This window comes from Rhinolophus sinicus, chromosome 4 (assembly GCF_057876585.1).
Source record: "Rhinolophus sinicus isolate RSI-liver-muscle chromosome 4, RSI-T2T, whole genome shotgun sequence".
NCBI lineage: Eukaryota > Metazoa > Chordata > Mammalia > Chiroptera > Rhinolophidae > Rhinolophus > Rhinolophus sinicus.
Genome location: NC_142504.1, coordinates 58,852,148 through 58,924,236, shown reverse-complemented (window position 1 = coordinate 58,924,236; position 72,089 = coordinate 58,852,148). Strand labels below are relative to the sequence as shown.

At 39.8% G+C, this 72,089-nt stretch overlaps 2 protein-coding genes across 8 annotated transcripts in view; both read left to right on the top strand.

Moving 5' to 3' along the window:
- The window catches only part of CNBP (CCHC-type zinc finger nucleic acid binding protein), a 9,721-nt gene extending 3,010 nt beyond the window's left edge, over window positions 1-6,711 (top strand). For 2 of the 6 annotated variants that reach the window (XM_088797866.1, XM_088797867.1), the window contains exons 2-5: window positions 4,018-4,134; window positions 4,254-4,346; window positions 4,515-4,716; window positions 5,623-6,711. In XM_088797866.1, the coding sequence (XP_088653992.1) occupies window positions 4,032-4,134; window positions 4,254-4,346; window positions 4,515-4,716; window positions 5,623-5,740 (516 nt within the window). In that variant the 5' untranslated portion in view covers window positions 4,018-4,031 and the 3' untranslated portion in view covers window positions 5,741-6,711. Of the gene's footprint in view, window positions 1-4,017; window positions 4,156-4,253; window positions 4,347-4,514; window positions 4,717-5,622 lie in introns of all 6 variants that reach the window. The other 4 variants (XM_088797864.1, XM_088797865.1, XM_019719036.3 and 1 more) reach the window with 3 other exon arrangements.
- Window positions 6,712-23,809: 17,098 nt separating this feature from the next.
- Window positions 23,810-65,896, top strand: ISY1 (ISY1 spliceosome associated protein). Of its 2 annotated transcripts, XM_019719029.3 has the most exons (11): window positions 23,810-24,120; window positions 26,190-26,212; window positions 26,785-26,836; window positions 27,568-27,633; window positions 27,836-27,878; window positions 37,254-37,366; window positions 46,590-46,707; window positions 52,776-52,898; window positions 53,714-53,832; window positions 64,027-64,113; window positions 65,360-65,896. In XM_019719029.3, exons 1-11 carry the CDS (start codon window positions 24,118-24,120, stop codon window positions 65,465-65,467), a joined length of 855 nt encoding a protein of 284 aa, XP_019574588.1. In that variant the 5' UTR covers window positions 23,810-24,117; the 3' UTR covers window positions 65,468-65,896. The 2 variants fall into 2 exon arrangements, with proteins under 2 accessions (XP_019574588.1, XP_074196608.1); XM_074340507.2 differs by lacking the exon at window positions 26,190-26,212 and having other exon boundaries at window positions 23,845-24,120.
- Window positions 65,897-72,089: the final 6,193 nt, after the last annotated feature.

Genomic DNA, 72,089 nt, shown 5'->3' with positions numbered 1-72,089 from the left:
AAAGCCTCTGCAGAGGACTTAGAGCTAGACTGTTGAAATCCTGACTTTAAAACTTCCTACCCTGTTTCCCCTAAAATAAGACCTAGCCGGGTCTTATATATCTAGACGGGTCTTATTAAAATAAGACTGGGTCTTATATTAATTTTTTCTCCAAAAGATGCATGAGAGCTGACAGTCTGGCTAGGTTTTATTTTTGGGGAAACACTATATGTAGACACTGAACTGAGTTCTTTCTCTACCTTTAAACAGTCTAACTTAATTGGGGAAGCTAAGCAGAGTACATAAACTTGGCGGTTTTTAAAATTGAGCATCTATTAAGCACCAGGCAGCTGGCAATAATTCTCATCACAGATTGTCTTCCCTTTCCAAATAAGGACAGGAGAGTGGTCAAGTATCTGAGGTAACACAGCAAATAGTTAATCTAGGGAAATGGTTAACCAGAGTTATCTATGGTTCCAAAATCTTTTTAGTATATACAGATGCAATGGTTTATAGCTGTAAAAGGAAGAAAATATATGCTTTCCTACTGCCTGGCAACATTGAAAATACAGTATTTTGTTTTTTAAATTAGTATATATGTATGTTTTGTAGCATTCCATAAAATATTACTGAGGTCTAGTTGATCATGAATTCTTGGAGCAATAGGAAGGGCCTAGGTGGCAAGTTAGGGGTCCTGGCTTGGCTGCTGACTTTTTTGATGACTTGGAGTGGAAAATGTCTTGGTTACATGGGGAGATTTTATTAGATATTCTGAAATTTTCTTGAATTTAGTGATTGTAGTGGGTCCTTAAGGAGTATATAATTAAAAATAGATTGTTACTTTAATTGTGGAGTAACTCTTGTAATGGTAATAATTTAGGTGTTTTATTGTCAGTACTTGATTAGATTGGCTTGGGTCTGTACAAGAAACAATTTGTTTCATTCAGCAAATGACTATTAGGTACCTCCCCATCCCCCCCACCCCCCCGCCAAGCAGTTAAAATACTGAGTTATATAACTACCACTAAAAGAATCATATGGGGTGTTGTGATGATTCAAAGGTGTATTCCTTGGTCTCTGCCCTCAGGGAATATGGTAAAAGGCAAATATGGTAGTGCCATCAGATATGTAAACAAAGTGTTTTGTGTCTTAATAGGCTGGGAGATGTGGTCATATTCTTTTATAGAATTGGCATTTGACTTGGCCCTTGAAGGTTGGAAAAGGTTGTAACAGGTGGAGAGGGCGGAGGCAGGAGAGTACAGCAAAATTCCAGGCAAGATTAGTCATAGGCGGTGAGAACCATGGAGCTTAAATCTCAGTTCTATCTTACCTTACTGCCTGTAGAGCAGAATGAAATTCTTAAAAGACCTTTTAGCTAAATATTCATGCATTTGTATATGACTATTACGATGGGACCTTCCTCCTAGGATAAGTAGAATGCCTCTAAAACATAGTGGGAATCAGTTGGTTCATGTTACTAAAAAGACAAATCTATCATAAGGGACTCAGTGAAAATATAGACCCGCTGAGATTGATTGGCTTGACCAAAGGGGGAGAGAGCAGATTACGCAATCTACACACTACCTGAGCCCACTGGGGATGACCTTTAAAACATAGGTGCCCCGCTGATGATGGGTCTTTGGGATGTTAATGAAATTAATGTTTCCTGTCCCTTTTAGATTTAGTGGGGTTTTTTTAAACCTTAATTTACTACAGTAAACAGAATTATGTGGTGAGACTAAAATTTGTTGATGGCAAAACAAACATCTAAAGCTAGTTTCAATTGATACAGTTCTGCCTTTGCCACTAAACTGCATGTCTGTTTTGCAGAATAGTTTAATTTCGGTTTAAGTGGAGAAATACTGCTTTCCCTGAATTTGTAATTCCTGCAGATGTAATCACATTTTAACCAACTGTCAATTAGGAATTAGGGAAGGAGGAAGTTGAGCTTAATGTTTAATATAAAAATGTTATTTTAGCTAATTGACTTCTTTACAGAAATACCACTTTTCCTGTCATTTCTTTTTCCTTTATTCACTTTAGATCTGGGTCCATGAATAGAGATGACAATGGAGAAAGAAACAATTCATGAAAAATCTACACATAGGTTAATCAGTTCTTGAGTAGCTGAATTTCTTAAACTAGTATTTCTGTACTGAAAGTAAACCTAAAATTTTAACTGCTGACTTTATTCTGCTGATAAACATCTGATGATTCATTATAACATATTTCCTTCGTACTTTACTATTATGAAATAAACAAGGTCTTTAATTTAAAGCAGCAATCCAAAGGGAAGATTGGACTGTTGTTTCTTTCGCTTTAGAAATGTATATTGAATATTGGACTCATTTTCTAAAAGATACTATCTTGTTTAAATATTAAATTTTAAAATACTCAGGACTTTTCAAATTGCCTGGGTTACCTTGAATAAAGAAGTGATCATTTCTGTGTAAAGAACTCATCGAGAGTTCAATTGGTCTGACTATAAATCGGAGAAGGTGCAAATGAAGAAAATGGGAATGAGGGGAGGATGAGGTGCCATAATCAGCTTTTTTCTGTGATCACTTTATGTGGCATTCATTTTTTCATCCTGACTGTTCTTTCTGGTGGAAACCAGCACTTCATATGGTTTAGAATGCTATCACCAGTGTAAGAAAGCAAACATAATCTCAAATTTTTCAAAAATACATTTTTAATCTTTACTGGCAGGTTCTTTAGTCTAGAAATATGCATTATATATCTGAAACCACTAAATACAAGCATCCAATACAGGTGACCCCCCCCCCCCCTTTGTATTATATTTATATGGCAAGTGGCGTGAGGTGGTAGAAAGATTCCACTGAAAATGTATCCTGAATCCAATTGTAGAACAGTTAGGATAAGTAATGAATTTTTTTGAATATTTGGCAATGGAAGCTTTTGAAACTAAACTTTAGCTTAATCTTTGGTCACTAGGTTTCTCTACAACTTGATGAACCATTTACTGCACCATGGTCTGAGTTTTGGTGCTGTGGTTGGTTTGGGTGATTCCACTATCTTGAAACAGTGTTTTGCTAGACCATGGTGCTTATGCTTGGCTTTGAGAAGGCATTATAAAAGATTTGTGTACCATTGCTTGACACTGGAATTGAGGGCAAAAATGTTTGGCTATGGAAGTTCAGCAGTATAAAGGTTACAATGTTTTTAGCTAGTGCTTTTTTTAAAAAAACCACTTGACTAGGAGTTTGTTCTGCAGCATAACGTAACATTCCAGGAATAGTCCTTTTTATTTTTTGATTGTTACATAAAAAGTATAAAATCCATTTGCTTTAGGAGTCTTGATTTTTTTGGAAATAATACCCAATAAAGGATTCCATTACGAAATTCCAATAGCCTTGTTTTAAATGTAAAATTACAGAAAATTTTGAAAAGAGAATAGAAGAAAAAATATAAATGGTCCCAGTGTTCTAGGTGGTATTAGCACATTGATATATATATCTCTGTCATTTTTCTGTATTTTTAACATACGGCATCCTCTAAAAATAAAATTTATATTCTGCATTTCTATTACCATATCTGCTCTGAAGACTCAATCAGCAAGCATGTGCTACGGTATAAGTAGGCACTGTGTTAGGTGCTAAGGTTACAAACAAAAATTACTTTTCTTCACCTACCCCTCACAGAATCCATACTATACTATAACACTGTTTAGGGTTATTCCAATTTTCTGACCAGTAAATGACTTCTGGTTGCCCAAAATAAAGTTTACTGATTTATAAACATGGAAATGTGTCCATGAAGTTGGACCTGGAATGAGGTATTACTAATTGTGTTCATTGACACCCTGTAAATTTTATCACCCCATCAATAATTGAATCAACGATTGTGTATTTATGTATGCATAATCTTAACAATTGTAATGATAAAAAACTATGAAAAAAACATGTTTTACAATTTTTTCATTTTTAATTGTCTAATTGTCTAAGACTACATTAAAGGGGGAATAAAAGCTAGAAGTAATTTCAAGTGATTAAATATTGTCTTTTTAATATTTCAAAGCTCTAACTGCAGCCATGAGCAGCAATGAGTGCTTCAAGTGTGGACGATCTGGCCACTGGGCCCGGGAATGCCCTACTGGTGGAGGTCGTGGTCGTGGAATGAGAAGCCGTGGCAGAGGTGGTTTTACCTCGGATAGAGGTATTTTTATCGAATTAAAAATTTTGAAGTACTTGAGTATTCATTAGTATCAAGACTGGTCTAATTGGCCAAATTATTTTTGTTTCTGCCAAAAATAGGTTTCCAGTTTGTTACCTCATCTCTTCCAGACATCTGTTACCGCTGTGGTGAGTCTGGTCATCTTGCCAAGGATTGTGATCTTCAGGAGGATGGTAAGTATTTAACACTTTTCATGTGGTTCTACAACTTGGAGGAGGTGAGCATGCATATAGCATTGGTAAAGATTTTCCACCTTTGAGGGTTTGTATTATATCGTTTAAAACATAGCAATATTTTGTAAAGATTTTATAGTCTTGGTCTGCTTCTTTTTCTTATTGTTGAAGCCTGCTATAACTGCGGTAGAGGTGGACACATTGCCAAGGACTGCAAGGAACCCAAGAGAGAGCGAGAGCAATGCTGCTACAACTGTGGCAAACCAGGCCATCTGGCTCGTGACTGTGACCATGCGGACGAGCAGAAGTGCTATTCTTGTGGAGAATTTGGACACATTCAAAAAGACTGCACCAAGGTGAAGTGCTATAGGTAAGTTGTTAGAATGTTGCTGGAGGAATGTTCATTGCAGAGATTCTTTTAGAGATGAATTATTTACTATAAATGGAAGGACCTTGTGGATTAGTACATTCAGTGAAACCTGGCTGTGACCAGATTATACGAATTTTTGGCATACATCCTATCTGTACATTAGTCAGTATTCTTCCACGATAGCTTGTGGCTTGCAGCTTACACAGCTTTGGAATTTTTAATGTTTTAAAAATAAGAATGTAATAAGCTTTGATATGTGTGTACTTGTGAAATCTTAGGGATTACTTCGCATAAAGATATAACATCTTGGTCCGTATTTTTTCTTTTTTTCTTTTTTAATTTTATTGGGGAATATTGGGGAACAGTGTTTCTCCAGGGCCCATCAGCTCCAAGTCCAGTTGCCGTTTTCAATCTTTAGTTGCAGGGGGCACAGCCCACCATCCCATGTGGGAATTGAACCGGCAACCTTGTTGATAGCTCGCGCTCTAACCATCTAAGCCTCTGGGCCACCCCTCCAGAAGCTCAGGGGCAGCTCGTTGTCTTTAATCTAGTTGTGGAGGGCGCAGCTCACTGGCCCATGTGGGAATTGAACTGGCAACCCTGTTCAGAGCTCCGCTCTAACCAACTGAGCCATCTGGCCGTCCCTGTATTTTGGTTTTGATGTTGGTTGATACTATATGGTGAAATTTTTAATTTTGTGGCTTTGCTGCACAATTGAGTTACTTCGTTACCTAATTCCTCCTTGCTCTTAGGTTAGGGGTTATAAGACTTACTGTCTTGAAAACAAAAATGTATTGATTTCACTTGTCATTGCTATTCCCCCCCCCCCCATGACTACTTCTTTAGTACAGTTTTACATTTTCTGAGCACCATTGTGAAAACAATTTATTTTATTTTTTTTTTTAGGTGTGGTGAAACTGGTCATGTAGCCATCAACTGCAGCAAGACAAGTGAAGTCAACTGTTACCGCTGTGGCGAGTCAGGGCACCTTGCACGGGAATGCACAATTGAGGCCACAGCTTAATTCTTTTCCTTTGTCGCCCCTCCTTTTTCTGATTGATGGTTGTATTATTTTCTCTGAATCCTCTTCACTGGCCAAAGGTTGGCAGATAGAGGCTACTCCCAGGCCAGTGAGCTTTACTTGCTGTGTAAAAGGAGGAAAGGGGTGGAAAAATATCGATTTTCTGCATTTAACTACAAAAAAAGTTTATGTTTAGTTTGGTAGAGGTGTTATGTATAATGCTTTGTTAACCCCCTTTCCATGCCACTGGTGAATAGGGATTGATGAATGGGAAGAGTTGAGTCAGAACAGTAAGCCCATTCTGGGTTTCTTGAATATGTTCCCATGTAGGAGGTAAGAACCAATTCTGGAAGTATCTGTGAGCTTCCATAAATAACTTTAATTTTAGCATAATGATGGCCTTGGATTGTCTGACCTCAGTAGCTATTAAATAACATCAAGTAACATTTGTATCAGGCCCTACATAGAACATGCAGTTGAGTGGGAGTAAACAAAATAAAAAGACAAACATGCATACATTAATATTTGTGCAAGAAAAATTGGAATAAAAGCCTAAACAGGAACAACTTCACAGCATTGATGCTGGATATGCAGGTGGTGATGGCAAAGGTTTAGAACACATTTTTTTTTTTCAAAGACTAAATCTAAAACCCAGAGTAAACGTGTATGCTCAGAGTTAGCATAATTTGGAGCTATTCAGGAACTGCAGAGAAATGCATTTTCACAGAAATCAAGATGTTATTTTTGTATACTATATCACATAGACAACTGTGTTTCATTTGCTGTAATCAGTTTTTAAAAGTCAGATGGAAAAAGCAACTGAAGTCCTAGAAAATAGAAATGTAATTTTAAACTATCAAATAAAGCTGGAGGAGGAAGGGGAGTTTGACTAAAGTTCTTTTTGTTTGTTTCAAATTTTTTTTGATGTGCTTAATGCAAAATGCCATATTAAAGGGGAATGTGCAGTACTGACAGTTCGGGCTTTTTGTGTTAACTCAGTCATGTCTTCAGTAATGAAAATTAGGGTTTATCAGGAAGCATAGGCTTTAGCTACTTCAGAATCAGTTTTGCAGGGATGTAAAAATTTAATTCTCTTTCTAATGCATTATAATGATGCCCTTTAGTTCTGTGTTCATTCTGAACAGTTTTAAAACCATTGCTGTGTTTTAGTATTTACATTTTTCCTGGGCTTCACAAGGATCTGAAATGTTGGCTTCCTTGTTTTTTTTCTAGCGTCTGATCTAGAGTTTAGATTGACCTTAGAAATCTTCTCATTTAATGAATTCACTTGATAGATGAGTTACTAGAAATTTAGTTTGCTTGATGGAGTAAATGAAAACCTAGAGCCTCAAATGTCTTGTCACCCTATGCCTTCTATTCTTTTTTGTTCTAAATACAGTTAGTGGCATATGTTTTCCAGACTTGTTTTTTTCTCTTAACAATTCCATGTGATTCTTCACCTTGGATGTTTGTGGATTTTTCATCCTCCATGTAGGTCAATTTGTGATGGTATATATCACTGCGGTGTTAATATGTTGGTGTCTCAGGTGTGCTGTGTCAGTTCCAACTTTGTCAAATTAATAGTCTAAAGCAGGCAAGAAAGTGGAGTCATGGCAGGTTTATTTATGAATACAGGCTTACATGTTTCTTTTTCATTTTACCTTTTTACTGAGCAAACTATCTCAGATGTTGATTAAGCATGTTAAATATGTTGATAATTTTAGTTTCTACCACAGTATGAAACAGCATAACAAGACCTATTTTCAAAAGCATCACTGTTAAATGCAATTAAATTCAGAGTTGGTGCATGAACATGGGGTTTCCCCCAAGGTCTCTGGCATCATAGAAAAACAAAACATAGCAAATGAGATATTTAGAACTCCTTTGCTTCATACTATTCTTTGGGCTGTGTTTGTAGTACCTGGTAGCCTTTTGTTTCAAGACCCTTTGACACACATAAGGACCTGCTCAGCTGACCAAAAAGTGGTCTTTCATAAGATAGCCTTTATTTCCACTGACCTTGGTGACTGAGCAAGTGCAATGTGAAAATGTGTTTTGCAGGGAAATCAATACGAGGAGCCAATAGGTTATCTTCCTCCAGGAGATAGGGACTAGGCAAAAACCACTCCCTGTGTTTCTCTGCTGAGATTCCCATCCCTGTAAGCTAGATAAAAGGTCAAAGATTTCACTTACATGGGTTGAGAGGGTGAAGGAAAGACCACTGGAGGTAATACAATGTATTTTGCATTGTCTAAAGGATAAAACTGTATCTTGCTCTTGCATTTCTGTTAAGTTTTGCTGCATTTTTGCGTACTTCTAGAATAGCTATTTCTCCTTAGCGTCTTGAAGCATCTTTATCAATGACTTAAATGAGTGGATCAGAAAGTCTTTCTAAACCAGGTCCTGTCAGAGTTTATAAATTTCATTTGATTAGTTAACTTTCTTTAGTCTCTATTAATCTCCCAACAGTTCCCCACTTTTCCCCCTTCATAACCTTGATCTTTTTTTTTTTTTTTGGAAGAAAACAGTTTTCTTTTTTTTTTTTTTTTTTTTGGTGTATATTTAATTTTTAATAGTTTTTTATGTTAAATGCTAAATGACAAAGATGGTGGCTTGGCCTTTATAGTATTCTTGTAGTTCCTCAGCACCACTTAGTATTTCAATGTTGTATTAGCTTCCAATATTCTGATAAATACTTCTTTTCATATGGGATAGTTGCTTTACAAAGGGTTCCTTGCACAGAGGGAACTTCACAATTTCCTTTTCTATTCGCCAGTCGTGGTATGCAGAAAGGCACAGGTGTCAACTAGATCTTCCTCACCATCTTGGTTTTCCCACTTATCAAATGTCATATTTGACTTACCAAACCACTTGAAACGCTCATCCTCTGTCAAAAAACATACCTAGGAGGATATCATCTGGACCTTTCCATTGCTTTTTCAAAGTATCCAGTATAAAAGAATTTTCTTCTTCATTATGTATGCTTATCATGTCCGCACCTTTAAAATCTGTAATAATACTTTAATCCAAAGTCAGGATTCAGCAAGATTCTCTGAGTCATATCTCCATTTTTAAAAACTGATGATTACAGCTGCTATCATCTCCTGTCATGGTCAATACTCTGACTTCTCACATCCTCTATGCTTTCTACTTTGATGGTTTCTTGAAGAAACACATAACTGTCTTGGAGCTGAACCCAGGTGGAGGAAGGACAGTCTGCGACAGCGGCGGAGACAAGGCCCAGGAGCAGCAGCAGGAGCGAGGGCAGCGCGGCCCGGAGCATGACTGCCTTTTAGAGGAGCAAAGATTTTAATTAAAGTGAAAGTACAACTCTCTTACGCGAGGAGTACCCAAAACTGGGATGCCCAGCAGTTTTCTTGAATGTCGTATATTTACTGACCTTTTTTTTTTCTTCATGTGTCTTTTTTTTTTTTTTCCTTCATGATACCTAATTTGTTTCTATCCCCTGTATTTACTGGTCTAGGGGCTTGATTGTTGGGTTCAGCTTAAATTTGTTTTGGCAAGAATGTTTTAAAAGTGTAACACTGCATTGTATCAGTTTTACTTTGATACAGAACTTGATCATCTAAGGTAATCTCATTTGTTTCATTGTAGTGATACACATTTCCCTTGAAAATGTAGTACTCTGTCTCTTGGTGTCCTTTCACTTAATGCTTTTAGCATTTATTATCCATTGTTTTGTGTTCATAAACTTGTTACATGTAAGGAATGTAGAATGTAATTCCACTGGTTCAGCAAAACCACGTTATACTGAGAGTGATATAATGCACTTCCATGGTTTTGAAGTTCTTTATAAAACTTAACGATCACTAAAACATATAAGGAAGAAAAGTTGGTTTTCTTGTTAGAAATAGTCACATTTCTGTTGAAGATACAGGTGGGGGGTGGGTCTTCCAAAATGAACATTTATATATAGTTCCTTGAAAGATTTGCCTAGGAAGATCGTAGCTATTGCATTTGAGTTATTTTGATTTTTTAAGTATGTTAAATTCATGGCACATGCTGTCCTTAGCATGTAGCAATTCTAGGGCTAGGAAGTCAGATACTTGGTTTTCTAATCATGGCAGAGCATGAGATATTTTCTCTGGGAAGTGAAGTCTACTTAACGGGAGGCAGGAACCTTGACACCAATATTTTAATTGAGAATTCCATCTAATTTTTTTTTTTTTTTTTAGGGGTTTATTTGAGCCAAACTGACACCTTATGCCGGGGAGCGAGATCTCAAATGCTCTGCAGAACCCTGTGAGGTTACTTGCCATAGAATCCTATTTTTCATCCACAGTTCCCCCTTTTGGTCAGAAATCATTCTGAAGGATGCATATATGACCTTTTGGTCATATACTGTGGTCTCAGCTCTAGGAAGGTTCATTCCTAGGAAATCTTGGTTTTGATGTCTTGACCACGGGATGGGACAGTACCATAGCCATGGGATCTGAGACTGAATTTTCCTAAACTAGGAAGACCAAGTAAGTGGAAGGCAGTCAAGTCTTACGGCCTTCATTGTGAAAAAACAATGTTGATCATTTCTAATCTATGAACTATGATCAGAGTTTTGCCTTCTGTCTCATCTTTCCGTATTTGGCATCTAGTATAACATTTACATAAGCCATGAAAGTTAACAGTTATAATGTTCAGTAATCATAAACAGTTGAACTATATAGAAAAACCCAAGGAACAAGTATAACATGATTGATACCATTATCAGACAGGTAAAGACAATCATACAAAATGGATTCTGTGTTTAGTATCAATACATTGGTATACAGGCCTTGTTGATTTCTTGGGATAGTTGTCTACCTCCGGTGTTGGCAGCTTCTTATCCTCAAGGAGTCTTTGATGTCTGTAGGTGGGAGCAGATGTTCATTTGTGGTTGGGCACTTGATAAAGTCCCTTCCAGTGAGGTTGGAGAGTGTCTTGTTTGATGTCCTTTTCAGTAAAATCTCCAGATGGCAGTTACTGATCTTTAAAATCTTTGTTCCCCAGGAGTTCGCTGTGAAAGGAAGCAGTTACCAACTTGTCATTTTCTTGAACTGACTGTCAAACCTTGGCAATAGTGTGAGATGTCGCCTTTCAATAATGTCAGCTCATAAGTTCCTTTAGCTTAAATGCACAGTTATGCCTTAAGAAATCCAAGAAAATGGGGAGCCAGGGAGCAGGGAAAAAACAGGTAGCCACCTTGGGTTTCCCATAGTTCTTTGTTTAATTTACAACCATTGTTTATCCATACAATAGACCCTAGAAGTTTTTCATCACTTTATTTTACAATGCATCCCATGCAATTTCAAGTCTTTTGAGGTGTTCCAGGGGCTCTTCTGAAATGCTGCAAAGTTATTTCTACATATTTTGAGATTTTTTTTAACCCTTAAAACCTCCATGTCTAGTGAAAACTAAAGTAATCAGCATTCTTTAGCTTGGACATTTTACAACATCTAGAAATATTTTTCACATACATAAAAAGTTGATTATTAACATGGACTTATTTTTGTAAAACCTAGGCAAAATAGACATGTTCGTTTTATTAAACCAACAAACTTAAACTAGCTTTTTTTTTTTTTTTTGGTACATTTACTGCTTTATTATAAAGGATACTAATGAACAGCCAGATAAAGAGATAAGAGTGAGATTCAGAAGGGTCCAGAGTGCAGAAGCTTCTGTTCCTGTGGAGTTCGGGTGCACCATCCTCCCAGCACAGAGATGTGTGTGCCAGTTCAGAAGCTCAAGCTAGATTTTATTTAAGGATTAGTTTTATGTAATGTGGACTTGAAAAGCATTTGAATTAGTTTCTATATGAGAATTTTAGAATACCCAATTCTTACAAGCTCTTGCCTTTAAATTTTTACAATACCGTCCACAGGTAGAAAATTATCTCACATATACAACATGCAAATACAGGCACGTGGATACAGAGATCTTTCAGCCATGAAAACTCAACTAGTTTATAAAAGAACAATTGGATCCAAATTTTGCCAGGGAGGTATTTACATTTGTCCTTGACAAGTCAGGTTCCAAATGACCTTACCCCTTTATTAAGCCAGCCATTTTTAATAACTCAAAGAATTGGGTTGACACCTAAATGACATCATGGGTTGATCTATTTATCTAAATCCTTTTTTTTGAAGCTTCAAGAAACATGTTTTCCACTGATTCTATCTTTTTTATAGTTGGCTTTTTCTAACTGCACACAAAAGAAGTATCAGAATCCTCATTTCGGCCATCTTACTATTAATAGGCTGTCACAGGGCTTGCTGGCCTCAGAGGCACAATTTCCCTTGTTAATTTTGAGGTCTGTAGAGTCAACAAATTTCTAGGAAAAACCAGCTGTTAAGTGCATGTCTCCAGATGAGCCAGATGCAGTGGATAATCCTATAGGACTGCTTTACACCCTATAGGACATTTTTCTCAGGCAATTCCACAAAGATTCTTAGTCACCTAAGAATACCCAAAAAAGGGACAGCAAGAGCTCACTGGAAATCGCCAAAACTGATGCTTTCCAAGGTACGGGTCCCTCAAGGTGCACCCATTTCAGGGTTTCCTGCCCTTGTCCCCAGGGCTTTTGCAGGCTATGAAATCCGGGTGACTGAACTACCGTACTGGATGACTCCTGGTCCATATCTCTGCTACTCCGGATTTGGGGATCTGAAAGAATATTGTCACCCTATTGGCTATTTGGGTTGGGGAAGCAAGTGTCCTTTATCTTTCAGAGCTAGAGTTCAGTCTTATTTAACCAGCAGATTTTGTTCAGACTCAAAATAAGCAATCCAAATAAGCCAAACTTAAAAGCAGCAACCCATTTTTTTCCTCTCCCTGAGTTGAGGATTTTCTAAGAACAGTTCCAAAGTCATGGCCTGCTATTTAAAATGTCCCGGGATTCCAAGAGAAATTCACCCAAGTTCACTCAATGCAAAGGAAGTTGGTCAACACAATGACCCTTGCTTGTACCTAGCACTGGGTCCGGGTCCTCAGGGTGGTTCTGGGTGGGGCTTCAGAGTCCTGCTGTACTATGCCAAGTAAATATCCATGTAAGAACGTACAAACCTGTAGAGAATTTTTATACAAGTTTGAGCCAAACTATAATACTGGGGAGCAAGATATCAAATGCTCCTGAATTCCATCTAATTTTGATATGCACAGCAAAGCTACACCATTAAATATCTTTTAGATGTGACATACCACAAAGCCTGCATCTTTTTGCTTTAGCAAAGCAATTTTTTAAAATGTTTGACTGGTCTGTGCATTGACACTTGAAAAATAACTGAAAAGAGCCACCTCTTTCCCTACAGTAGTTAAGAATTCCATTCCTCCCCAAAGAACCAATATGCTCTATTGCAATGAAAAGTTACAATGATGGGATTAATTTAGGGACACATAGGTCACCTCTGAGGCACCTGTGCACATTATTTTGAATTTTCAGGAGTCCATTGCAGCATTACACTACAATGTGCAAAACATTGTGCATTTGCCTTGAATCAATGAATAGGACTTTGGGGTAGTTGACTCTTCCAGAAAACATTTAGCTTATGCCATGTGGTACAGGTATATTTATAACCTTGTCCGCTTAAAGTGACAGAAGTAAAACCTTGGTATTTTGGGGGTGTGAATAGTTTTTAGAGCACATTGTCTTTTTAGTATATGTGCTGTCAAAGCGAGCACAAGCACATTGTCTTTTACTATTTGTTTCTTGCTCCGTGTTTTTGATGTGTTTGCCTTAATAATATAATATTAGTGTTTGTTGTGATATTTTACAATAAACCTCTGATATTAAAACTGGTGGGAATCATAGGTTCTCTAAAAGATTTTGAGGACGTTTTTGCAGTGGACCTAGGTAAGCATTAGGCATTCCATTTGCTCTTTGTAACCTAAGGTATTAGGGACTACTGTAGTGACCCTTATGTGCTTGCTATGTAAAGCATGTAACTGCTTAAGCAGTTTAAAAGCATAAATCCTAACAACAGTCTATGGAGTAAATGTTAGTAACCTCTTTGCTAGAATTAGAGATGCAGACATTTGGCTTGCATTTGTCAGGGTGGGTCCTGAGCGTCAGTATTTTGTGGTTCCAGTTGATTCTAGGGTGCCACTGGATTGAAAACTACTGGTTTTCAAAGGTCATAAGCCTTAGTGGTGCAGTTGGAATTTGACAATTCAGTCCACAGCTTATAATCGTAGTTACAGTCCTTTACATATAATTATGTTTTGCTTCCCTTAGAATTGAAAGAGCATTCATTAAACATAACTGCTTCACATGTATCCATTTTCAGCCCCACTACAAACCTTGACAAAGAATTTAACTGCCATTTGTAATCTTTTAGTAAATGTTTTGATAGCAGGCTATGGTATTAAACCAGTTTTCTAAGATAGGTGATACATACCTGATGGTAAGGATGGTGGTAGTGGGTTCTTAAAAATAAAAAACGTGGTTTTTTACACTTGTTTCTCCTCTCACTTGTAAAATAATATACTTACCTAAATGGGCCTGGGAAAACCAGGGCAATCTACTGAACAATCCTGATCTGAGGTGTGACTATTAAGTTGGTGAACTTGTTGCAACAACGTTGCTAACCTTTTTTTGGTATCAGAGAGATTATTCATTATGAATTTGCACCAACTGGACAAACAGTTAATCAGGTTTACTATTTGGAAGTGCTGAAAAGGCTGCATGAAAAAGTTAGATGACTTTAACTTTTCGCCAACAATTCGTGGCTCTTGTATAACGACAATGCACCAGCTCACACAGCACTGTCTGTGAGGGAGTTTTTAGCCAGTAAACAAATAACTGTATTGGAACACCACCCCCCCCCCCCCCCGCTCACCTGATCTGGCCTCCAATGACTTCTTTCTTTACCTGAAGATAAAGAAAATATTGAAAGAAAGACATTTTGATGACATTCAGGATATCAAGGGGAATACGACAACAGCTGTAATGGCCATTATAGAAAGAGTTCCAAAATTGCATTGAAGGGTGGAGTAGGCACTGGCGTCAGTGCATAGCTTCCCAAGGGGAGTACTTTGAAGGTGACTGGAGTGATATTCAGTGTCGTGCAGGGTGCCAGGCGGGGTCTCAGCTCCCGCTCCCCACATAAGAACGCAGGACACGGTGAGGCCAAAAAGGAACACCCACGGAGCCATAGATAAGGGAGTCATACTACTACATTCTTGCTGGTGGATGGGTTGGAGAAACAGGAAGCAGGAGTTACACTGTTCGCAACCCTCACTGCACCGCTTGCAGGTTCAGCCACCGTCTTCTTGCTAGCCCCCATTTTTTCTGCTAGCGTAGCCAAGACAGTTATATTAGTGGCCAATGGCTCACTGGTTACAGCTGACGGCCAACCAGCCATAGCTGATGGCCATCCAGTCACAGTTGGCCATTTACTACCTGAGCCAGCACATTTCCATGTGAGGCCAGGAGCCTGGAAACTGATTTTTGGGGCTCTGTCCCCACATTCAGCAACGAAGTATGTAGCATTTTTTCTAAGATGAGTTCGCGAACATAATTGTCCAACCTCGTACTTCCCAGTCAGTTTTCTTCCTGCTATTCTCAGTTTTTAGCAGTGCATTTTTCATTAAAATGCATTTTGCAGTATAACCCACTAACCAGGGCCTAGAACCTGACTATTCTTGTTTCCCCCACAGAACATTGCTAAGTGATCAAGGTTAGGCAAAAATAATTTGGTGGCAGACAAAGTGTGGGGACAGAGTCCCACAGAGCAGTTTCCTGGCTCAGCCTCACATGGAAAGGTGTTGGCTCGAGTACTAGATGGCCATCAGCTGTTACCAGTTAGCCATTAGCCACTGATATAAGTGCTGTGGCTATGTTGGTTGGTTGGTGTCAGGCGGGTTCTCTAGTCCTGCTCCCCACATAAGAACACAGGTGTCATACAGGGTGTCATGCGGGGTCTCTGGTCCCACTTTCCACGTAAGAATGCTGATTCTCTTGTGGTTGGAAGAGACTATTCACTCTAGTGGTTTTCATGCCAGTTTTCAGAATTATATCACAATTATCCTAGCTGCCAAGTTGATACTGACGTTTTACAAAATTGCTTCATTAACAAGGTTACTAAATCAGATGGTCAACCAAAAAATGCCTTGGAATTGGAATATTTGCAAAATGATCAGTGATAATGTATGGAGGAAACATGATTTTTCCATTTGATGTCATTTTAACTTTTAAAACATTTTTTTTTTATTATGGAAAATCTTAAAGAAATACAGGCAATAATGGTATAATGAATTTCATTGTATCTATTACCCAACTTAAATAACCATCAATTTTGTCACCTCCTCTACCATTTTTTTCATATTTTAAAGCAAATCTCAGCCATCATATAATGTTACTCACGAATGTTTTTAAAACAACCACAATATTAACGTTTGACAAGATTAATAATTATTTAGTAGTGTGAAAAACTCAGCCTTGTGTTTAATTTTCTTCAGTTGATGCAAGAATATTTTACATTAATCGGTTTACTTCAATCAGAATCCAAATGCTCTGTATACATTGCATTTAATAATGTCTCTCAAATCTGTAACCGTTCCCTGTCTTTATTGGGAAAAAAAAATTGAATTCCCAACTACCTATATTTGGCTGACTGCATCCTTGTAGTATTGTTTCACATGATTTTATCCCCCATTTTCTGTGAAGTGGTAGGTCTAAAAGCTTGATTATATTTTCATCCTTTTTTCCTTTTTTTTAAAGCAAAATACCTTATATGGGGTGCTGTATATTTTCCTGTTGCATATCAGGATGTACGTAATGTCAGACTGCCTTCCTTTGGTGATACTAAGCTTGATCAGTAGGTTTAGTGATTTCATATTTTTCCATGCATTGTAAAGTCCCCCATCAAACTTGCACCAAATGGTTTTAGCAGCCGTGGGTGATAAATATCTAGATCTACACAAATATATTTCAGTCACAGAGAACAATTAGTCAAAGGACCCTAAATCCTTGAAAAGGCAAGCCCAGGGTAGAAGATGCCTAGAATTAAGTTGTGTAACTTCTGAAAGTAATTTTTCGCTTTCTCCCCCAAGGTCTATTGGTATTGTTGTACTGGAACCTCAAAAACCCTTCTGGTTTTAGCATCAGGGCCTTGCTCAGTTTTAAGGCTCTGTAGTATCATGCAAACAATATGGGCTGTGGTGTCAGACCTCATTGGAATCTCAGCTCCAAGCCAAGTTATTGGCTTAGAATTGGAACTGAGCAAATAGCTTTAAGCTCCAGTGTTCTCACCTGTTAAACGAAAAACAAACAAACAAACAAAAAAAAACAACCCAAAACACTTTATCTTGTAGGATCATTATGGATTACAAGAAACATTGTTGATAAAGGGCCTAGAACTTAGTAGAATATTAAATGGTAGCTATTATTTTTATTCAAACTTCTTACAGTGCCACCAGATTGTTTGTGTGCCACCTGGAAGGAATATCTCTGTATGTTTGGCAAGTCTGAAATAGGCCTGGTTGAACCAGTTCAGGAAAAACTTTAACGTGTAGCCTCTAACTCCAGAACCTTTGGAAGACAGCAGATGGTGATATGGGCAAAGGTGATCAACTGGAAAATGGAGGAGGTGGTACTGAATGGAACTGAAGAAAAGCCCATGTCCCTCCAGGGACTACAACTACTTGGTGCCACTTAATTGAGGAGAGATTCTCTAACACTTTGGTGCATGGGAGGGAGCAGTCTATTTTAAACTTTGTTTAATGCATACTTGAGCAACATTTTGAAAATCAATTTTTGTTGGGTGTTAGATTTGATTCCAAATTTGTTTACAATTAAACTTTGATATCAGGCCACAGGTGTTGATCAGGCATCTTTGATCTTTGTATAGTTTATAAATATTCTGGATTGTTTGGCTGATTTGGATGTTTGTTTTGTTTGTTTGTTTGTTTGTTTCACTTCAGAGGTAAAATAGGCACACATCTATATAATTAGGAGTGTTGGACAGAAGAACTCCTTCATATTCATATCTTTACAACTATTTTTATACACTTTTAATTTAGCAAAATTATGAACTCATAGTCTTACAAATTACTTTTTATTATTTTATGCTCATATTGTCACATCCTTATTTTCTGCTAAGAACAGAATGCTCCAAGATCACCATTCTGATTTTGTTTCTTGCCCCAAGACAACTGTGCTAGTTTCCTATTGATGCTGTAATTTGATTGAATCTACAAAGTCCTTTTGCCACGTAAGGTAACATTCACAGGTTTGAGGGATTAGCACATATACATCTTTGGGAGGGTATCATTTTTTCTACCTCGTCTGGCCTCTGGACCGTAAAGATTCACAGCCATCTCATGTGTAAAATACATTCACCTCACCCAACTTCACCAAAAGTGTCAACCCATTACCATCCATCAAAGTAAAATCTCATCAGCTCCAAAGCCCCAAATCTCATTGTCTAAATCAGGTATGGGTAAGATCTAAGTATGATATTGGGACAAAATTCCTCCCAATCTGTAGTTTTATGACTTGTTTTTACATTATCTGTTCCTAAAATTCAATGGTAGGATGGGCATAGGACACACTGCCCTTCAAAATGGGAGAAAATGGAAGGGAAAAAGGGGTCACTGGTCTCAACCAACTTAAAAAGGCCTGAGAGTATCTTTTGGGCTTGGGCTGCCTCCCTAGAAGTTCTCCATTCTTTTTCATGAAGAGTAGCACTTGTTCATAGCTGAGTAGTTTTATCAGCCTATATCCTGTACATAGAATTTTGGGAGTTCAACAGCCTTCTTTCATTTTGTCCTTTGTTGCTTGCAGTGTTTATGCTGGTGTAAAATTCTCAACCTTGTGAGTCTCCTGTGTATGTCATGAGATTTCATACCATTAGACAAGAGGCTCCTCTACAGATCTTTTCTGGGTAATGCCATCTTTATTCCTGGCTTCTGCTGAGTTGATTGATGGGGATCCATAATCACATACCTCATCTCTTCGAAAAACCATCTGTGTGGATGAATATTCTGATCTTGTGTGGATGAATATTTTGATCTTTTGATTTTTCTGAGGCACTAGAAAAAGATTGCTCTACCACCACATGCTTTTTCTCTAGAGCACACTTCCCTTGAGTGAATCTCCTAATTTTAGTATCTTTTGCAGTGTGGATAGGCTGAGAATTGCATAAATCACCAAGTCCAGGTTCCTTTTTAACAATTCTTCCCTAGATTTATCTCTTTCTGCATTTTATTAGAAAAATAAAAAAGAAACAAGAAAATACCGTCAGCTAAATATCCCAGTTTGTTATATGTAAGTTTTGCTTTCCACATAACTGTAGAACACAAACAGCTTAGTTTCTACTATATAAGGATTCCCCATTCTTCAATTTCCAAAAAAACATTTCTCAATTCCTTCTGAGCCCTCACCAGCAGTGCTTTTAGTGTCCATATTTCTATTAACAGTCTATTTATAATTACATATTTTCTGAGAGTATAGATTTTCTCTATCGTGTTCTTTACTTCCTTCTGAACCCCTCAGCTGAGTTAACATCTATATTTCTGCTAATCTGTACAAAGCATTCTAGGTTTTTTCCTATCATCATACTCACAGTTATTCTAGTCTCTGCCCATTGCCCAATTCCAAAACCACTTCTGCGTTTTTGGGTATTTTCACAGCAGTACTCCACTCCCAGGTACCAAAAATCTGTATTAGTTTCATATTGCTGCTGTAACAAATGAGCACAAACTTAGTGACTTAATACAAATTTATTAAAGTTCTGGAGGTCAAAAGTTTGAAATGGGTCTTATGTGTCTAAAATGAAAACAAAAACAAAAACAGGGCTTCTTTCCTTCTTGAAGCTTTAGGGGAAAATCCTTTCTTTGCCTTTTCCAGCTTTTAGAGCTGTCCGCATCCCTTGGCTCATGGCTGCATCACTCCAACCTCTGCTTCCCTAGTCACATCTTCTCTGACTGACTCTTGACATCCTTCTTATAAGGATCCTTGTGGTTGCAGTGGGGCCATCAGGTAGTCCATGATAACCTTCCCATCACAATATCTTGAATTACACCTGCAAAATCCCTTTTGCCATGTAAGGTCATATATTCACAGGTTTCAGGATTTGGGATGTGGACATCTTTGGGGGCCCATTTTTTCTGCCTGCCAAACCTGCCCTCCAATGAATCCTTGTTCATTTAGTGGACAGTATTTGAGGCCATGAGGTAGGTGGTAGGGGACATATATATGAGTGTTGTTAGGCAAAAGTACTGCCTCTGCTTATTGGGGCAGACAGAGCTGGAAAAGATCTTTTTAATATTAGTTTTTTTCCACCCAATTAAGTGTATTACATTATTCTACTCTGCTTATAACATGAACTGATCTAACACTAGGATATTTCACCTGTGTTGACAGTTACTGTGCAGGGGTGTGGGTTCAGTGTTCGCCATATTAGGATGTAAGATTTTTATGTGAGATTTTCTGGGGTTTTTTGTTTGTCTGTTTTGTTTTGCTTTTTAAACATGATGCAAGTCAAAGCAGCACGGTAGGCCAAATTCAAACCTCGTGACCAGAAGTTTACAACTGCTTCTGGCCCAGGTCCAGGGAGAGCTGTTGTTCACAATCTTAGCTGTAGAGGGTGCAGCTCACTGGCCCATGTGGGAATCCAACAGGCAACCTCGGCGTTAGGAGCTCCAACACCCTGAGCCACTGGGATGGCCTCAGAGAGTCTTAATACTACAAAAATGCTGTTCAAACTTACAGGTGGCTAGGAAACAATATAAGTTGGGGCTGATGGCACAAAAAGAAGGCAATGCAGGGCTATTGTCTCTGCTCATTTACTCATTCAGCCATCAAATTTTATATGCCAGATCTATGCCAGGGGTGGGTGTGGAGGTGGAGAGAAGAACCAAGGCAGTATTCAGGGGTGGCTGGATGGCTCAGTTGGTTGGAACGCAAGCTCTGAACAGCAGGGTTGCCAGTTCAATTCCCACATGGCCCAGTGAGCTGCACCCTCAACTGGATTGAAGACAATGAGCTGCCACTGAACTGCCGGTGGGCAGCCTGATGGCTCAGTTGGTTAGAGCGCGAACTCTTCACAAGATTGCTGGTTGAATTCCTGCCTGGGATGGTGGGCTGTGCCCCCTGCAACTGAGGATTGAAGGTGGCGACTGGACTTGGAGCTGAGCTGCGCCCTCCACAGCTAGATTGAAGGAGCTGATGGGCCCTGGAGAAATACATTGTTCCCCAATATTCCCCAATAAAATTAAAAAGGAAAAAAAAAAAAATATATATATATATGTATATATATATATATATATATATATATATATATATATATATATATATATATATAAACACAAAAACAACCAAGGTAGTATTCCAGTAAGAAGGCCTGTAAATCTTAAATCTGGTGATTTAAATGCTATTATAGCTTTTACAAAACCCTGCAATCCCCTGAGCCTGGCCCAGCTGACTGTACATGGGAGTTAGATAAGGCCACATGATAGACCTGACTGTAGAACGTGGGTTTTTGTTTTTAAAATAATTACTAAGAACTGTATATAGATCTGTTTTGAGCACTTTATATGTAGTGTCTCCTTTAAAACAACTGCTTTTTAAGGCAAATGTCCCAATTTCCTGGATGAGGGAAAAAGAACGGAAAGGTAAATACTGTTATGCCAATTTCACAGCAGAGTAAAAATTAAAGAGAGGTTAAGTAAGTCATTCATCTAAGGCCACAGAACTAATAAGTGGTAGAATCTGGTTATTAATCCAGGCTGCCTAAACTGTCTCAAATGATAAGTAGGCATAAACAGGAAGATTAGTTAGGTGGTAGGATGGAGGAAGGGTACTGTAGGCAAAAAGAGCAGTATGCTAAATGAGGCCTTGCCTCAAGCCCTCTACTCAATCTTCAGTTACATGAAACAATAAATTCCCTTTAGTATTGAAACTAGTAAGAGTCAGACTTACTGTACTTGAAACAAAGAACATCCTGATTTTACCATTTATCTTGCCAGTCTGCTAAATGTCCTTTCTTTCTCTGTTCACACTGATCCTGTCATTCAGCAATTCAATGATGTCACCAAATACTAAGGATTGTCTCATCTTCCCTTGGAATCCCAAAGTGGCTGACAGCAGCTTCTAAAATTACATCTGTTCTGACATCCAGCAGGATGTATTATGTCCAGCATTGCAAGCAAGTTCTGAGACTCACTCTGACTGGGTTAGCTTGGGTCTTAAGCCCACCAATCAATATGTGTAGGGAGATGGGACAGATTGATCAGCTTAACCTAGCTCTCTTTATCCACTCTTTTTTATTTTATTTTATTTATTTATTTATTTAAATTTATTGGGGTGACAATTGTTAGTAAAATTACATAGATTTCAGGTGTACAATTCATCATCTATAAATCCCATTGTGTGTTCACCACCCAGTCAGTTCTTCCATCACCATATATTTGATCCCCCTTACCCTCATCTCCCCCCCGCCCCCCTTATCCACTCTTAAAGCTGGGCATGCAGTTCCTTTCCCCAGAATCAGAAGGTTCCCAGATGGAATTCAGGTGAGTGGATAGGGGGACTGGATGCTGGAAGGACAATCAATATAGGTAGTGCCTCTTGAATCCTGTTGTAAGTGATACCAGCGTCCTAGAGTTAGGGATTTAATGGATAAATATAATAGTGTGAGAAATATCATTTGAGTGAGGAATGACTCTGCTTGTTTGGGACCAGGTATTATTTAAGGTAAAGGTTAAGCAACTTTAATAAAAGACCCCCAGATGCAGCAGCTTAAACAAGACTACATTTATTTTTGACTTTACAGAGCTAGGTGTTCCAGAGCGCCAAGGAGACTCTGGCATCCTCAATACTTCCATTTCTGAATTCAAGGTGGCTGTCCCCATAGTAACCTCCCAGTCAAAAGAGAAGGGAAAAAGGCAAGGGTAAGACATATTCATACTTTTCATGGCACCACAGAAGTGGCACACATTCCTTTCATTCAATTCCCATGAGCCATTAATCACAAACCCATACCTAGCTGCCAGAGGGTGGGAAGACGGGAGGATAGCGGGATGGCCATATGCCCACATAAAAATTTTAAGGAGAAAATTTGTCCTTGTCTTGGTTCAGGCATGAGATCCTGGTGTCTCTTTCTAAGTAATTGTCTGATCCGAACTACATGTCAGCTGTCCCCCCTCCCCCACTGGCTTGTGCCTCTTGGCGGCAGCTAGAGTGCCCACCATAAGTTAGGTCCTCTGGTAGAGGAACTCACCGTGGCTGAAGCACCATGTTTGAGAACGGAGAGCTGCTGTAACTGAATTTGCTATCAGCCCTCACCTGAATTCCACACCACAGCTCACTCTATTGCCGACACCATGTGGGAGTAGCCACCAGAACCATTCCCACTATCTGTGGCCTCACACTGTTTTCCTGGTCTTTGTCTAAGGCTCTTCTGATCCCAGCAATGTGCCCATCACACAATGATTGGTTGCATCTCTCTGGCCAGTGACTCACATATCACCTCTGTAACCAACCCCCTCCTCAACCTCCAAGTAAGTGGCCTTTTCTTTCCTGGACCTTAAATTTCTTATTTTACAAGAGGGTGACCTCGAGCACTGGTCCAGCTCTGATAGGCTCCGCGATTCCAGAAAGAGAAAATCTCAGAAAAAACACAGGCTACCAAGTAAACGACAAGGAAACGTGAAGGAATTCACGAAGCCAGGCCAGCTCCAACTCCTGGAGAACAAACTCTCGCTGTGATCTGCCCAAAAAGGCGTTTCAGCGCTCGCTAGCTGGAGACTGCAGCTTTCACTTCTGAAGCTGCCTCGTCCAGGCAGGCGGGGTGATGATCCTGTCCAGCGGCTCCAGTGTTTGTGAGAATTCAGTCCATTCAGAGGGATGAGGACGAGCAACTTCCAAAAGGGCATGCCTGCGCTCACAGAAAAACCAAAAAGGGTCCAGTGGTATGCGTACCTAGAGCAGCAACCACGCCCCCAAACAGATTGACTGACAACTGCAGTCAGCGTCGCCTGCTCTAGTAATACCAATAGCTAACACGAGAAATTTCTCAGTTGTCATCGCGAGAATAAACCAGCTGCCCAGGGCGGAGTCGGAGACAGGCCAGTCAGTTCCACTACGCAAGTGCAATGTTGCCAACACCCCCAGCCTTCCGTGGAGCGCTGCGGTGCGCCGTCCGGACGCCAAGGGAAGACCGCCTACAGGAGTGCGCCCGCATTTCCTTCCCCTCCCCTGGCCAATTCTCAGTATCATTTCTGGTCCCTTATTTCCGGTCCTTCCTGTTTTTCCTTCCCGGGGACAAAAAAATCGGCGGTGTGGTCAGTTAGAAGCTTCAGTTCCTGTCGGGGTTTGCCTTCCCTGAGGTCGGGAAGCTCCCTGGGCTGTAGCTCCGCGGCCCGAGGGCGGCACCCTCACTTGCACCATGGTGAGTTCGGTGGGTGACTGAGGGAGGAGGCGAGCGGGCGGGCTGTGAGGGCTCCCAGTCCCATCTGGGGCCCTCGTGGTAGGGGCTCAGCCGGGCATCACTGCAGGCTTCAGGCTCCTTGGCTGTAACTTGGGGATTCTCTTTCTGCCTCGCTGTCAGAAGTTGGAGGAGGAAACTGGAATCTGGAGCCGCGCGCATTACAATCTCCCGACTGTATTAAATCTCGATGAAGAGCTTTCGCGCTTAGGGGAAACTAAGGAACAGAGAGCCACAAGGACCGGCTCCGAGTCTCGGTGCCTGCCGTGGGTTGGATTGTTTGCCCCCAAGTCTCACCGGGGAGATAAACAACGGCTGTGACTATATGTTTCTGGATTATTTGATTTATATCTGTTCTCGGTCTGCCCCCCAAGATATAAATTTCACGAGGGTAGAGTCTTTTCGCCATTGCTTCCTTAATGTCTAACGTACCTGGGACGTTGTAGGTGTTCAGTAACGAATGAATGAATGTCATAGTGTTATTGCATGAGGGTGTGATCTCTGGTCTGGCGTGTTTTGTAGGCGTCTTAATTTGTTCAAGAAGCGCTTACAACGGGAATATATGAGAATGCACATAGTGCTGGTACAAAGTAGATGCTCATATATGTTGGTTACTATAATATTTTCATTAAGTGAGGCCCCCACAAGAAGCACTTACGCAGTAGTAAGGTTATAGAATAATTCCAATATAAAGTTATAATGGAAGCTATTGTAGATTGACAAGCACAATTACCTAAGAACAAGAGAACCCGTTGGGCTACAAGCAGCCCTTTCTGTAGGAGGATATGCCCCAAATTTACTGTTTCATACTGCCCTGCCCAGCCTTGAGGCTCTTCATTTCTGAACTCTTTCAAGCGTAGGGAATCCCTTCTCTCCATTCTCTAGCAGGTCCGTGGGCCTGGGTATATCTGGCTATAGGAGTTGTTGGGTATTTTGTATAACTGTTACCATCACCATCACACATTCATATTTGTGCGCTTCCATCACTCTGGGTACATGTCTTTATCACTGATCACTTATCATTGATTCATTGTTTTGGTGGAAGTTCCTATGAGTTCCATGGAAAAAACCATGGCTGAATTCCTAGCACCTAGCATGATGTTTTAAGCATGGAGAAACACTGCATTAAATATTTAGTATCTGTAGGTTTTAATGAAATAGCTAGGACACAGCCTCAGCCTTCAAGGTGGTGGCTTCCCCTGGGAGAGCCTCTTTGTTTTATTCCTTGGTAGATATTGTGTTAATTTATCCACCAAACATTTCCCAAGTTTGTTTCTGTCCATTGAAAAGGAGGGTTAGAAAGGAGATTTAAATTGAGCTTTCTTTGGCTGAGGATCTATAAACTGCATACTTGATGTCTTCATGTATTTATCTTATTCTTATTAAATCATCATGACATCTCTATGAGATAAGAGGTGTGATCTCTGTTGTAAATGTGGGGAAATTGAGCCTACTTCTCAGGGATGGTAAGTGGAAGAATCAGGAGTAAAATTCAGATTGTGACTCAGCAAGTTCTCTTTCTACTTATACCCAGAAAACGTTACTGCCTGACACTGTGTTTCAGGGATAGTTGATTTGACACTAGTGTGACAGTACTTACATAAAATTCAGTTAAAGCCGTCCTTTCTTCCTCAAATTCCATTGCCAGGGAACAGGCAAATTGTGATTCTGGGTGGAAAGTGCCATGGTGGGTATAAACCCAGACAAAGGGTAGCAGCCTAGCTGTAAAGAAGGGAGTCACAGAAGAACTTTTTGGGATGGGATGATATGGTAAATTTTGAAGGATGAAGGAATTAACCAGATCCAATGGAGTGGGGACAGTGGAGGAGTAAAGATTTTAGTTCGAGGGAGCAGCATAAGTAAAGTCACAGGACTTGGACATCTTTCAATTTTGTTGTTGTTGTTACTATGTTCATATGCTAGTTCAAACATTCTGCTTGTGACTATGTCCTTGTGAAACTTTTCTCTAAAAAGTAAATGGAAAAAAGGTATTTTAAACATGGACATTTTTCTTCCCATCTGTCTCCTTTTAGGCCCGAAATGCAGAAAAGGCCATGTAAGTATCAACTCGATTTTGTCTGTAAATTTTATATAACTTAGTACTGCCATGGATCTCTTTTTGTGTTTGGTCCTTTTGGTATATGAGCCTTTTGATGTATGTCCCTTTCTCTACATGTGTTAAGATAGTATTCCCATATTTTCTCATTTGTTTTCCCCATTAGTGTTTTTTTGACAGCTCCCAGACTTTTACTGGATGAACACTTATTCACCTGAGGATGGTGCAGGGAATGTTGGAGTGACAGCTAGGGCACCCCGCGATATTAGTCTTTTAACATCTGGATGTGTTGCTTACCTCAGTGGTCTGATTAGTTGAGTTTCGTAGAGTCCTTAAATGTAGTGTAAGTAAAATAGATAATTGGGTCTTCAGGAACACAAATGGCCTTATAAGCCTTACTCTTCGGAACATAGAAAGCTATGAACTACTCTATGAACACACACACACACACACACACACACACACACAGGAATGACATTAAATATGATCATAGCAGATTTACCCCATCCAGGAACTTGGGTGATAAGAAATCTGTGAGCAAGATCTAATGAAGTCTTCTCTTTTTCTGGTAGGACGGCCTTAGCAAGATTTCGCCAAGCTCAACTGGAAGAGGGAAAAATGAAGGTTGGTGTAAATCTTCCTCATGAATTGTAAAATATCAAGAACAAATGTGTTAGAACTTTCTGAGCAAACTTCAAACTCCACATCTTCCTATTTCTTGTCTATACTTGCTGATACACTTTTGCGTCTACACATTTGAATTCCAGGTATATCTTTCTATGGCTGGGGCAGTGTGATAATCTGGCTGCTTGTTCTTCCATTTTCTTTGTAATGTGATAATTCGGTTCCCATATTATCCCATCTCTGTCTAATATTGAATAAGAGGAAATTGAAGTGCTGTGGGGATCAGTTCTAAGTTGAAATCAGTAAATGATCTCAACTCAGGACTCAGGGAGACTCAGCCAGGTTAGAGATGAAATGTACAATTTTTTGAGTATCTTTGTTTTTTTAAATTATAAAAACACACGTATATGGATGTTTGTTCCAAACTCTAACAGCCATCATTTCTTAAGGTAGTACTATAAATATGTCATGAAATGGATATAATTAGTTTACTTAGCCATCTCCCTATTATTGGACTTTGAAGTTTTTTCCAGTGGTTCACTGTACTAGATACAATACAGTGAATGTTTTTGCCTGTATAGTTGTTTCCTAAGGAGATATTGTTGAGTGAGTTTTAAGGCTTTTTAGACCGTTAGACATTTTAGACTTCAGGCCTGAATCAGTTCAATGTTTGCATGAAGCTTTAATTTCGTATAGCATGGTGGCAATGTGTATATTTTGCTTCTCCTTAGGAACGAAGACCCTTCCTTGCCTCGGAATGTACTGAGCTACCCAAAGCTGAGAAGTGGAGACGACAGGTACATTTTGGGTGAATCTGATCTTAGTAGAAATAACAAGTCTCTGATTGTTTCTTATTATCTAAATGGCTCTTAAACCAGAATTCTGTGTTTTTTGTTTTCATTTTCTATGTTTAATAACTAATTTTGAATTATATTTTTCTAGTGCTTTTAGACATATTCTAAAGTCATAACAATTTATTACTTTTTATTTTTTGCACAGATCATTGGAGAGATCTCTAAAAAAGTGGCTCAAATTCAGAATGGTAAGCTGATCTGTCTTCTTAAAATGCTTGATTTTCAAATCCACAATTAGACTTGGGGACTTCAACACTCCTCTCTCAAAATCAATAGACCTAGTAGAAAATCAGTAAGGACATAGAAGAGCTGAATAACTATAAATGATTTGACCTAATTGACGTTTATAGAACACTTCACTTAACATAAAGGTATGCGTTTTCTTTTTCTAAGAACACATAGAACATTCACCAAAATAGAATATATTCTGGGCAATAAATGTTAGCAAATTTTAAAATAATTAAAATCATACAAAGTATGTTCTCTAATTATAATAGAATTAATGTAAAAACGAGGAACAGAAAAATATCTGGAAAATTCCTAAATATTTGGAAATTAAACGACATACTTGTAACAACCCATTTGTCAAAGAGGAAACCCAAAAGAGATTAGAAATATATTTTGGGGGTGGTGCATGGGTATTTATTTTTATTTTTTAAATAATTAAAAAAATTTTCAATTACAGTTGATGTACAATATTATATTAGTTTCAGGTATATAACATAATGATTAGACATATAATTACAAAATGATCAACCCAATAAGTCTAGTACTCACCTGACAGCATATGTAGTTATTACAATATTATTGCCCTCTAATAACCCATACATTTTACCTCTTTATAACCTGATACATCAGTGGAATCATGCATACTCTTTTCTGTCCAGTGGTCATGGATATTTGTTTAGTGTCCAGTTTCGGACTATAACAAATAGGGCTACTCTGATCATTCTTCTTCACATGCAGTCACTTCCATTGCATATATTCTGAGGAGTGTAGTTACCAGATCATGGGGTACAAGTGTTTATCTTGAGTAGATACAGCCAAACAGTTTCCCAATGTGCTTGGACCAGTTCTCACACCTACCTGCAGCAGCTGAGAGGTTGCATTAAAGGGTTTCCAGCCAGCTCCACATGACAGCTGGTGTGGGGAGAGGATGGTGTAGGGCATCGGACAAAGAGACTGGCAAACAGTGGATTCATACCACATCTTGGGAGTCTCCTCTTCCCATGTTTCCAAAGCCACGTGATTTCCTTAGGATATTAGTAATCTCTGTTAACTGACATGCAGCTTCTGAGTGGACCTTTTTCTATATGTGGTATGTGTTTTTAATTTTTCAATTACACTTGACATACAATATTATGTTAGTTTCAGGTGTACAACATAGTGATTAGACATTTATGTGACTTCCAAAGTTACCACCTCATCTGGCACCATACATAGTTATTACGATGTTACTGATTATCGTCCCTCTGCTGTACTCTACGTTGCTGTGACTATTTTTGTAACAGCCAAATTCTACTTCTTAATCCCTTTTCTTTTTTCACCTATCGCCCCAAGCACTCTTCCCATTTGGCAGCCATCAGTTTGTTCTTTGTATCTTTGAATTTATTTCTGGTTTATTTGTTAGTTTATTCTGTTTTTTAGACCACACATATAAGTGAGATCATATAGTATTTGTCTTTCTCAGTCTGACTTGTCACTTAGCATAATACCCTCGAGGTCCAACCATATTATTCCAAATAGCAAGTTTTCTTTTTCTTATGTCTGAATACTGTTCCAGTGTATGTATGTACCACATCTTCTTTATCCATTCTTCTATCTGTGGGCACTTAGATTGAGTCCATATCTTGGCTATTGTAAATAATGCTGCAATGAACACAGAGGAGCATTTATCTTTTTGAATTAGTGTTTTGGATTTCTTTAGATAAATACCCAAAAGTGGAATTGCTGGGTCTTATGTTTAATTCTTTGAGGCACCTCATAATGTTTTCCATGGTGGATGCACTAATTTTCAGTCCCACCAACAGTGCACGAGGGTTCTCTTTTCTTCCCTTCCTTGTCAACGCTTGTTGTTTATTGATGTGTTCATGATAGCTGTGCTGACAGGCGTGAGGTGATATCTCATTGTTGTTTTAATTTGTATTTCCCTGATGATTAGTGACATTGAGTATCTCTTCATATGTCTGTTGGACATCTGTATGTCCTCTTTGGAGAAATGTCTGTTCAGGTTCTCTGCCCATTTTTTAATAGGATTGTTTGTTTTGGGGGGAGTTAAGTTGTATGAGTATTAACCCCTTATTGGATCTATCATTTGCGAATGTCTTCTCCCATTCAAATGGGTTGTCTTTCCATTTTGTTGATGGTTTCCTTTGCTGTACGGAAACGTTTTAGTTTGATGTAGTCCCATTTGTTTATTTTTTCTTTTGTTTTCCTTGCCCAAGGAGACATATCCAAAAAAATATCGCTAAGAGTGCTTTCACGGAGTTTACTGCCTTTTTTTCCCTCTAAGGTGTTTTATAGTCAGGGGGTCTTACATTTAAGTATTTAATCCATTTTGTGTTTATTCTTGCACATGGTGTAAGAAAGTGGTCTAGTTTCATTTTTTTTGGCATGTATCTGTCCAGTTTTCCCAACAGCATTTATTGAAGAGGCTGTCTTTAGCCCATTATATATTCCTGCCTCCTTTGAATAGATTAATTGACCGTAAAGGTGTGGGTTTCTTTCTGGGCTGTGTATCCTGTTCCATTGATCTACGTGTCTGTTTTTATGCCAGTACCAATGCTGTTTTGATTACTGTAGCCTTGTTTGATATCAGGTAGCGTGACACCTCCAACTTTGTTATTCTTTCTCAAGATTGCTTTGGCTATTCCGGGTCTTTTGTGGTTCCACATAAATTTTAGTATTATTTGTTCTAGTTCTGTGAAAAATGCTATTGGTATTTTGATAGACCTTTCATTGAATCTGTAGATTGCTTTGGGTAGTACGGACATTTTAACAATGTTAATTCTTCGTATCCATGAGTACAGTATATCCTTCCATTTATTTGTATCTTCTTCAGTTTCTTTCTTCAATGTCTTATAGTTTTCCAACTATAGGTCTTTTACCTGTTGGTTAAACTTATTCCTAGGTATTTTATTCATTTTGATGTAATTGTAAATGGGGTTGTTTTCCTAATTTCTCTTTCTGACAGTTTGTTATTGGTGTATACAAATGCAACCGATTTCTGAATACTAATTTTGTATCCTGCTACTTTACTGAGTTCATTTATCAGTTCTAATAGTTTTTTGGTGGACTCTTGAGGGTTCTGTATATATAGTATGGTATCATCTGCAAACAATGAGTTTTTCTTCTTCCTTTCTGATTTGGATGCCTTTTATTTCTTTTCTCCTTTGATTTTTGTGGCTAGGCTTCCAGTCCTATGTCAAATAAAAATGGTGAGAGTGGACAGTCTTGTCTTGTTCCTGATTTTGGTCTTTCACCATTGAGTGATGTTACTTGTGGGTTGGTCATATATAGCCTTTATTAAGCTGAGGTATATGTCCTCTATCCGCACTTTACTGAGAGTATTTATCAGAAACGGATGCTGGATTTTGTCCAACGCTATTTTGGCATCTATTGATAATGATCATATGTTTTTTATCCTTCTTTTTGTTTATGTGATGTATTACATTAATTCAGTTGTGGGTTTTGAACCAACCTTGCATCCCAGGAATAAATTCCACTTGATCGTGGTGTATGATCTTTTCAGTGTGTTGCTGAATTTGGTTTGCTAATATTTTGTTGAATATGTTTGCATCTATGTTCATTAGGGATATTGGCCTAGAATTTTCTTTTTTTGTAGTGTCTTTGTCTGGTTTTGGTAGCAGGGTAATGCTGGCTTCATAAAATGAGTTTCTCTTGTCTTCAATTTTTTTGGAATAGTTTGAGAAGGATAGGTATTAATCCTTCTTTGAATGTTTGGTGAAGTTCACCTGTGAAACCATCTGGTCCCGGACTTTGTGGGTTTTTTTTAAGATTTTTATTAAAAATATAGTTAGCATACAATATTATATTAGTTTCAGGTGTACACAATAGTTACTGAACATTTATATACCGAAAGAAGTGATCACCATGATAAATTCAACAACCATGATAAATTTAGTACCATCCTATCAAAATATTATTGACTACATTCCCTGTGCTGTACTTTATATCCCCATGACTTATTTGTTTTATACCTGGAAATTTGTACGACTTGTTGCCCTTCACGTTTGCCCCCCCTTTTAATTTTTTACTTACAGTTGACATTCAATATTTTATATTAATTTGAAGTGTATATCATATGGTTAGACATTGATATAATTTAAGAAGTGATCCCTGACTAGTCTAGTGCCCACCTGGCACTATATATAGTTAGTACCATATTATCGGCTATATTCCCTGTGCTTTACTTACACGACTCCCCCCGCTCCCGTGACCATCGTGTAACTACCAATTTGTACCTTTTTTTTTTATTGGGGAAGAGTGTGTTTTTCCAGGACTCATCAGCTCCTAATCAAGTTGTTTTCCTTCAATCTGGTTGTGGAGGGCGCAGCTCACTGACTCATGTGGGAATTGAACCGGCAGCCCTGTTGTTAAGAGCTCGCGCTCTAACCAACTGAGCCATCCGGCCGCCCCCAATTTGTACTTCTAAATCCTTTTACCTTTGTCACCCTGCCCCCCAACTCCCTGCCATCTATCATCCCGATAAATCCAGTACCCATCTGACACCATATGTAGTTATTACAGTTGACTTGACTTATGTTATACCCTACATCCCCATGACTACTTTGTAACAACGTATTTGTACTTCTTAACCGCTTCCCTTTTTTCACCCACCACTCCAACCCGCCTCCCATCTGGCAACCATCAAAATGTTCTCTGTATCTATGAGTCTGTTTGTGATTTGTTTGTTTATTTTGTTCATTAGATTCTACATATAAGTAAAATTACATTGCATCTGTCGTTCACTGCCTGACATACTCCACTCAGCACAATACCCTCCAGGTCTATCCATGCTGCTGCAGATGGCAAGAACCCATTCCCTTCCCTGGCTGAGCAATATTCCATTGTATATATATGTACCACCACCTCTTCCTCTATTCTTTTATTGATGTGCATCCAGGCAGCCACCACATCGTGGCCATTGTAAACAATGCTGCGGTGAACATATGGATGCACATATGTTCATCCTTGAAGTAGAGTTTTGAATTTTTTCGGATAAATACCAGGAAGTTGGATTACTGGGTCCCTTTTTGTCTCTTCATATAGCCATTGTTTTAAAGTCTAGTTTGTCTGGTATAAGTATTGCTACCCTGGAGGTGTTTTTTTTTTTTCATTTCCATTTTTATGAAATAACTTTTTCTGTCTTTTTACTTTCAAGTCTGTGTGTGTCTTTTAATGTGAAATGAGTCTATTGTAGGCAGCATTTATAAGGGTTTTGTTTTCTTATCCAGTCAGCCCACCTATGTTTTTGATTGGAGCATTTAAGCCACTTACATTGAAAGCAATTGTTGATAGATACATAGTTATTAGGTTGGTGCAAGCGTAATTTGCAAAGCGTTTTTTGCAATTATTTTTAACCTTTTAAACTGCAATTACTTTTTACCATTTTATTATTCATATTTTTTTATCTTTTTTTTCCATCTTAAAGAAGTCTCTTTGTCGTTCTTTGTAATACGGGTTTGGTGGTGATGAATTCCTTTAACTCTTTCTTGTCTGGGAAGCTCTTTATCTGTCCTTTGGTTTTAAATGATAGTCTTGCTGGGTTGTAGGTTCTTGCTTTTCATTACTACCCTTGGTTGTAGGTTCTAGCTTTTCATTACTTTGAATATTTCGTTCCAATCCTTTATGGCTTGCAAAGTTTCTGTTGAGAAATCAGCTGACAGTCTTATGGGAACTCCGTTGTAGATCATTAACTGCTTTTTTGTTGCTGTTTTTAGGATTCTCTTTTTGTCTTAAGAAGGCTATTTTCATTATTTCTTCAAGTTGTTTTTCAATTCCTTGCACACTCTTGTCCTTTTGATACCCCTATAATGCAATCATATATTGAACTTATTCAAATCATCCGTGAAATGGATATGAGACATGCTATGTTCAAACTTAATATTGGGGGGCTGGATGATGAGCATTTTACAACCAGCATGAGAGATCTGGTTTTGGATACTGCCCTTGCAAGTGCTTTGGGATCCTTGGTTGCTATTCTTACGCCCTCCTGGGGTGGTGGATCTGTGAAGTTACTATTGCCATGGCCACCGTAGGGGATGTTGAAAGCCAGCGGCAAAGGAACTTAAGACAGGAGGTCTGAGAAGTTAAACTCTGGAAGCCCAAATCAAAAGTAAGGGGGTGAGGTCGCAGGCCTCAGAGAGTAACAACACGTACGCTGATGTGGCATGATCTCGTGGCAGCAGGGGTTGATCAGGAAGAAATAGACAGACAACCCAATGCACTCTTGTTGGCACTTTGGAAATAGTTGCGTCCAGAACAGCAATTCCAGCAAAGCCTAAAGGAGAAGTCCGGGAAAGCACGACCTGTGTCCCTCCAGGACTTCATGTGGCCGCTTGAGGCTGACTCCTTTCAGCTTGATGAGGGGTGGGTCAAGGTATTCGGTCAGAGGGAATAAGCAGGGACCGGAGGCCCCATGTGGAATTGTCCATACATTGGTCACCTTCTAATATGCAGAGGGTTTGGCCCTAATTGACACTGGTGCAGACTACAGTCTTGTTTATGAGAAATCCTGGCTGTGCCCAGGAAGTCTGGCTGTGCCCAGAAAGACTGGTGGTACTCTGAGAGCCCTGGCTGTGCCAGGAAGTCTGGCTGTGCCCAGAAGAACTGGCAGTGCCCTGGGAGCTTTGGCTTTGCCCCGAAACTAGGTGGACATCGAGGGACACCCCCTGGGATGATTTTGCGGGGAACCTATGTGCTGTCGCTATGGCCTATTATGGGGTCCCCTGTTCTATTACATGTTGAAACTTTGCAAGGGACCCCAAGCACTGCCATAAAGGTCTGGTACCACAAACTGGGAAAGGTGCCAGTGGCAGCGACCCTCCTTTCCCAGGACAAGAAGCTAGCATGTATCCTCCCAAATGGAAGGGATTTGCCATTGTTGGTTCCTAAGACTGTTATTTCTTTCTGCCCATAGGTGCCTATAGGCTGATACGGCACAGGGCCCCTCGGGGAAGACGCTTGTTGCATAGATGGTGAGGCGAGACCCTGGAGGGGTGGAGTGTGGGGACAGAGTCCCAGAGGGCAGTTTCCAGGCTCTCGGCCTCGCGTGGGGGAGTTGCTGGCTCGGATGGTGGTTGGCCATTTGCTGTAGCCGATTGGCAGTTGGCTGGGGGCCGTGACGGCCTTGGTTGGGTGGCTGGTTGGCAGGCAGAAAGGTGGACAGTGAATTGCGGATCATGTGGATCCTACTTTGTGTGTCTCGCCCGGTCGCCAGCGAAAATATAGTGGTATGACTCCCCTATTTATGGCTCCGTGGGTGTTCCTTTTTGGCTTCACTGTATCTGCATTCTTGTGTGGGGAGCGGGAGCTGAGACAATCCCTCATGACAACTACAGACGAGTATTCCCTATGGATATAAACGTAAAAATCCTCAACTAAGTATTAGCATATCAAATACAGCAATTTATAAAGAGGATATTACATCACAACCAAGTGGGATTTATTCTGGGAATGCATGGCAGATTCAGCATTCAAAAATTAATATAATTCATTACATCACTATTATAAAGGAGAAAAACCATGTGATCATCTTCAGTAGATACAGAAAAAGTGTTTGACCACATTTAACATTCATTCATGATAAAAACTCTTGGCTAACTGGGAATGAAAGGGAACTTTTTACCTCAATAAAGCACTTCTACAAAAAATACCTGTAGCCAGTACACAAAAATAAATTTTGTTTTTATATACTAGCAATGAACGTTTGGAACTAGAACATTTTTTAAAGTGCTATTTACAAAAGTATAACATAAGAAATACTTAGAGGCCCGGTGGCTCAGGCTGTTAGAGCTCCATGCTCCTAACTCCGAAGGCTGCCGGTTCGATTCCCACATGGGCCAGTGGGCTCTCAACCACAAGGTTGCCACTTCAACTCCTTGAGTCCCGCAATGGATGGTGGGCTCTGCCCCCTGCAACTGAGATTGAACACGGCACCTTGAGCTGAGCTGCCTCCCGAATGGCTCAGTTGGTTGGAGCGCGGGCTCTCAACCACAAGGTTGCCAGTTCAATTCCTCGATTCCCTGCGGGATGGAGGGCTGTGCCCCCTGCAACTAGAAAACAGCAACTGGACCTGGAGCTGAGCTGCGTCCTCCTCAACTAAGACTGAAAGGACAACAACTTGAAGCTGAACGGCATCCTCCACAACTAAGATTGAAAGGACAACAACTTGACTTGGAAAAAAACAGTCCTGGAAGTTCACACTGTTCCCCAATAAAGTCCTGTTCCCCTTCCCCAATAAAATTAAAAAAAAAAGAAGTACTTAGATATAAATCAAACAAAATATATGTGTGATCTGTATGCTGAAAACTGAAATACTGATGAAGAAAATAAAAAAAGACCCAAATAAGTGGCGAGATATACAGTATCCATTAATGGGAATACTCAGTATAGGAAAGCTATCAATTCTTTTTCTTTTCAAATACTACCACAATCAAAATCCCAGCAGGATATTTTTTTATATGTTGATAAAGTTTTTCTAAAATTTAAATGGAAAAGCAAGAGAAGTAGAATAGCCAAAACTATTTTGAAAAAGAACAAAATTGGAGTATTCATACCACCTAATTTCAAGGTTTAATATAAAGCTACAGTATTCAAGATAATGTATTGGTGAATGATAGACATATAGACCAATGGAACAGAATAAGAAGTCCAGAAGTATAGCCACATATATGTGATTAACTGACTTGACAAGGGTACAAAGCGATTCAGTGGAGAAAGGGAGGGCTACTCCCTTGCAACAGACATATCATTTCAACATATCAGGGTTCATTAACTGTTTTCCGTCTTTCACTGTGGTGGGATGCTCCAGTTCTTGGCTGCCATAGACAACACCTCAGCAAACTCCTTTGTGCCCATCTCTTTAAATTAGTCCCTTAGGCTTAATTCTCAAGCTATACAAATGATGTTCCCATTTAACAACACATTGCTTTCTTGAAAGGACTAAATCAATACAGAATGCTGTCAGCTTATGCCAGCCTTACTGCCTCTTTGCTGGAATTGGATGCTAAGTCCCTCCCACCTCTAAGATTTTGCGATTTTAATAGTTGTCTAAATGGAACTGCAGGATTGCTTCAGTTCATTTCTTTGGTTGCTAATAAGGATGAACTTTTTTTTCAATGATTTTTTTTTTCTCTATGCTGGTTGAAACTCTATGTATAGTCCTTGCCCTTTCATTTATTTGGGTGTTATTGGTTTTTCTTATAAAATTAAATGAGTATTTTTATACTGTATGCCCTTATAGGTGTTGACATTCATTTTTGTGGGTATAACATTGAGTGCTATTTTGAAGAAATGATATGAATGTTTTTGTTTTCTAGCTGGTTTAGGTGAATTCCGAATTCGTGACCTGAATGATGAAATTAACAAACTTCTAAGAGAGAAAGGACACTGGGAGATCCGGATAAAGGAGCTGGGTGGTCCTGATTATGGAGTAAGTAAGCAGCAGCCCCAGTGGCTCTTGGGATTGAGCTTGTGAACTTTTGGGCAGGCTGGGTAGATCCTGTCTAGGAGCCTACAGCTCCCAGTCCATGCCTGCCAGAGTGCCTGCTAGGCACTCGAGAAATAAAGAAGGCTTAAAAAGTGCCTGTTGCTTGTGGATAGGAAACCTATGAAAAGGATGGATCAGATAATGCTTAAAGACTCCACGGCACAGGTCTCAGAGCAGACAGGGCACCTTTGTTTACCAACCAGTTGTTCCTGAGTAAGCCACTTAATCTCTCTGGGCCTATTGTTTAAAATGACCATGGTCCTCTTACATCCTTCTCTGAACTCCTTGGGAATTGGGGCATCCATTATTGGATTTTTACCTGAGGGGGTTTGGAACACTCCAGTCTTTCCTTTCTTTGGACTCTTATAGATGCAATATTCTAAAACAGTGGCTTTCAAGTTTTTAGGACCATGACCCATTGTAAAACATACACACACACCCACACACACACTTTATATCACAACCTAGTAAAGACAAAAATGTGTTGAAAAAAATACTTAGTATATGTTGATGAACTTTGGTATTTTCTATTCTGGTCGATTTTGATTTTTAAAAACCTGATGATTATGGGTTACTTAATTGATTTCACAACCCGTACTGGGTCTCAGCTTTAAAAAATACTGTCCCAGACCCTGCATCGTTCATCCATTTGTGAGGAGACATGCCTCAGGTCATTTGAACCAGTAGTATCTAATCAGTGGGCTATAATATGTTATATTAGAAATACATGCTGTTTTTCTACATGGTGGTCTTTTCACATTTGTGAAGGTCTAGCATCAAAACCATAATTCTCACTTTAGTACCTGGCAAAAAAGGGAAGCATTTATTCTTCCCATTGCAGAAGGAAAGGCACTCACATTTCTTGAGCACATGTTCTGTTCTAGGTACTGCACTAGGAACTTACTCATTCAACCTCTTCAGCAGTTCTGTGATGGTGCTTTTGTTTCCTGTTAGACTGCATTAAAGTAATGCAGAAATTTATTAACCCTCCTGGAGAAGTGACCTCCAAAGCATTATAGAATTAATGTTAGATATTCTTAAGTTCCACAACCCAAAGTCAACAGTAATGAGTCTTTTAATGCTTCAGAATTTTATTTTCACTTTATATGTATAAAAGTAATACATTTAATTTCAGTTCTGTAAGATTAGAAGAGTTATGGTGATGGATGGTAGTGATGGTTACATGACATTTTGAATGTATTTAATGCCACTGAACTGTGCACATAAAAATGGTTAAGATGGTAAATTTTATGATATGTGTATTTTTACCACAATAAAAAAAGAAAGGTAATACAGTATCATCAAGCTCAGAAGAGTATATATAAAGAAGCAGAACAACATTCAGTTATAATCTCATTACCTAAGTGCAGCTATGTGAATATTTCCTTCTATTGTTTTTCTCTGAACGCCATTAATTGAGATCATGTGCCCTATATGTACAATTTTAGTTCTAGGTTTTGTATTTTTCAACACGATAATTTTAATTATAAGAAAAATATATACTTTTATGCAAAAAATAAAATGAAAAGAATATAAAAATTGTAAAGTATAAAAGAATTATATATATTATATTCCATATGTGATACAAAATATATTACATATTTTCCTACCACCCAGAAATAACTGCTATTTAGCATTATCTAGAATTTTTTTTAAAAAATTTATTGGGGTGACAATTGTTCGTAAAATTACATAGATTTCAGGTGTACAATTCTGTATTACATCATCTATAAATCCCATTGTGTGTTCACTACCCAGAGTCAGTTCTCCTTCCATCACCATATATTTCATTATCTAGAATTTTGGCTATGCATATTCATGTTCATTTTTATAGAAATTGGTCCATATTCTAACTATATGCTTCGTTTATGTAATAGTGTATCAGGTGCATATTTTCATGTCAATAAATCATTTACACATATGTAATCATTTTTAAAAGCATTTGTGAACTCACAGAAAATTGCAAAAATATACAGCGAGTTTCTGTATATTCTTTATACAGACTTATCAGTTTTTAACATTTTGCTGTATTTACTTTATCATTTTCTCTGTGTACCTTGAGATTTATTTTTCTGAACCATTTGAAGCTTAAACACATGATGCTCCTTTAACCCTTAATACTTCTGTGTGTATTTCCTAAGAGTAAGACTGTTATCTTATATAACCATGGTACAATTATCAAGTTTTAAGGCATTTAACTCTGATACAGTCATTTTATCTAATCTACTTGGCTGATTCATCAATTTTCCCAATAATGTCCTTTGTAGTATTTCCCCCTCTAGTATGGGACCTAGTCTAGGGTCACATACTGCATGTAGTTGATGACCTCATCATTTTTAATAAATGGAATTCAATCTTCTGGATATTTCATTTGTCTTCTACTTCTTGTCATTTAGGTGGTTTGCAGTTTTTTATGAGCTTTTTGTCACATCATATCGTACGATTTTTCAAAGTCAATATAGGAGTTTCATAAGAACCATCATTTTTAAGGTATAGAATATATTCCATCCATGAATATGTTATAATTTGTTTAAATCATTCTCCTTCTTTTAGGTATTTAGGTTGATTGTCTTTTTTAAGGGATAAGAAAAAGTACCTAAACATTTTTCTGTGTATATAAATATTTCCCATGTGAAGCATTATTGTCTTAAAATATATTTGTGGGTCGGTCATCAAAATGGCGGTGTGAGGTGAGCCTCTATAAAGCTCCCCTGGAATTTACAACCAATCGAACAACAATAACTCCTCAAAGGACTCCCTGCACAGCAGACAGGCAAGACGAAGAGGCCCACTACTGAATTCACCTAAAGCTGGGCGAATCGCGTGAGCGGGGGTGGAGGGAAGAGAGAAGTGCTAACACGAAGCCGCATGGGCGCAGGACGCAGACCTAGCTCAGTGCTCCGAGCTCGATGCATCCTGGAACTACCGCAGCTGCGGGAGAGGGAATAACTCGGACTGCTAGGGCTCCGCTTATGGCCCACAGGGCTGAGGGGACAGCATAGAACAGGGCTGAAACCAACGCTCATGGCACAGACCTCGGAGCAAAGACTGAGGGAAGAAGGCTGAAAGCAGTGGTTTAAGCCCTCACTGCCAAGCAGAGAACGGAAGGCTTAGGCACTGAGAATAGCCGCCCTCTCCCTACCCTCCCAGAGCTCACCCCGCCCCCACCTGCCCAGTGCTAGAAGCGGAACAGTAGCAGTGTCAGATCAAAAGAACAGAACATTTGCTGTTCTGAGAACTGTGGACCGCAGACACAGATTCGCAGCCCAGTTAGTTCCGGCAAAGGGGAGGGAGCTGTGGACGCAGGACCGGCTGTGGTGGTGGTCGCCACCATTGCTCTGAGCTACCTCTCAAAACTCACCCCACCCCTGGCCCCACCTATCTGGGCGGATCCCTGCAGGAGTATACAGAACAGCTGAAACATAAGGACTCTGAATCTGGTGGAGGAAGAGTTTTGGAACTTTGAAAGCTCTCCGCATACCCACTGGGACTCTGCGCCCTGTGACCCAGGCAAACTATTAATAGGAGAAGCCCGTCTCCCAGGGAATCCCCTCATTGTGTGAGAAGCTGGAATAGTGCAGAGAAAACATAGCACTACCGGGTGAGAGAGAAAAAAAAGGCTGCAGTCGGAGAGAAAATAAAACATTCTACCAACAAGTACTAGAAAACAAAAGAAAGACCTCTTCCTATCAACCTGTTGCAGAAGCCACTCCTGTAGATGTCTAGGAAGAGAAATAATAAATCAGTAATTTCCATGAATAATCAAGGCAACAAGACAGCTCAGAAAGAAAGTGAAAAGTCTCCAGAAAAGGAACTTAAAGATATGGAAATATGTGACTTAAATAACAGAGAATTCAAGATTGCAGTTCTGAAAAAAACTACGAGATGCAAGAAAACACAGAAAGGCAGTTTAATGAACTCAGAAACACAATCAAAGAACAACATGAGCATTTTACGAAAGAGATTGAAATTTTAAAAAAGAACCAAATAGAATTTCTGGAGATTAAGAACTCAATAGAAGAAATTAAGAACGAAATAACCAGCTTAGGTAGTAGAATTGACCAGATGGAGGAAAGAATCAGTGACATCGAAGATAGAAACCTGGAAATGACACGGATGGAAGAAGAAAGAGACTTGAGACTTAAAAGAAATGAAAGAACTCTACAAGAACTTTCTGACTCCATCAGAAAGAGCAATATAAGAATAATGGGCAGGCCAGAAGGAAAAGAAAGAGAGAAGGGAACAGAGAATATATTCAAACAAATTGTCGATGAGAACTTCCAAAACTTGTGGACAGAACTGGACCCTCGAATCCAAGAAGCAAATAGAACACCTAATAACCTCAATCCCAACAGGCCTTCTCCAAGGCACATTGTATTGAAGCTGTCTAAAATCAACGACAAAGAAAGAATCCTCAAGGCAGCCAGGGAAAAGAAGACGGTAACCTACAAAGGAAAGCCCAGTAGATTAGCATCAGATTTTTCAGCAGAAACTCTACAAGCCAGGAGGGAGTGGAACCAAATATTCAAACTATTGAAAGAGAGAAATTATGAGCCAAGAATAATATATCGAGGAAAGATATCCTTTAGATATGAAGGAAGAATAAAGACCTTTCCAGACATACAGAAGCTGAGGGAATTTTCTAATACACGACCTGCACTACAAGAAATACTAAAGGAGGCTATTCGACCACCATCAACAGGGACAATTTGTGGCAACCAAAACATAAAAAGGGGGAGAGTAAAGGCCTGAACCGGAATATGGGAATGGAGAACGTAAGGGTGCTGAAGAAAATGGAATACTTTAAATATCAAACTTTCTTTTACATACACTTAAGGGTAACCACTCAAAAAAAATCCAGAACTGAAATATATACTGTAATAAAAGAAGAAACAGAGGGAAACATCATAGAATACCACCACACAGAAATAATAGACAACAACAAAAAGGCAAAGAAACTATGGAGATACAGCCTTACCAGAAAACTAAAGATAGAATGACAGGAAATCCTCACATATCAATAATCACCCTAAATGTAAATGGACTGAACTCACCAATAAAAAGGCACAGAGTAGCAGATTGGATCCAAAAACTAAACCCAACCATATGCTGTCTGCAAGAGACACATCTCAGCTACAAGAACAAGCATAGACTCAAAGTGAAAGGGTGGAAATTCACACTCCAAGTAAATGGTACCCAGAGAAAATCAGGTGTAGCCATAATGATATCAGATGAAACAGACTTCAGGGTGAAAAAGGTAACAAGAGACAAAGATGGACCTTTCATAATGGTAAAGGGGACTATACAACAAGAAGACATAACAGTCATCAGTATTTATGCCCCCAATCAGGGAGCACCGAAATATACCAAGCAACTACTAACAGAACTAAAGGGAGAAATTGATCAAAACACAATTATACTAGGGGAATTTAAGTACATCATTGACAGCTATGGATAGATCATCCAAACAGAAAATAAATAACGAAATAGCAGCCCAAAATGACACATTAGATGAAATGGACATAATTGACATATATAGAGCACTTCATCCTAAAACATCACACTATGCATTATTTTCTAGTGTACATGGAACATTCTCAAGGATAGACCATATATTGGGACATAAAATCAGCCTCAGCAAATTTAAAAAGTTTGAAATGCTACCAAGCATATTCTCTGATCACAAGGCTTTGAAATTGGATATCAACTGCAAAAAGAAAGCAAGAAAAAACACAAATACATGGAGATTAAACAACATACTTTTAAAGAACGACTGGGTCAAAGAAGAAATTAGAGAAGAGATCAAAAGATGCATAGTAACAAATGACAATGAAAATACATCCTACCAAAATTTTTGGGATACAGCGAAAGCAGTTGTAAGAGGGAAATTTATAGCATTACAGGCCTATCTCAAGAAACAAGAAAGATCCCAAATAAATAACCTCATGCTACACCTTAAAGAACTAGAAAAAGAAGAACAAGTGAAACCCAAGGTCAGCAGAAGAAAGGAAATAGCAAAAATTAGAGCAGAACTAAATGAAGTAGAGAACAAAAAGACAACAGAAAACATTAATGTGACAAAGAGCTGGTTCTTTGAAAGGATTAACAAAATTGACAAACCCTTGGCTAGACTCACTAAGATAAAAAGAGCGAAGACACTAATTAACAATATCAGAAACTGAAAAAGGGGAAGTTATCACGGACCCCACAGAAATACAAAGGATTATCCAAGAATACTATGAAGGACTGTATGCCACCAAATTCAATAACTAGAAGAACTGGAAAAGTTCTTAGCAACATATAGCCTTCCAAGGCTGAACCATGAAGAACTGGAAAATCTAAGCAGACCAATCACCAGTAACGAAATTGAATCAGTCCGGGACCAGATGGCTTCATTAGTGAATTCTACCAAACCTTCAAAGAGGATCTAATACCAATCCTGCTCAAACTCTTCCAAATAATTAAAGAAGAGACAGTACTCCCTAACTCATTTTATGAGGCCAAAATTACCCTGAAAGCAAAACCTGGTAAGGACAACACCAAAAAAGAAAACTACAGACCAATATCTCTGATGAATACAGATGCAAAAATCCTAAACAAAATTCTAGCAAATCAAATACAACAATGCATTAAAAAGATTATTCATCACGACCAAGTGGGGTTCATCCCCGGGGCACAAGGATGGTTCAACATTTGCAAATCCATCAATGTGATACATCACATAAACAAAATAAAGGACAAAAATCATATGATTATATCAATTGATACAGAAAAAGCATTTGACAAGATACAACATCCATTTATGATTAAAACACTTAATAAAATGGGTATAGAAGGAAAATACCTTAACATAATAAAGGCCATATATGACAAGCCCTCTGCTAATCTCATAATTAATGGAGAAAAACTGAAGCCCTTTGCTCTACATTCAGGAACATGACAGGAATGTCTCCTATCACCTCAGCTTTTCAGCATAGTGCTGGAAGTCCTTGCCAGAGCAATCAGACAAGAGAAAGAAATGAAAGGCATCCAAATTGGGAATGAAGAAGTTAAATTATCATTCTTTGCAGATGACATGATGCTATATATAGAAAACCTTAAAGACTCCACCAAAAAGCTATTAGAAACAACGAATACAGTAAAGTTGCTGGCTACAAAATCAACACACAAAAGTCCATTGCCTTCCTATATACTAACAATGGAATCTCAGAAAAAGAAATACAAAAAACAATTCCTTTTGCAATTGCAGCAAAAAGAATAAAATACCTAGGAATAAACTTAACCAAGGATGTGAAAGACCTATATGCTGAAAACTATAAGACATTTTTGAAAGAAATTGAAGAAGACACAAAGAAATGGAAAGACATTCTGTGCTCATGGATTGGAAGAATCAACATAGTTAAAATGGCCATATTACCCAAAGCAATATACAGATTCAATGCAATCCCCATCAAAATCCCAATGGCATATTTTAAAGAAATAGAACAAAAAAATCATCAGATTTGTTTGGAACCACAAAAGACCCCGAATAGCCAAAGCAATCTTAAGAAAAAAGAACTATAATGGAGGTATCACACTTCCTGACTTTGGCTTGTACTACAGGGCTACAATAATCAAAGCAGCATGGTATTGGCAGAAAAACAGACACATAGACCAATGGAATAGAATTGAGAACCCAGAAATAAAACCACATAAATATGGACAGATAATTTTTGACAAAGAAGCTAAAAACATACAATGGAGGAAAGACTGCCTTTTCAATAAAAGGTGCTGGGAGAATTGGATAGCCACGTGCAAAAGAATGAAACTGGACTGCTATTTGTCACCATGTACTAAAGTTAATTCAAAATGGATCAAAGACTTAAGCATAAGACCTGACACAATAAACTGCATAGAAGAAAACATAGGTACTAAACTTATGGACCTTGGGTTCAAAGAGCATTTTATGAATTTGACTCCAAAGGCAATGGAAGTAAAAGCTAAAATAAACGAATGGGACTATATGAAACTGAAAAGCTTCTGCACAGCAAAAGAAACCATCGACAAAATAAAGAGGCCACCAACTGAATGGGAGAAGATTTTTGCAAACAGTGCCTCCGATAAGGGGCTAATATCCAAAATATACAAGGAACTCATGCAACTCAACAACAAAAATCAAACAACCCAATTGAAAAATGGGCAGAGGACTTGAAGAGACATTTCTCCAAAGAGGACATACAAATGGCAAATTGACATATGAAAAAATGCTCAACATCAGAGAAATGCAAATAAAAACCACAATGAGATATCACCCCACCCCAGTCAGAATGGCTATCATCAACAAGACAAATAGTAACAAGTGTTGGAGAGGCCGTGGAGAAAATGGAATCCTCATACACTGTTGGTGGGAATGCAGACTGGTGCAGCCGTTATGGAAGGCAGTGTGGAGGTTCCTCAAAAAATTACGAATAGAATTACCATATGACCCAGCAATCCCTCTCCTGGGTATCTACCCAAAAAATCTGAAAACATTTATACATAAAGACACGTGTGCTCCATTGTTCATTGCAGCTTTCTTTACATGGAAACAAACAAAATGTCCTTTGATAGATGAATGGATAAAGAAGTTGTGGTATAGAAACACAATGGAATAATATTCGGCGGTAAGAAAAGATGATATAGGAACATTTGTGACAACGTGGATGGATCTTGAGAGTATGATGCTCAGCCAAATAAGTCAGACAGAAAAAGCAGAGAACCATATGATTTCACTGGCATGTGGTATATAAACCAAAAACAACAAAAGAACAAGACCAACAAATGAGAAACAAAAAGTCATAGACACAGACAATAGTTTAGTGGTTACCAGAGGTTAAGGGGGGTGGGGGGTGGGAGATGAGGGTAAGGGTTATCCAATATCTGGTGATGGAAGGAGAACTAACACTGGGTGGTGAACACACAATGGGATTTATAGATGAGGTAATACAGGGTTGTACACCTGAAATCTATGTAATTTTACTAACAATTGTCACCCCAATAAATTAAAAAGATACATACATATATATATATATATATATATATATATATATATATATATATATATATATATATATATATATGTATTTGTGAACATGGAAATAGTGGATTTAAGGATCAGATCCATTTTCTCTTTTTCTTTCTCTATAAGAAAGTTGGCCCTAAAATGCTGGATCATGAAGGGAAAGAAGTCCCAGGAAATCGAGGTTATAAATACTTTGGAGCAGCAAAAGATTTGCCTGGTGTTAGAGAGCTATTTGAAAAAGAACGTAAGTAATTAACATTTCGACATGTTTTAGCCTCAATTTTCTTTTTGTTTAAACATCACAAATAGGCTTTTATTTGTCACATGAAAGATCTGAATTTTAAGCAGATTCTTAGACTGGGGGCCCATATCCATCAGCTCGTTCAGCTTTAGCACCTCTCTCATTCCCAGTAGCTTTTCCAGAACTGCCACCTTCACAGTGAAGCTCCATGATTTTTCCCAGTTCAAACCTGGGCTTCTTCAACATTTTTACTTTTCTAACAAAGGCATGTGGGATAGATAAATAGATTGGCAAGCCTTTTCTCTCTCTTTTCTAATGCTATCTGGAATGAATTTATTGACCACTTTTTTTCAAGTCATTTGTCTGTACCTCTTGGTCATTATTTCCATCATCTTCCAGATTTGGTGGACTTATTGATGCTGAGCATGGGGTCTTCAAAACCTAATTGCTACATTGTTTAGTAAAACCAACACAGAATAGATGAAGTGAATAACCATTGATAGTCTTGGCATCAACATGAGCTTCAATTATGTGCTACCATTTTTTGAAGATGGAGCACATTTTGTCATGGGTTAAGATCCATGCCATGAAAATTAGGCACTTTTTGCCTTGAACGTCCTCAGTAATTAGCTTGAATTTTCTACATGCAACTTCATCATCCTGTAGGTCAGCTAGGCTCACTTCAAAAACACATCCTTTGAAACCATCAGATGCAATGTGGGTTCTTGTTACTAGTGTTTTTCCAATATTTCGTATATGGAATGTAGCTGGTACTTTCACATCATATCAGTCTTAGAAAATGGATCAACCACTTTCTTCTCAGCTCCCTTTTGGCTGCCTCTTGCAAAGTGCTTGTTCTTGCTGACTGCCATGCTGCCTCTCAGAGAGCCAAAAAAGCTAGCCTCGAATTTTTCGTAATCATCGTAACAGTAGACATGCTATGTGCTGGGTGCTTTCCTATATCATTTCTTAGCTGCACAGAAGCCCTGTAGTGTCAGAATTATTGTTCCCAAAATTTGAAATAAGAAACTGAAAGCACCAGGAGTTGAAGTCACAAGCCCAGTACACACAGTTAGGGCTGGAAAGTACCTAGAATTGACTGGTGCCAAATTCCACACTCTTTGCACTTGCCAGTCTCTCAGTCTGAATGAGCAGTTTGCCTATTTGAAATTTCCCAAAATTATTGGGGTAGGCTCTTAAATTCATTGAATTAGGTTCATAGTTCACTTGCTAGTTGAAAAAATTCTAACTGAAGGACAGTAAAACCTTGGGCCAAACCACAATAGGTAAAAAATAGAGAAAAGTGGAGCTGTTCTGTGTCAGTCCAAGCCAGGCACCCACACCTCTCCTGTCCTTTCCTTCCTTGGCCCTGGGGAACTTCAGCTAAACTTTGGTCTTCCAAAATTCAATTGGAAACCACTGGACCAGAGTTTTTATGTAAAGGCATACTTCGGAGATATTGCAGGTTTGGTTCCAGACCACTGCAATAAAGCGAATATCTCAACAAAGCGAATCATGAATTTTTTGGTTTCCCAGTTACATAAAAGTTATGTTTACACTATAGTGTAGTCAATTAATTGTACAATAATAGAATTATGCTAAAAAATGTACACACCTTAATTAAAAAAATACTTTATTGCTAAAACATGTTAACCATCATCTGAGCCTTCGGTGAGTTGTAATCTTTTTGCTGTGGAGGGCCTTGCCTCGATGTTGATGGCTGATGACTGATCAGAGTGGTGGGTGCTAAAGAATGGAGTGGCTGTGACAGTTTCTTAAAATAAGCCAACAATGAACTCAGCTGCATCGATTCACTTTTCTTTGCAAGAATGTTTTCTCTGTAGCATGTGATGTTATTCAATAGCATTTTACCCACAGAACTTCTTTCAAAGTTGGAGTCAGTTCTTTTAAACCCTGTCTCTGCTTTATCAACTATGTAATATTCTAAATCTTTCGTTGTTATTTCAGTAGTCTTCACAGCATCTTCACTGGGAGTATATTCCATCTCAAGAAACCACTTTCTTTGCTGATCATAAGAAGCAACTCCTCATATGTTTAAGTTTTATCATGAGATTGTAGCAATTCAGTCACATCTTCAGGCTCCAATTGCAATTCTATTTCTCTTGCTATTTCCACCGCATCTGCAGCTACTTCCTGCATTGAAGTCTTCACCCCCTCAAAGTATCCGTGAGGGTTGGAATCAACTTTTTCCAAACTCCTGTTAATGTTGCAGTTTTGACCTGTTCTCATGAATTACGTCTGTTCTTAATGGCATCTAAAATGATGACTCCTTTCCAGAAAGTTTTCAATTTATTTTGCCCAGATCCATCAGAGGAATCACTTTCTAGGGCAGCAATAGCCTTATGAAATGTATTTCTTAAATAATAAGACTTGAAAGTTGAAATTACTCCTTGATCCATGTATAACAGAATAGATATTGTGTTAGCAGGCATGAAAACAACATTCATCTCATTGTACATCTCCATCAGATCTCTTGGGTGACTAGGTGCACTGTCAATGAGCAGTATAATTTTGAAAGGAATCTTGAGTTCTGAGCAGTAGGTCTAAATAGTGGGCTTAAAATATTCAGTAAACCATGTTGTGAACAGTGTACTGTCATCCATACTTTGTCGTTCCATTTGTAGAGCACAGGCAGAGTAGATTTAGCATAATTCTTAAGGGCCCTAGGATTTTTAGAATTATAAAGGAGCATTGGCTTCAACTTAAAGTCACCAGCTGCATTAGTCCCTAACAGGAGAGTCAGCCTGTCCTTTGAAGCTTTGAAGCCAAGCACTGACTTCTCTCTAGCTATTAAAGTCCTACATGGCATTTTCTTCTAGTTTAAAGCTGTTTCTTCTACATTGAAAACCTGTTGGTTAGTGTAGCCACCTTCATTAATTATCTTAGCTAGATCTGGATAACTTGTTACAGCTTCTACATGAGCACTTGCTGCTTCACCTCCCACTTTTATGCTGTAGATAGAGATGGCTTCTTTCCTTGAACTTCATGAACCAACCTCTGCTAGCTTCAGACTTTTCTTTTGCAGTTTCCTCACCTCTCTCAGCCTCCATAGAATTGAAGAGACTTAGGGTCTTGCTCTGGATTCGGCTTTTGGCTTATGGGAGTGTTGTGGCTGGTTTGATCTTCTGTCTAGACCATGAAAACTTTCTCCACATCCGCAATAAAGCTGTTTTGCTTTCTTGTCATTCATATGTTTCACTGGAGTAGCACTTTTAATTTCCTTCAAGCACTTTTCCTTGACATTCACAACTTGGCTAACTGTTTTAGCACAAGAGGCCCTATCTTGGCTTTCAACATGCCTTCCTCACTAAACTTGATCATTTCTAGATTTTGATTTAAAGTTAGAGACATGTGACTCTTCCTTTTACTTGAATACTTAAAAGCCATTGTAGGGTTATTAATTGGCCTAATTTCAACATTGTTGTGTCTTAGGGAATAGGGAGGACCAAGGAGAGGGAAAGAGATGGAGGAACAGCCAGTTGGTGGAACAATCAGAACACATAACATTGATTCAATTTGCCATCTTATATGGGTGTGGTTTGTGGCTCCCCAAAACAATTGCAATAGTAACATCAAAGACGACTGATCACAGATCACCAAAACAAATATAATAATCATGAAAACATTTGAAATATTGGGAGAATTACCAAAATGTGACAGAGACACAAAGTGAGCAAATGCTATTGGAAAAATGGAGCCAGTAGACTTGCTTGAAGCAGGATTGCCGCAAACCTCAATTTGTAAAAAATGCAATATCTGCGAAGCGTAATAAAGCAAAACACAATGAAATAAGATATGGTTGTATTTTAATTTTGCTTTTTAGGAAAGTATTCTATAAATATTAGAATATTTTTAGAATATAAAAAAGTATTCTAGAAAACGTGAAAAGCAGGGAAGAGTAATACTGGTATTCTACTCTCCTTTCAGTCGCTTTTTGTATTTGTTTAAAAATATAATTCTACCTTTATTAAACCCTGCTTATTTTTAAATTCATTATGCCAAAACTGCTTTTGTATGTGTCATTAACATCACTTAAAAATAATTCAGAGTTTAAATATCATGCTGTTTATTATGGAAGTGATATAATTTTATTACAGAGAAGTTGTAAAATACAAAAAATCAAGAAAAAGTCAGCCACATTTTCACAACTTATAGGTAACGATTGTTAACATGTAAGGGCATATTTCCTTCCATTTTTTTAAGGGTTGCAGTGGTGGTGTTGGGGCTCCTAAATTGAAGTTATGTTGTGTGTTTCTCTTTTTTCTTGCATTTACATTTTTCTAAACTTATTTTTATCTATTCCAGGCATAGATTTTCTTGTTTTAATTAAAAAAATGCCTGAGTTAGTCTTAATGAGTATAATTTAAATAGTAGTACAATCCTCTTGACCACCCAACTCCCCTAATCTCAGTGCCCCTGCTAGAGATAACTGGTAACTATTGTTACCTGTTTGGTATGTTCCCTTCCATAATTATTCCATCAGCTAAATTTCATCAGTAAAAGTGACAGGTGACACAACCCCAATTCACTTTAAGCAGAAAAGCCTAAATTTATTGGCTCTCATAACTGAAAAGCCCACGGGTAGTTTGCCATGAGGAATGGCTGATTCTAGATCACATTTCTCCATGTTGTAATTTTGACTCCATTGTGTGAGATTTTTTTTCTCTAACTCTCTCAAGGCTTGCAATGACAAATTGTATATCTTCAAATTAACATTTTGTTTTCTCTCAGCACCAGATTTTTTTCCCCTAAGCAGTTCAAGCAAAATTCCTAGAATTAAGTCTGGTTGGTTTTGATTAGATCAGACCATGTTTTCCCTGAAAATAAGACCTAACTGGAAAATAAGCCCATTTTTCAGGATGACATCTCCTGAACATAAGCCCTAATGTGTCTTTTGGAGCAAACATTAATGTAAGACCCGGTCTCATTTTCGTGGAAACATGGTAGTTCCATCCTTAAACCAGTCTCTGTGTCCGAGTGCCATTGCTCCGAGCCAGCCAGGTTTCAGCTTGTACTCTGTCCTGGTTGCAGCCAACTTGGTGACTACCACTCACAACACATGGACTGAGAGTTGTAGGGGGGTGGACAGAGTTGCCATTATATACATCAGGGAGACAGATGGAAACCTGCCAAAACAGAGTGACTTCCCGTATCTCTTTCGTGATATACACTGACATCCTCCCAAAGTTTTACTTAGAACTCTATTAGTGGATGAGAAGAATTAGAATATCATGGTATGGGTTAACCATACTTTATAAAACCATTCCTGCTTTGGTAGATTTGTAGTTATTTCCAGATTTTCATAATTATAATGCTTTTGCTGATCTGATGGATGAAAAAAAAATTACTTTCATTTCCCTGATTACTAATGAAATTGATAATTTAGTTCAATTACTAATTGAAATGTTCATATATATGAATTTTTTTCTTCTTAAATTATCAGCTTTTATTCTTTGGCCAATTTGTTCGGTTGTCATTTCCCTTTTTATTTTCATGAATTACTTAAATATTCTGAATAGTAATCCTTAGTCTGAAAATATTTTCTTCAGGACTTTCTTGTTTATCTTTTTTTTTGTTTATAGTTTCTTTTGTGTTATCTATATACTTATGTTTTCCCATATTTTTTTTCCATTAAACATTATGGCATTTCCTATGTTATTAAAACACCCTGTGAAATAGCATTATCAGTACTACAGGCTACTCCATCCCACACATACCCTGCAATTAATAATCCTAGGGTATTCCAAGTTTTCACTGTTATAAATAGTGCTGTGATGCACATTTCTGTCCATAAAGCTTTGCCAGCTTTTGTTTTGTTTTTTAAATTAGGATAGATTCATTTTAAATGGACTAATTGGGTCAAAGATTTCAACACTGATTTTTGAAAGGATAGTGCCACTTATATAATCCTATTACTAGTGTAGAGAAGTTCTTATTTCATGTTATTTTAATGAGCACTCATACTGTATTCCTGTATAACATTGTGGAAGGAGAAGTCTTGAGTGTGATTGTGATGAGAAATTCAGCTATGTTGGTGCTCTTTCTTTTAGCTCTTCCTCCTCCAAGAAAGACTCGTGCTGAGCTCATGAAGGCGATCGATTTTGAATACTATGGTTACCTAGATGAAGATGATGGTGTTATTGTGCCTTTGGAACAGGAATATGAAAAGAAACGTAGGTCTATGGGCATTTCGTTTCATTGCAGATGGTGCCTAGTTTCTATTCTGTCCTTTGAAAACATGTTTTTAAATAGTGCTTTATGCCAGAAGGGAGTTTTATTATTTGCCGATGGTCCTCAGAGAAAATGGTCTGCTAATGACCTAACCCCTAGTAACTAGTATGAGGCAGTTTGTGTGGTGTTGGGCCAGAAGGAGAATGTTGGGGAAACCACAGACTGGCATCTGACCTGGTCCTTGTCCACCAGGTTTCACCATCTAGATTCTTTCCTAGACTTGTCTTTTTTTAAATCATGTAATGGTGCCTACTTAAGGAGATTTAGGTCTGCTTTAAACAGCTAATGGGTTATCAGTGTAGAGCAAGATGGGTCTCCCTTTCTGAGTACTTCATGCTGAACGTTACACTGAGCCTTTTATTTACATTCTTTTGAAGCCTTGTAACAACACTGTGAAGAATAAGTTAGTGCTACTCCCCATAAGCCTTTGAGTTAGGGCTTTGGAAGCAGGTGGTCAGGAGTTGGAGCTCTTTGGCAGCATGCTGTACAACTGCTTCTCTATTCTCACGTGAGCATGTCAGTAAGCCGCCCAGGTTGGTGAACTGGGGAGGATCTGAGGCTGTTCCCCAAAAAGCTGTGTTGGACAGACTTAAAGCCAGAGCTGTTGGAAGACCAGACTGCCACTCACATCTGATTCCCTCCCACCAGGGAACAAAGAAGGGTGTCCTTTTCCTGAGAGAATGTCTTTGCTTTGCCCTGCATAGTTTTTAAAGCTTATTTAGAGACCAACATAATACCTGCTCTTTCTTGTCTTCAGTCAGAGCTGAATTAGTGGAAAAATGGAAAGCAGAGAGAGAGGCCCGGCTGGCAAGAGGAGAAAAGGAAGAGGAGGAAGAAGAGGAAGAGATCAACATTTATGCTGTCACAGAGGAGGAGGTACTGGGTGGGCAGTGAGGGTCCCCCCGGCACTCACTATCTTCTGCTCTCAGTGGTGAAGCTGGAGACTCGGTAGAGTTGGTGGTGTGGTAAGAAGGAAGCTCAGCTCATAGACGAGCAGTCGGGTTCAAAGCCCAGCTCTGCCCCTAGCTCTAGCCAAGGCCTCAGCCTCCTCACCTGGAAGATGAATATAGAGATCACCTCCTAGGATCACAGTGAGGATTCCAGAAAGTAATGGCTATGAGAGCACTTTGTAAACTCTGCTTTACATCAAGGATTACTTACTTATGTCTTAGAGATGGGCCCTCCTGAATATACTGGAATTGGATTTATAAACATATTTGAAGCCATATGAGTTTTAGCTTGTGACCTCATCTTTAAAAAAAAATAAAAATGGCAGTGCCAGTAGATCTTCTGTAGTCTTAACACTCCCATTTTAAAGATGGAAACCAGCCCAGAGCAGAGAAGGGACTTACTCAGAGGGTCATGGTTGGGGATGGAACTGTGATCCCAGCCTCTGAAGTCTCCCAGATGTTCTGTAGGGCCTGGTATGTTTAGGCCTTGATCCCTGGATAGGTCCAGAATGGAACCGATTTGCTGAACTGAGAAAGGGGATGGGAATCATCCATGCATAGATGATGAGTCTGGTCCTATGTGAGGAGCTTGCTGTGTTATTACTGGCAAGGAAGCAGTCTCAGAGAGGGTTAGTGACTTAGTCAACATCACCCAGGATATCGCAGACCTGAGGTTCATTCTCAGGTCTAGCTGATAAGCAATGGGGATAGTGAAGCATTTGTTGTAGGATGGCAGTGTGTCCTAGGAAGTTTTTCTCTAGGTGCAAATATGCATTTGCTGTTCAGCCGATGTTTGTTTAATTAGTGGCTACTGTGAGCCAGGCCCATGCCAGAGGCACAGCAGTGAACAATCTCCACTTGTAACTCAAAGTCCAGTGGGGAGAAAGTCCAATCAGTAGAGGCAGTGGAAAACGGCAGCTGTGACCGGAGCTCTGAGTTAGTGACATGGTTCAGAGAGAGTCCATGAAGGCTTTCCTGGGAGGTGACCCTTCAGCTGAGATCTGGAAGAAGAGGTGGTGAGGGAAGAATGTTCCAGGCAGGGGGAACAGTGTGTGTCAAAAGACTCTGTAGGAATGTGAGGGACAGAGACCAGACCTGTGTGGCTATAGCAGAGTGTGGGCTGTAGGGTGTGAGAGGAGCCTGGAGGGAGGGGCGAGATGGGACAAGAAAGAACCCTGGCTCCACGGTGAAGAGGATTTTCCTTTATCATAACAAAAATCCTTTGGTGGAAAACCACCAAAGGATTTTTATTTTTCCTTTTTATTTTGATATAACTATAGATTTATAGGAAGTTGCAAAGGGAGTACAGATCGGTTCTGTGTATCCTTCACTGAGTTTCTCCCATGGTTGCATCTTACATATCATATCAGTTCGCAAACTTGTTGCAATGATGTTGCTAACCTTGTTTGATATCAGAGGGATTATTCATTATGAATTTGTACCAACTGGACAAACAGTTAATCAAGTTCACTATTTGGAAGTGCTGAAAAGGCTGCGTGAAAAACTTAGAACTAAGTGAAAATGACCTGAACTTTTCACCAGCAATTCATGGCTCCTGCATCACAACAATGCACCAGCTCACATGGCACTTCTGTGAGGGAGTTTTCAGCCAATAAACAAATAACTGTATTGGAACACCCACGCACCTCCCCTGCCCTGGCCCCCAATGACTTCTTTCTTTACCCAAAGATAAAGGCAATATTGAAAGGAAGGCGTTTTGATGACATTCAGGACAGCAAAGGTAATATGACGACAGCTCTGATGGCCATTCCAGAAAAAGAGTTCCAAAATTGCTTTGAAGAGTGGACTAGCCACTGGCATCAGTGAATAGCTTCCCAGGGGGAGTACTTTGAAGGTGACCATAGTGATATTCAGCAGTGTATGCAGCACTTTTTCTAGGTTGATTTCTCAAACTTGACTGTCAGACCTCGAGTTATAGTACAGTATCAAATCCAGGATATTGACTTGATATAATGAGTGTGTAGCATTTTATGTCTTTTATCACATGTAGATTCCTATAACCACCACTGCGATCAAGGTACAGAACTATTCTCTCCCGTGAGCTGTCCCTTTACAATCGCATGTCCTACTCTCCCTTCCCTCCAGTCCCTCGCCCATGGCAAACTAATCTATTCTCCATCCGTATAATTTTGTCATTTCGAGAATGTTTTATAAATGGAATTTATAAAACTACAACGTTCTGTACTGTATGTTGCCTTTTTAGATGATCTTTATACTGAGCACAAGGCACTTGAGATTCATCTGAGTTGTTGAATTCAAGAGTTTAATTTTTTTATTGTTAGACAGTAGTCCATATACTGAAAAGGACACAAGTGGTAAGTGTGCAGGTCAGTGAATTTTCATAAGGTGAACACACCCATATAGCAAATACCAGGTGAAGAAACAACTAGACCAGCACCCCAGAATCCTGCTTCTGCCCCTCTAGATGTCACTCTCCAGACCTCTAATAACCCATACTTTTTACCTCTTTATAACCTGATATATCAGTGGAATCATGCATACTCTTTTCTGTCCAGTGGTTATGGATATTTGTTTAGTGTCCAGTTTCGGACTATAACAAATAGGGCTACTCTGATCATTCTTCTTCACATGCAGTCACTTCCATTGCATATATTCTGAGGAGTGTAGTTACCAGATCATGGGGTACAAGTGTTTATCTTGAGTAGATACAGCCAAACAGTTTCCCAATGTGCTTGGACCAGTTCTCACACCTACCTGCAGCAGCTGAGAGGTTGCATTAAAGGGTTTCCAGCCAGCTCCACATGACAGCTGGTGTGGGGAGAGGATGGTGTAGGGCATCGGACAAAGAGACTGGCAAACAGTGGATTCATACCACATCTTGGGAGTCTCCTCTTCCCATGTTTCCAAAGCCACGTGATTTCCTTAGGATATTAGTAATCTCTGTTAACTGACATGCAGCTTCTGAGTGGACCTTTTTCTATATGTGGTATGTGTTTTTAATTTTTCAATTACACTTGACATACAATATTATGTTAGTTTCAGGTGTACAACATAGTGATTAGACATTTATGTGACTTCCAAAGTTACCACCTCATCTGGCACCATACATAGTTATTACGATGTTACTGATTATCGTCCCTCTGCTGTACTCTACGTTGCTGTGACTATTTTTGTAACAGCCAAATTCTACTTCTTAATCCCTTTTCTTTTTTCACCTATCGCCCCAAGCACTCTTCCCATTTGGCAGCCATCAGTTTGTTCTTTGTATCTTTGAATTTATTTCTGGTTTATTTGTTAGTTTATTCTGTTTTTTAGACCACACATATAAGTGAGATCATATAGTATTTGTCTTTCTCAGTCTGACTTGTCACTTAGCATAATACCCTCGAGGTCCAACCATATTATTCCAAATAGCAAGTTTTCTTTTTCTTATGTCTGAATACTGTTCCAGTGTATGTATGTACCACATCTTCTTTATCCATTCTTCTATCTGTGGGCACTTAGATTGAGTCCATATCTTGGCTATTGTAAATAATGCTGCAATGAACACAGAGGAGCATTTATCTTTTTGAATTAGTGTTTTGGATTTCTTTAGATAAATACCCAAAAGTGGAATTGCTGGGTCTTATGTTTAATTCTTTGAGGCACCTCATAATGTTTTCCATGGTGGATGCACTAATTTTCAGTCCCACCAACAGTGCACGAGGGTTCTCTTTTCTTCCCTTCCTTGTCAACGCTTGTTGTTTATTGATGTGTTCATGATAGCTGTGCTGACAGGCGTGAGGTGATATCTCATTGTTGTTTTAATTTGTATTTCCCTGATGATTAGTGACATTGAGTATCTCTTCATATGTCTGTTGGACATCTGTATGTCCTCTTTGGAGAAATGTCTGTTCAGGTTCTCTGCCCATTTTTTAATAGGATTGTTTGTTTTGGGGGGAGTTAAGTTGTATGAGTATTAACCCCTTATTGGATCTATCATTTGCGAATGTCTTCTCCCATTCAAATGGGTTGTCTTTCCATTTTGTTGATGGTTTCCTTTGCTGTACGGAAACGTTTTAGTTTGATGTAGTCCCATTTGTTTATTTTTTCTTTTGTTTTCCTTGCCCAAGGAGACATATCCAAAAAAATATCGCTAAGAGTGCTTTCACGGAGTTTACTGCCTTTTTTTCCCTCTAAGGTGTTTTATAGTCTGGGGGGTCTTACATTTAAGTATTTAATCCATTTTGTGTTTATTCTTGCACATGGTTTAAGAAAGTGGTCTAGTTTCATTTTTTTTGGCATGTATCTGTCCAGTTTTCCCAACAGCATTTATTGAAGAGGCTGTCTTTAGCCCATTATATATTCCTGCCTCCTTTGAATAGATTAATTGACCGTAAAGGTGTGGGTTTCTTTCTGGGCTGTGTATCCTGTTCCATTGATCTACGTGTCTGTTTTTATGCCAGTACCAATGCTGTTTTGATTACTGTAGCCTTGTTTGATATCAGGTAGCGTGACACCTCCAACTTTGTTATTCTTTCTCAAGATTGCTTTGGCTATTCCGGGTCTTTTGTGGTTCCACATAAATTTTAGTATTATTTGTTCTAGTTCTGTGAAAAATGCTATTGGTATTTTGATAGACCTTTCATTGAATCTGTAGATTGCTTTGGGTAGTATGGACATTTTAACAATGTTAATTCTTCGTATTCATGAGTACAGTATATCCTTCCATTTATTTGTATCTTCTTCAGTTTCTTTCTTCAATGTCTTATAGTTTTCCAACTATAGGTCTTTTACCTGTTGGTTAAACTTATTCCTAGGTATTTTATTCATTTTGATGTAATTGTAAATGGGGTTGTTTTCCTAATTTCTCTTTCTGACAGTTTGTTATTGGTGTATACAAATGCAACCGATTTCTGAATACTAATTTTGTATCCTGCTACTTTACTGAGTTCATTTATCAGTTCTAATAGTTTTTTGGTGGACTCTTGAGGGTTCTGTATATATAGTATGGTATCATCTGCAAACAATGAGTTTTTCTTCTTCCTTTCTGATTTGGATGCCTTTTATTTCTTTTCTCCTTTGATTTTTGTGGCTAGGCTTCCAGTCCTATGTCAAATAAAAATGGTGAGAGTGGACAGTCTTGTCTTGTTCCTGATTTTGGTCTTTCACCATTGAGTGATGTTACTTGTGGGTTGGTCATATATAGCCTTTATTAAGCTGAGGTATATGTCCTCTATCCGCACTTTACTGAGAGTATTTATCAGAAACGGATGCTGGATTTTGTCCAACGCTATTTTGGCATCTATTGATAATGATCATATGTTTTTTATCCTTCTTTTTGTTTATGTGATGTATTACATTAATTCAGTTGTGGGTTTTGAACCAACCTTGCATCCCAGGAATAAATTCCACTTGATCGTGGTGTATGATCTTTTCAGTGTGTTGCTGAATTTGGTTTGCTAATATTTTGTTGAATATGTTTGCATCTATGTTCATTAGGGATATTGGCCTAGAATTTTCTTTTTTTGTAGTGTCTTTGTCTGGTTTTGGTAGCAGGGTAATGCTGGCTTCATAAAATGAGTTTCTCTTGTCTTCAATTTTTTTGGAATAGTTTGAGAAGGATAGGTATTAATCCTTCTTTGAATGTTTGGTGAAGTTCACCTGTGAAACCATCTGGTCCCGGACTTTGTGGGTTTTTTTTAAGATTTTTATTAAAAATATAGTTAGCATACAATATTATATTAGTTTCAGGTGTACACAATAGTTACTGAACATTTATATACCGAAAGAAGTGATCACCATGATAAATTCAACAACCATGATAAATTTAGTACCATCCTATCAAAATATTATTGACTACATTCCCTGTGCTGTACTTTATATCCCCATGACTTATTTGTTTTATACCTGGAAATTTGTACGACTTGTTGCCCTTCACGTTTGCCCCCCCTTTTAATTTTTTACTTACAGTTGACATTCAATATTTTATATTAATTTGAAGTGTATATCATATGGTTAGACATTGATATAATTTAAGAAGTGATCCCTGACTAGTCTAGTGCCCACCTGGCACTATATATAGTTAGTACCATATTATCGGCTATATTCCCTGTGCTTTACTTACACGACTCCCCCCGCTCCCGTGACCATCGTGTAACTACCAATTTGTACCTTTTTTTTTTATTGGGGAAGAGTGTGTTTTTCCAGGACTCATCAGCTCCTAATCAAGTTGTTTTCCTTCAATCTGGTTGTGGAGGGCGCAGCTCACTGACTCATGTGGGAATTGAACCGGCAGCCCTGTTGTTAAGAGCTCGCGCTCTAACCAACTGAGCCATCCGGCCGCCCCCAATTTGTACTTCTAAATCCTTTTACCTTTGTCACCCTGCCCCCCAACTCCCTGCCATCTATCATCCCGATAAATCCAGTACCCATCTGACACCATATGTAGTTATTACAGTTGACTTGACTTATGTTATACCCTACATCCCCATGACTACTTTGTAACAACGTATTTGTACTTCTTAACCGCTTCCCTTTTTTCACCCACCACTCCAACCCGCCTCCCATCTGGCAACCATCAAAATGTTCTCTGTATCTATGAGTCTGTTTGTGATTTGTTTGTTTATTTTGTTCATTAGATTCTACATATAAGTAAAATTACATTGCATCTGTCGTTCACTGCCTGACATACTCCACTCAGCACAATACCCTCCAGGTCTATCCATGCTGCTGCAGATGGCAAGAACCCATTCCCTTCCCTGGCTGAGCAATATTCCATTGTATATATATGTACCACCACCTCTTCCTCTATTCTTTTATTGATGTGCATCCAGGCAGCCACCACATCGTGGCCATTGTAAACAATGCTGCGGTGAACATATGGATGCACATATGTTCATCCTTGAAGTAGAGTTTTGAATTTTTTCGGATAAATACCAGGAAGTTGGATTACTGGGTCCCTTTTTGTCTCTTCATATAGCCATTGTTTTAAAGTCTAGTTTGTCTGGTATAAGTATTGCTACCCTGGAGGTGTTTTTTTTTTTTCATTTCCATTTTTATGAAATAACTTTTTCTGTCTTTTTACTTTCAAGTCTGTGTGTGTCTTTTAATGTGAAATGAGTCTATTGTAGGCAGCATTTATAAGGGTTTTGTTTTCTTATCCAGTCAGCCCACCTATGTTTTTGATTGGAGCATTTAAGCCACTTACATTGAAAGCAATTGTTGATAGATACATAGTTATTAGGTTGGTGCAAGCGTAATTTGCAAAGCGTTTTTTGCAATTATTTTTAACCTTTTAAACTGCAATTACTTTTTACCATTTTATTATTCATATTTTTTTATCTTTTTTTTCCATCTTAAAGAAGTCTCTTTGTCGTTCTTTGTAATACGGGTTTGGTGGCGATGAATTCCTTTAACTCTTTCTTGTCTGGGAAGCTCTTTATCTGTCCTTTGGTTTTAAATGATAGTCTTGCTGGGTTGTAGGTTCTTGCTTTTCATTACTACCCTTGGTTGTAGGTTCTAGCTTTTCATTACTTTGAATATTTCGTTCCAATCCTTTATGGCTTGCAAAGTTTCTGTTGAGAAATCAGCTGACAGTCTTATGGGAGCTCCCTTGTAGATAACTAACTGCTTTTTTTGTTGCTGTTTTTAGGATTCTCTTTTTGTCTTTAACAAGGCAATTTCATTATTTCTTCAAGTTGTTTTTCTTTTCCTTGCACACTCTCTTGTCCTTTTGGTACTCCTGTAATGCGAATGTTGGTACGCTTGATGTTGTCCCAGAAGCCCCTTAAACTATCTTCATTTTTTCCCCCCCATTGTTCCACTGGGTGTTTTCTGCTATTTCATCTCCAGAACACAGATTTGATTCTCTGTTTCATATGCTGTTGATTTCATCTAATGTATTCTTCATTTCAGTTATTGTATTCCTCTTTTCTGTTTTTCGTGTTTTCTATCTCTTTTTTTTATATATTTCCTATCTCTTTGTTGACGTTCTTCATGAATTTCCCCTATGTGTTTCCCCTATTTTCCCCTATGATTGTTGAGCATCCTTATAACCATTGTTTTGAACTCTGTATCTGGTAGGTTACTTGTCTCCCTTTTGTTTAGGTATTTTTCTGGAGTTTTGTCCTGTTCTTTCATTTGGGACATGTTTTTTTTTTTTTTCTCTCTCTTCATTTTGGCTGCCTCTCTCTGTTTTTTTCTATGTATTAGGTAAATCTGCTACATCTCCTAGTCTTGGCTGAGTGACCTGAAGTAGTAGGTGTCCTAGTGTTCCTGTTTACCTGAGCTGGGTTGTCCAAGCATGTCCCTTGTGTGTGCCCTCCTCCTGTTGTAGTTGAGTTTTGGTTCCTGTTGGCATGTCAGTGGGTTGGACTGGCCATCGGGTTTACTGGCTGTGAGGATGCCTGTGACTAAAGCGGATGAGATGTTGTGTGGGGGCTGACCCCACAGAGCAGAGCTGTTTTAGCAGCGCTCTGGTGCCAGCTGAATGCACCTTTTGGGTGTGTTGTTTGTGGAGCTAGTTGGGTGGTATTCTGGTGTGGTCTCAAGTTGGCTGTCAGGTGTGTTTACTTGTAGCCTCTTGGGAGAGATTCCAGTGCAAGTCCAGTTCAGCCACTGCTTTTTCCCTGGTTTGGGGCCTCGTGGTAAGAGCTACATAGTGATCCTTGGTTGGTTGCTGCTTGTGCTGTGTTTGAAAGTGCTTCGGAAAGGCTATGCTGTGGACAAAAGCGAGCTGCCTCTAGTGTTGGGTCACGGAACCTTCTGTGGGCCTCATGATGTGAACTGAGGCCATTTGCCACTTGTGTCAGGCTTTAGGCCACTTATTTGAAGCTTAGTTTTGACTAGCTGCTGGTTATATCTGTCTTGGGGCCACCTGATGGAAGTTACAATGCAAGTTGAGACTGGTTGGTCCATAAGTTTGGCTTGGGGCATCTTACCAACATGTTGAAGGTACCGTGAGGCCACCTGTTGCTTGATTGGGGTTTGTGCTGCTTTGAGAGATTTTGATAAGTATGCAGTGCAATTTAAGGTAGGCTGCTGTCTGGAGCAAATGTTGGAAGAAGCTCAGTCCCCGTGAGCAAGTTGGGTGGGGAAGGTCTCAGGGAATTTCCAGGGCAGGGAGAACTATGTCAGCCAGATTAGTGGAGATCTCAAATTTGGTGCCCATCTGTGCCTGTCACCTGGATGTGAGGAAGGCTCAACAAGGGAATAATGGCTTCTGCCAGCACTCCCATCCTGGAGAGAGATGCCTCAACCCCTGCCCTTCTATCCTTTGTCCTGAAGCTTGTCAGTTTAATTGCCATATGTCCCTGGCACTTTTTGAGCTGCTGCCCCATTACTGGAGCCCAGAGCAAGTGAGTTTGTGAGCGAGTGTGTCTGTGTGCGGGCCCTTTAAGAGGAGTGCCTCATTCTCCAGCAGCCCTTCGTCTCATTCAAATGCAATATCTTCTGGTTTCCCCAGCCAGATATAATGGGGACGTCTCTTCCCAACACTGGTACCTCAGGCTTGGGGGCCCTGGTTGGGGCTGGGACCCCTCATTCCTCAGGGGGGAGCTCTGTAGCCAAGATACCCTTCCCAATTCTTAATCACCACACCATTAGTGTGGGACCTGCCCGTTCTGCATCTGTACACCTCATAACCATCTCCACATGGCATCTTCTTTACATCTTTAGTTACAGGAATTCTGCTCAGGTAGTCTTCAGGTGGTTCTCAATGATGGTTCTATAATTTAGTTGTAATTTTGATGTGATCATTGGAGGAGACGAGGACAGCGTGTACCTACTGTCCCATCTTGACTGGACTATAATTTTAATTTTAAAAAAATAGATAATTCACAAAGTTCAAGGACCAAATAGTATATAAAGATAGTGAACAAAGATTCTCTTTCACAGCTCTGCCCTCCATCTACCTAGGTCTCACTGCTGTCACCAGCTTTTATTTTTATTTTATTTCCTAACACAAAAGGTAGCATAATATACACAATGTTCTGTTGCTTTTTGTACTTAACAATGTCTTGGCTGTGTTTTTGTATGAGTACAGAACTTATTCATTCCTTTTAAACAGCTGCAGAGTAGTGGTAGTGCATTTTTAACAATACCAATATTTATTTCATGGTCTCCTACTCATGGAATTTTGGTTGTTTTCTGTTTGTAGTCTGATGAGGAAGGCAGCCAGGAAAAAGGAGGGGAAGACGGGCAGCAGAAGTTCATTGCTCATGTTCCTGTGCCGTCACAGCAAGAGGTAGGTAGAGGCTGAGAGTTGCCCTTGCAGGTGGATCTTCCTAAATGCCAGGAGCCTCGCCTCCAGAGGAGACTCCACAGAGTGATTTAGTGGGTTTTATTAATCCTGTCTATCCATTTGGGCAGCTCTGACTTCTGATGACATGGCACTGGTCACCGTGCTCATACAAGGTGTGATCAAACAATATGGTGAATGTTTAAATAAATAAAAAAATTATTATAGTAAAAGACACATTGCCATTTATCCCCCTCAAAATACACTCCCTTGCTTCAAACACACTTATCCCATCATTCTTGCCACTTTCGTGAGTGTCTTTAGTTGTGCTGTCGTGGCTGCCTCAATGTCCTGAATCGATTCAAAACGTTTACCTTTCATGGTCATTCTGACTTTGGGGAGCAGCCAAAAGTCGCATGGTACCAGATCCAGTGAATAAGGTAGATGAGGACACACCGAAATGTGTGACATGGAGCCTTTCCATTGTGATAAAAACCATATGATTAATGCTGATGCTGAGTGCCATTGAATAGAAAAGCAGGGATCTTTAATATGGGAAGTGGCACGTTGAACCTTAGTAACAGTGTGTGACAAGTTTCAACTTGTTTGGTGCACTCAGTCAGGTGTGAGCACTCAGTCAGAAGCTGTGTTTTAAAGTGTGCTGTAAAACATCCTCCATCAAGACAACGCTCCATGTCACACATCGCTTCCGGTATATGGCACTTACTGTCAAATAAAAACATTCCAGTGTGTCCTCATCCACCTTATTCACCGGATCTGGCACCATGTGACTCCTGGCTCTTCCCCAAAGTCAGAATGATTCAGGACATTGAGGCAGCCACAAAAGCGCAACTACAGACACAAAAGAAGACTTCTTCCAGAACTGCTTCAGAAAGTGGCTAGAATGATGGCCACTTCAGTGTGTTTAAAGCAAGGGGGAGTGTTTTAAGAGGATTAATGGCAATGTGTCTTTTACCGTAATAATTTTTTAAAATTTAAACATTTACCATATTTTTTCATCTCTTAATAGTGTGTGGAATCCAGAGAAAACAGGATTTCATCTGCTTTAGAAGAAACTCACACTCTATTGCTCACATACTTCCTGGGGGAGAGAGCAGGACCTTGGTGACCGTGCTGGGTATTGGGCTCCTCAATGGCCTCCATCACAAGGACCCCCTCCTGACTGGTTTCCGGTGGGCGTGGAAGGCCTAACTGAGCAGAAGCATGAACCCTTTATTTTTGCTGTCCACAGATTGAGGAGGCACTTGTGCGAAGGAAGAAGATGGAACTCCTCCAGAAGTATGCAAGTGAGACCCTGCAGGCCCAGAGTGAAGAGGCCAGAAGACTCCTGGGATATTAGGGCCAAGTGAGAGCTATCCTTAGGGTCTGGAAATCTCCTGGGAGTCCTTCACCCCCAGCTCACACTTGTCTTAACCCAGAGAGCTCTGTTGTCTTGGGACTTCAGACTAGCCGGCTAGTGCTGTGAGGCTTCCTGCTATTTCTTACTGTTTATTCTCCTCTTACCTTTCCTTACCTCATCTGCTGATCTCAGAAGACGAGTCTGCCCTATCCCTCCCTGACAGACTATCTACATGCTAAACACTTCAGCCATCACCTTTGTACAAATGTTTTGCTACTGTATCAACCCACTTATTTTTATCTTCAGTGTGCAACACAGGCTGCTAACTGACTGCCTATAAGTGTTTTATTTAGCCTTCTACTGACATTTGGTAGGAGGATGGTCAATTAGTTACTACCATTAAAAAAAAATGCATTTTTTTCCTAAAAAGATATATTTGTAATTCCTCTAGAGAAACAAGATGTGTCAACTCTAAGCCCACATCCCACATGTCAACAGCCAGCCAGAGTTGTCCTTTTTGGGCTGGGCACAGTTCTCCATGGCCCAGTCAGCCTGCCTCATTCCCTCCTGCTCAGTTGACAGGAAATTGAGTTTGGTACTTCTGTTTTAGATGGTTCTGCAGAGAGCTATTTTTATTAGATTTTTGTATGAAGGAGAAACCTTCATGTGTGCAGCTTGTTCCCTGGGCTCCCTGTACTGAGGCGGTGGTTGCATTAGAACATGAGGTTCAGAATCACTGCAGGGGAGAGAATCCCAAAACACGCAGCCCAACTGTGGAAGGGCTCGGACCAGTCCCATCGCTGTCTGGGAGCTCAGATGGGTGGGCAGAGCCATCCTCACTGTGCTCCCGTGGTGGCCTGTATAAAGGCACACCGTGGATGCCCACGAGTTGGATCAAAACCTGCCATTCGAGCTGGGTGTTGTCTTTCTGGTGGGGAGAACCGACAGCAAAGGCCACAGCAACTGGGACAGTTTAGGGGGCCTCCCCATGGTCAGAGGGGTCCTGGGAGTGTCTGGGAGTCAGTGTCAGGAGCAGATAGTTTTCCTTTGGGTGAGGGCCCCGGCTCAAGCTGTTTGCGAACAGGAAGTCTTGTTTGGAGAAGCTCATTACACCACAGGGGGTTTGGTTCTCCAGGTGGGTGGGAGATGTTCTGCCTGCCTAGAAGCAACACATTCTGGAAATGGCAGAGCCATGTGTGGCTGTGGGTGTCGAGTGTTGGGGAGAGTGCAGCCAGGCCGTGGATAGTCCTGGGGGCCCTCTTGAAGGAGACTGAGGGCAGCAGGGAGCCGTGCAGAGGTCTGAGCGAAGGGGTGACCTAGTCAGTGTGTGACCTAATCTGCAGCCAGGTGTGGAGACTAGAGGCAGGAGCCAGGTCAAGCAGAGGCTGGGCAGAGGCTGGGTGGAGTGGGGACTGGCTGTGTGGGGAAGGTGACAAAGGTGGACTTCACAGCTGTAAGGATGAGGAGATGGGACATAACTAGGCACAGGTACCCTGTGTCCTGGCTTCTCTAAAAGAAGTGCTGGTGCCCCCTTCCCCCAGCAGAGCCCCTGGGCGAATGTGTGCAGGGTGCAGGGAGGGGTTTTGGTTGGAACTCTGGAAGCAGAGCCCCTGAGGACCAGGCAGGGTCAGACTCAGCTCTGGGACCTGGCACCCAGCCCAGGACTGGCCTGAGTAGGGAGGCCTCAGGAGAGAACTCAGTGGGGGCTTTGAACAAGACCCTCTGGGTCCCTGGCTTCAGTTTCCCTGCTTTAAAGTCCAGGACAGGACCCATGAGTTTGCTGTGGGGTCTGGGCAGTCCCTAGTGTGGACTGAGGCAAGGGAGAGTCCTTGGTACAGCCTGGCCCACGAGGCAGGCTCTGGGCGGGGTATGGGGTGCCCAGCTAAGATGGGCCCAGTTATGGGTTTTTCTTTCAAGGGGCACACATGGGCTTGGGTCTGTCCTCCATTCGATGAGAGCAGGCAATTCAGACCACAGGTGTTTCTTCTCCCTGGAAAGGGTGGTTGGCAAGCGCCTGGAGTTTGGCCCATCTGAAATGCCCAGGACTTCAGGCCTTCCTCATTCAGTGAACAGAATTCAGCAGGCTTCTAAACCACCTGGGACAGAGACAGAAACAGAAACAGGAGCCCTCTGCTCCATCCCTTTAGTTTACAAGGTCCTCCCCACCCAGGATCTCATCGTGGCTTCCCAAGGTACAGGCAGGATAGGAATTAGTGTCCCACATCTGAGGAAACTGAGGCCCTGAGTAGAGAAGCACCTGGCCCAACATCCTACTGGTTTTCCTGACAGAGTTGAGACCCAGCCCTAGGCTTTTTCCTGCCTTACAGGTCCTGTCTACTTGTCTGCCAGTGACGCCAGAAGTGAGATCTCTGCTGGTCTTTCACCTCAAACCAGGAGCAGCAGGGAAGTCTGAATTGGCTTGGTGGGTATGACTTCTGGTGGGGATGTGGTCACCTAGGTCCCGCTCATTGTTCAGAGGTAACAATGTTACCTTATCCTCAAAGGGTTTGCTTGCCTGGGCACATCCAAGGTAAAAATAGACATTAGCAGGAGTTTGCAGCAAAGAAAATAAAAGTTTATTTAAGGAGTTGGTGCCAAACCCAGAGACACAGGTGAGCTAGTACTCTCAAAAACCTGTCTCCCAGATGCACTCCTGTAACTAGGTTATTTAAGGGAAAAATCGTTAATCATGGTTACTATGGGAGTTGGGATTGTGGGCTCTACTGATTGGTCGAGGTTAAGGCAGGGAGCAGCTGATCATGGATTCAGTTCCTGGTGTCATTCATGGCATTGTTCGGTCAGGTGTCCAAGGGGTGCGGTCCATGAGGTTGTTCTGCTTTCATGAGTCTGGAGTGGGAACATAACAGGCCAAGGTGTTATCTTTGTTTGACTAAAACCTTATTCTGTTTTAAGGTTTGGTTATAATATCTTGGTCATGGTTGATAGACCTGAAGTTTTATTCTTAAATAATTTGGTGTTGACCAGAACCCGATGTCCTAAGGACTTAATGATTAAAAGGAGTGAATATACAATAAGTATATGAACAGGTGGGAGGATCTGGGGACAGAATGCAAATGAGTTTTATATATATAACGCATATATATATCAGGCAACAAACCTAGCTTGGATTAAAGCAGAATGCATGCTAAAGAAATTAAGTTCATGTGCGATTACAACAGAACCAGTCTCAGGAGTCTTTGACAAAATTTTTTTCATGGTTTGTATTAGCTTTGGCTCTGCTCATAGTTTCCAAAATGGCAACTTTCCATGTATACATTTCCATGGACTTCCCTCCCCTTCCCTCATCCCACCGGTCCTCCTGTAAGTCTAAAACAATTTTTCTCTTTTGCTGGATGGGACTTCATACCAGCCCCATCCAAACCTCAGACTACCCTCCTTCCCCTGTACCCTCACCCTCTGCACTCTGCCCCCTGACTCCACCTGCTCCTGATTTGGGCAATTTATAAACAAGGAAGAGAGAGATTAAAACCTTTCTCCTCTGCCTCCATACCCTGGGCTGCTGTGAGAGGGACAGGCCTACCACTGCGAAGCAAAGAGCTGGTTTTGCTGCCTCAGACTGCTTCACCCCAACACCATCCTCTACAACTGTGCTGGAGAAGAGGGCATCAGCATCTCACTGCTTCCTCCCAAAGCCCCAAGAGAGTACAGAAGGAAACAGTGAGCTGCTGATGCCCTCTTCTCCAGGACAGGTCCCCAGCTCCTAGCAGGCACTGCTTGGCTAATGAGCAGACAGGTCCACTGTGACACTAGCAGCAGTACCCTGGCTCTTCAGGCATTTTGACATCTCCCCTCCTTTTTCACCCCCACAAAACAAACAAATAAACAACAACAACAAAATACTGTAGAGGGAAGGTCGCCTGTAGGGCTAACCCAGTACTACAGAGTTCCTGCACAGGATACTTTCCTGCAAGTCACCAAGCCTGAGTTTCTGCCTCAGATGAGTGGAGTGGGAAGATCTGCTCCCAGGTCTCTCTGGCTGGGCCGTGTAGGATTCTATGAAAACTGGTATGGGGGAGGAACAAGCTTTCTTTTATCCTCAAGGTTCTTCTGGCTGGTCTAATAATCAAATAGACATGAGACAGATTAGCAAGAGAAAATACATATTTAATACAAATTTAATCCACACATATGTATGGGAACCCCACATACATGAGAGAGTCAGACATAGATAGGGAACATGGTATAGTATATATGAAATCCTGAGCTAGGGATGAGGTAAGGTGCCATGGGGGCTTCAAAGGCTGGATGATAAGAACAGACATTTAGTAAATAGAAGTTTGCCATGCTCTATAGACAGGTCAAAAGAAGTTCTCTCTGATAATCTCATTATGGGCAAGGCCCGATTCAAGTTCTAGGTGGTTAAAGGGAAGGGAACAAATTTCTCTTGATCCTGAAGCTAAAATTGTCTTTAGCTCAAAGTAATCTGTTTACCAGAAGGACATCTTAGGGTGGCTTGTTCTGAACCCCCACAATGCAGCTAGGGAATAGGGAGAGGGGATTTATGGCAGGTGAGCAGATGATGTTGGTGAGGTAAGATGGGCCTTGAATGTGTGGATATTCTGGAGGGTCTGGGTCTGAAATCTGAGCAGGGGAATAGTGAGGTAAGAGCACTCCTAGCAGGCCCATTTGGTGGGAGGGTAGGGAGATTGCTGAGTCAACTAGAAGCTGAGAGAGGAGGAAGCCAGGGGGTGGATGGGTACTGCTGTGGGTCTGAGGGTAACTTTGGATGTAGGAGGGCACTCTTCCACTGTAGAGTTGGTGGAAGTTCAAGTAGGTGTGCTGAGAGCCAGATGGCCCTTTATTTCCAGTCAGAGACTCAAGTATGAGATGGGTACCATCAACAGAAATAGGGAGGGCTGGGGCTCATTTGTCCTGTGTTCATGACATTTTGGGGTTCTGGGAGGGGAGAGTGGGGTAGCTGCAGTTTCCTTGGCCACTATGTGAGCTTAGGACTACCTGGGAGGGAGACTTCTCAGCCAGTATCAGCCAGTATCAGCCCAGGGCACTTAAGTCTACAACTGCTGTGGCATAGTTTGCTTTCTTGCTAATTTTCTAACATTTTACATCAAACACTTATATTAAGAACTCAGGGTATCATGTTTGGTGTCTAATCTTCTTTATGGCGTTTTTCACCTTTTATTTCTAATTCGGGGGCACATTTTCAGTACCAGTCTGGGCACTGCTGAATAAAAAAAATGTGGATAATATTATTAGAGGCTATACATTTTAATAATGGTGACTGTAGAAAAAAGAAAAGGATGACAAAAAAAAAAAAAAAGAGGGAAGGAAAGGAGGAAGGGAGGGAGGAAGGAGGATGAAGGCACTTATCTCTAACCACTTGGAGGAGTTCTGATCCATAGAACATTGGGGTTACAGCACATGCTACAGATGTTACAGCTAGGATGGTGCCACTGTGTGGCAATAGCACAAGCACAGTTAAAATTCACTCAGCCCACCTGCCATTAGCATTAAGAATGTTAAATTCTTGATACATTTTTTAAACATTGGGATGTGTATTATTTCAAATTTTGGGCAGTACGTAAAACTTCACAAATGTTTTTGAATTGCTCTATTTTAAAAAAGCATAATTCAATTTCAGATAAAATACCATTGTGCTATTCAGGAATTTACCACCAAAAGAAAGGAAATGCAAGTTTTATTTTTTATGGCTTTATTGAGGTATAATTTGCATACCATCAAATTTTCATATGATAAACGTACAATTAATTTAAGGGTTTTAATAAATTTCCCTAGTCATACAGTCCTCATAACACTCCAGTTTTTGTTTGCTTGCTTGTTTTTTTAAGGAGGGTGCAGCTCACAGTCACTCATGCGGGGATCGAACCGGCAACCTTGGTGTTAATCAGCACCATGCTCGAACCAACTGAGCCAACCGGCCACACCAAACAATCCAGTTTCAGAACATTTCCATCACCCCACAAATGCAAGCAGTAGCTGGGCTTTTTGGCAAAATTCATGCCCAGATCAATATGCCCCCCCCCCCCCCACTCCAAACTAATTTCAGTCAAGGTCAACATAAAAGCCAGTTTGGCCATCCAGCCACTTATCCACCTCACCCCATAACTCTCAACACTCCTTTTTTTCCTTAATGCCTCCAATTGGTGACAGCCTTAGTTCATCCTAGCTCTTGGATTCACTTTTTCCTTCCCCCTCTCCACCTTGTGCTGTGGGTAGCCCCTCTGATCTGGAGGCAGACATTGTTTCCTGGGGTTCTGGGCTTTGATTGCCTCACCTTCCCAGAGCCAACCCCATCCCATCCCATCTGCTTCTACCTTGGAATGGAGGCTGTTTCCTGCTGCTCCACCTGTCTACTCCTATCTAACATACCAAAGCTGTGCTCCCAGAATTGCTTTTCTATGGCACTTGGGGGTTTCCTGTCTGGGTACTGTTAGATATTTCCCATGGCAGTGGAGTTCAAACTCTTCCAGAACAAATAAGTCTTCCACCTTCTCTATGGGTCTACCTTTGCCTCTTCGTCCATTGTCTTCCCCACTTGGCCAGAAAAGCTGGTGAAGGGTCCTCAAGGGTACAGTCCTGGTGGACTTGCTCTCTGTAGTCTCCTTACATTACAAGAAGGCCC

Excerpts from the sequence above, each read along its gene's own strand:
- ISY1 (XM_019719029.3), top strand. Across the intron at positions 26,837-27,567 it reads TGGAAGAGGGAAAAATGAAG|GAACGAAGACCCTTCCTTGC; the intron begins GTTGGTGTAAAT and ends GCTTCTCCTTAG. Across the intron at positions 52,899-53,713 it reads ACAGGAATATGAAAAGAAAC|TCAGAGCTGAATTAGTGGAA; the intron begins GTAGGTCTATGG and ends TCTTGTCTTCAG.